The sequence below is a fragment of the Syzygium oleosum genome, unplaced genomic scaffold (assembly GCF_021117445.2).
Source record: "Syzygium oleosum isolate NSW1041296 unplaced genomic scaffold, Sole_v2.1 Sole_v2.49, whole genome shotgun sequence".
Lineage (NCBI taxonomy): Eukaryota > Viridiplantae > Streptophyta > Magnoliopsida > Myrtales > Myrtaceae > Syzygium > Syzygium oleosum.
In genome coordinates this window covers 460,293-532,381 of record NW_026607533.1, presented here as the reverse complement: position 1 = coordinate 532,381, position 72,089 = coordinate 460,293, and the positions used below count along the sequence as shown (strand labels likewise).

Here is a 72,089-nt window from a genome sequence, read left to right as displayed (position 1 = left end):
CAACTGTCCTATCTTTTGACTCCTCCTTGCTTCCGCACCCCACTGGTTGACAATCGCTAATTTTTAGTTTGCATGGGATCACCCCATGAGCGGCGATATACCTATTCTCCAGCCGAAAAGTCGATCCATGGAGCGATCAATTTCCGGCCCAACCAAGTTGGACGAAATAAAGGACAGATTAGCCAATTGTCTAAACACGCGCCTTGATCACCAGTTTGCAAGATTGTAGAGTTGTTGAGGCGAGATTGGGTGGCGAGGGGAAGATGGGTGCCGACTGATTAGGCAATGCAGCATTCTTTCAAGGACCAGATTTTGTTATTCACTTATGTTAACCTATGGGGCTTCAGTTACGGTATTCATTCACACTTCTGCGATTTTGCACAGTAATTGTCGAAACATTTTGTTCTGATGCCATGGAACATTTTGTAGGACCACTATTAACTATTATAGAAGTTTAAATTATAAGAAGAATGCATTACTTACTACTTAAATGATATAAGGGCTCCTTACACAACCCTGGTTCCCTGGCAACAACTACATTATTTGCATAGCTTAGGCTCGATGGACATAAAGCTATCTATAGAAGTAGAGGACGTTGGCAGGAACAACTCGGTCGAGGTGGAGGTCAAGAAGGATGGAGGAGGAGCTTTCATGGAAATGATAGAGGATGAAATGGATTCTTTAAAGGAGGAACAAGAAATCTGGAGGAGTCGACGGAAGAGAATGAATAATGCATTGGTGGCTGTGCAAACCGCGGCACAACAAGATCCAGCAGAAGTGTATGCAGCTAGTCGAAGACTGGCCGATGTCATCAATGGCGCCGATGTCGAAGAGTTCATTTCTGCGGTCAAAAGGCTTGCCGAGAAAACCAATCTATCTGCCATTTTCAATTTCCTGGGGCGATTGGGCAGTTCACTGCTCCACGTTGCTGCACATACCGGCACGGACAACATCGTAAGGCTCCTGGTTGATTATGTCCATGACCACCTCATAACCGCCCAAGATGATTAGGGAGATAACCCTCCACGTGGCCACTAAGGCCGGCGGATCTAGGACCGCCGCGATGTTGATTCACCGGGCAAGAGACCTCCCAAATGTCAGGACAAGAATCTGAACCTGAGGACAAAAAATAGACATGGAAACTCCGCTTTGCACGAGGCTGTGATTTGTTGTCGTGTCAACGTGGTCCGTCGTTTGTTGAGCGAAGATTTGGAACCCCGTGTACTGGAAGAATGCGGAAAAGAAATCTCTCCTATACCTTGCTCTCGACACCGGCGACTCCGCTATACACGAGGTTTTATTTTCGCTCTCGCTCGAACCATTGAGGATACAAGACTTGTCACCTGTTCATGGTGCCATTCTGTGTGAGAATTATGGTACGTACCTAAATTTGCTTATGAGATATATCTATGTGTTGTAAGAGTTTTTATGATGTGAACTACATTAATTAAGCTTGTAATTTACCGTTTTACGGGATTGGTCTAATAAGGTAAGATATAAAGATTCTTAAATAGTCTAATATGAGACTGGCTAGTGTGGGCCCAACCCGTGATGAAAGGGCCTAGCTTACAACTCTATAAAGAGTTTTCAAGTCCCTTCTCCAACCCTGACGCACAAATTATCCCACATAAGGAGCAGTTGCAAAACGCTGGTGTGAGAGGCACTTTCATTGAGCTAGTGATACAGAGGGTAATAGAGGAGAAGAACTTACGCTGAAGATCGTCGCTATTCCGCATCAAGAATGATGAATTTTAAATCGAGTGCGCAAATCCCTTTTACTCAATGATTATGTATTCTAGATTCTAGCCATGGAGATCCTGAGTGTCATTTTTGCGGCCAACATGTGATATCAGAGCAACCATATACTAGATGTAGAACGTACGGATTTGGCTCGTTTTTGTGATTTTTTGTCTGTAAAAAATTATTTTTTATTACATAAACGGGAAGAGCTCGTCGAGACAATCGTTTTGAGTGGCGACGCGCCACTAGGGGACGCCGCACGCTCCCCCATGCACGGCCACACGCCGCTAGGTGGTGGCGTGCGTCGGACACATGCCCTCATGCGCCTCCATGCGTGGGTGTGGCCAGCGCGTTCAATTCATGCGCCAAGGCTGACGTCAGCCACCCAAACATGGGTCGACCCGGACCCGAGACCTGACCCGGGATCCGACTCGACCCTATTGACCGAACTGGTTGGATCGGTCCGTTGACCGGTTGGACCGGCGATTCAGACTGGTTGAACGCACGCCATACGCGCTGCGTACTCTGATGGCACATGAGGGCGCGTCCGAGCTCCGATTGGAGCGTTCTTGGTACCGCCATGCTTGTATCGAGATGTTCTACACTGTGGTGTATTTATTTTACATGTTTGAGGCTTTTAAGGATGTGAAAATACATACGGAACCCTATAAATTTGTATTTTTTAGGATATTTTCTTGTATTTCTCTATGGTTTCGGAAATACAGATGCAAGCCCACATGTATATCATCACATACATAATGTGTAGAGTGTGATTCATTGTCTATCAATGAATGAAACAATATAATTAGCATGGCATGTGATTTAGTGACAAATTGCCCATGTCTTCAAGTTTAAAATCACATGTATATGGTAAATGTGAGACAAAGTTTGTATCCTTGGTATGAGAGTGTTTCAAGGATTCAATTGGGTTGTGACCGCCAAAGTGGCACACTTGATTGGGTTTGAGAAATATCGGTATCATATTGTGGTAAGATGTTTCCTATTCTAATGCGTGATCATACTCTCAAAGGAGGTGATTGTGTATTAGTTGATGGAGGGTCACATCCATAGCATATGTTTGAGTGATTGATCCTAGTGTTTCATACACCTAAAGGTGGTGAATTTATGAAGGTTGGAATATATTCTCATGGCTGCTGTCATGTGGAGAGCATACGACTGCATGTTATATATTTTGCCCAAATGTGTTTATATGATGATGTATGTAACTCTCAGGATATGTACTTATACGGTTTTAAGTTACACGGTACTCACATAACGCTAATTATATACATTCAATATAAAATTAGTCACCTTTTCTGAAAACAACAACTCTATTAGAATTGAGGTTCTTTTTTATTCAGATTTTAAGAAATGGAAAGAGGATTTTCTGTTTGAGATGGAGCTGGAAATATATATATTGCTCTTACTAAGGAAAAGTAGGCCATCTCATTGTCACCAGTACGGATCCCGAGAAAGCACACTTTGCTGCTTGGGAAAAGAGCAATTGGATTTACTTGTTATCAATGAAGCAATCTATTCAGGAACACTTGAAGATTGATCAGCCAGCTGACTGCACTACCAAACAAATGATGGAAGCATTGGTGGCTTGGAGTCGTGTCTTGTCTAGCACTGAGATTATGATACATCTGCAAGGACTCTTCAATATGAGGTTTGATGGTTTTGCTGAGTTTAGGGACAAGAAGAGTAAGAGGTCAAAAAATCATACTTATAAATGAATTTATGAAACCACCGATCATTCTAACTATCTGGGTCCTAAGAAAGTATCCTTCAAGAAGGATAATGATTGCCCTTCTTTTGTAAGAAGAGAGGTCATATAAAGAAAGACTGCAACAAATATAATTCTTGGTTGTCTAAGCGTGAGCCTGTGGTTAATGATTCTTTGGCATTTGTTTATGAATCCAACTTATCATAAGCCCCGTCTAGTTCACGGTGGCAAAATAGCGGTGCAACAAATCATATTGCATTTACCATACAAGGATTTATAAACCGAAAGAAGCCAAATTAGGATGAATCAAAGCTCATCGTGGGAAACAATGTTATAGTCGACGTCGAGTTCGTGGGAGATGTCATTTTAATTCTAGATTCTGGTTTTAATCTGATGATAAGAAACACATTTTATGTACTTTCCTTTAGACGAAGCTTAGTTTCCATATCATGTCTAGACATGTGTGGCTACTCTTTTGAAATAAAGAGCAATATTAGAGCAATATTGTTTCTATGTTCTTTAATTCAAATAAGGTTGAGTGCTACAACATGTCTAATGGATTGTACAAATTGTGTTGAACTCCAAACGATATATACATCGCTTATACGACTGAAAATGTTATTTCCAAACGACCTATACATAAGGAACAACCTTTTGCTTTGTGGCATAAACAACTTGGTCACATCTCTAGAGAAAGAGTGGAAAGGCTAATAAAGGCCGACATTCTGCCTATTCTTAAAAGTGACCTAGAAACTTGCGTAAACTGTTGTAGAGGCAAGATGACTAAGATAAAAAAGAAAATAGCAGTCCATAGTTCTGACCCGTTGGAGGTCATTCATACTTACATTAGTGGACCCTATAAGGTAACTTTGTGTATAAATTTGTTATTTTATCGCATTTATTGATGACTATTCCCGATATGGATATATGTACTTGATTAGGGAAAATTCTGAGTCTCTTGACAAGTTCAATATTTTTTGGATTGAAGTCAAGAAACAGTTGGGAAAAGTCATAAAAGTTGTCAGATTTGACTATGGTGGAGAGTATTTAGGTAGGCATGGCGATGCTAGATAGCTTAAAGGGCCATTTGCTAAATACTTGGAGGATTTTAGGATAGTAGCTCTATTTACTATGCCTAGGAGTCTTAAATAAAATAGTGTGGCTAAAAGGTACAATCGCACATTTATGTATATGATGAGGAGTATGATTAGTAGGATCAATATACCTGATTTTCTATGGGATGAAGCTTTGAAAGTAGCTCTCCATATGCTAAACCGTGTTCCTATCAAAGTTGTTCCATTGACTCATTTTGACTTATGAATTGAGCGTAAACCTAGCTTGAATCATCTTAAGGTCTGGGGATGTCTTGCAAAAGTAAAGTTATATGATCTCATATTAAGTAAGTTGGACTCTGAGACCACTCGGTGTTACTTTGTATCTTACCAAGATCATTCGAAGGGATATCGGTTTTATAAACCCAATGGAGACACAAGAATTATGGAATCGCAGGCAGCGAAGTTTATGGAATTTAATGTGGCCAAAAAGGGTAGCTGCTCATAAACTATTAAGGATAATAGTATGGTGGGAACTAGTGTGTCTATTTCTCTACCTATACAGACGATAGTATAGCCTCCTACACCACAGACCGAGCCTATTAAGGTCTAGGATCGTGTTATTGAGACAGTTCCTAATGAAGTTCGTCAAATCCTTCAGGTGCAGCATGAGGTTGTAGTAGCTCAACTTAGGAGATCAATCAGGTAGAGACGATCAGCTATACTATCATATTATATAGTTTATCTAGGAGAGCATGACTATGATATCGGCTATGTAATTGATCCAGTGACTTATACATATACTGTTTCTTGTCTTTAATCAGATTTGTGGTTGGATGCGATAAAAATGAGATGTAGTTTTATGAAATATAATGGTGTTTGGGAGCTTGTTAAATTACCTGAAGGTCATAAGTCCATCGGCTGCAAATGGTGTATAAGACCAAAAGAGACTCCAAAGGAAAGATCAAAAAGTTTAAGGCCAGATTACTAGCCAAGGATTTCACTTAGAAAGAAGAAGTACACTTTGAAGATTATTTCAAAGTAATCATGGCATTAGTAACTCATTTTAATATAGAGTTACACTAGATGGATGTTAAAGAGTGCGTTTCTGCATGGAGATTTTGATGAGGAGGTCTATATGGTAAAACCCAAAGGCTTTGTAGTAGATGATTTAGGTAAGCTTGTGTGTAGACTGAAATAGTCAATTAATGGCCTCAAGCAAGCTTCTAGACAATGGTACTTAAAGTTTCATAGTGTTGTCACTTCATTCGATTTTGTTGAGAATAAAGTGGATCAGTGTATGTATTGCAAGGTCAGTAGGAGGAAATTTATTCTTCTCATACTTTATGTGTGACATTCCGAATTTCAGCCCATTTTTGGGATTTATAAAACGTGTAATTCGTCAGTGTGCTTATAGTAAAATCTCGCCCGAGAACTGATCACTCCCGATTATTGTTTTTAAAATTGAGATTTTATTAGAATGGCACTCGATTGAATTTAGCCGTTATTTAGAGCCCAAACTTTGGTGTCGAATTTCTCGGAGTCCCGGGACGAATTTAATTGGACGGTGTCAATATTATTGTGGCCAGCCTCGATGTTGCCCGGGATATGCGAAAAGTGAAATTTTGACCGGGTGCGGATTTGGACTAGTAAACCTTTCTCGTAGTGTGTTTTTATTAATATCTTTTGGCTCTTTTTCCTATATTATTAATTAAGATTTTTCGGGGACCGTTAGATCATTTTTGGATTCAAATCGTGACCGTTGAATCGTGATTATTGCGATTTGACTACTCTCTCTCCTCCCCTCCTTTTCCGCCGGTCTCCCCCCCCCCCCTTTTTTTGCGTGTTTGACTCCCCCACCGAGCCCACCGACTCCCCATCATTTCCCCCTCTCTTTCTTCTTATTCTTTTCTTCTCCTTCTTCGTTGGTTTTGCTTCTTCACCCTTTATACGCTCCTCTGTTCTTTGTGCTTGCCTTATTCTGCTTGCTTCTTGTTCTGCTCCCTTCGGCTTCTTCATTTCCAACCGCCGATGGTCCATTTCTCGCCGGAAACAGCCCCCGTCGCCGGCTGTTTTCCAGCCAAGTTTCTAGCTTCGTCGCCCGTTGTCCGTCCCCGCCGTTGCAGCCGCTGCTGTCCAGCCACTTAGCCGACACCACCAGACACCATTACACGCCCGGATCAGCCCCCAAGCAGCCCCGACCAGCCACCACAGCAGCCGCTCCTTCGCCGTGCCGGATCGCCTCATCGAAGCCAAACCGGTTTTGTGGCTGCTGTTCTGCCCTATTCCGGTCGTGTGTCATCGTTCCGTGTTGTTTTCGGACCATGCAACGCTCCCTCGCCGCCGCCGTCGCGCTCGTGTCGTCGGATTCGCTAACGGGTGAGTTTTCGCACTAATTCCTTGCTTAGTAGGTTAAACTTGATTAGAGCGGATTAGTTTAAGTTAATTATGTTTAGTGTTAATTAATTAGAAATTAGTTGTTAAGCTATTGAAATATTATATTAATTTTCGGGAATTAAATAATAATATTTTATTAATTTTCGGAATTAAAAATATTATTATTTTATTAATATTTTTGTGGAAATTTCGAAATTAAATTGTGTTTATTTTAGGCTTAAATTGTGATGCCTAAGCTAGAATTTGCCTTATATATTGGTTTGTATGCCAAATTGAATTGTTTGGTTATGGTGAAATATAGAATTACGGGTATTTAATTAATAAACCCTGAGGTGTCGGGTTTATTTGTTAAGTTTTATGTGAGAAATATGTTGTGGGTACTTGAATATAGAAGCATGCCAAGTTTGGGAATTTATTGATATGTGCATAATCACGTGTGAATATTTTAGTACATTTTTATGTGTAGAAGTTGGATATTTCAACGTATTAGCACGGATTATGTTTGCATTGGTTATTGAAAATTATAATAATGGAACCTGAGTGTTGCTATGTGTGCATGATCATCTAAAGGTTCCTTTCGTGCCCGATTATATCGGAAAACCATATACCGGATGACCGCCAACTTAGGGTTTGGCCGTGGCCCTAACGGGTGTCCCAATTTGGTAATTGGAAGCCGTCACTGGTAGCAGGGGAGACGTAGTCATTCGCGAATCGGATTCGGAATGAACCCATTTATGGGATATGCCGTCATTATGGTTGGGTGAGATGATGCCGTGCCCGATGGGGCGAGACGATGCCCGGATATACCGGAAAACTGCCAACCTGAGGCGAATATCGCGTGTTGTGCCGTAGCCCCTGGTGTGGCTGTAGTAATTGGAATACGCGTGAAAGATTGTGGTGGTATTGCGCTTGATTATGAGATGAAATTGCTAGGCACGGTATGGGACGGGCCGAAGCGGTTTCACTTTATAATCGGGACACGTGTGAATGCATTGTGCTTGAGAAGGTTGATGCGTATTCTGATTGCATTATATGCTTATTGCATTATCATGGCATACGGTGAATTATAACGTATAGGGCATGTGCATATGCCAAGGCAAGGTAAGGCTGCCTGTGATTGTGTTGTGAAGTACCTGTATGTTCTATATTGAGTTGTCTGCCATCGATGTATCGTTGCATAAGTTAGGTACATCCGAGATGAGTTGACCTCCTAATCGAGGCTTAGGTCGTGAACTCGCTGAGATTTATCTCATCCGTTGTTGTTAACCACTTTTCAGATCATCCGATATGAGTACACGTACCGTTCCTTGGGAACCGGCTTTTTGAGGGAAAATACCTTTTGAGGTCATCCTCGTAGATAGAGGAGCTAGGTTAACCCCTACCTGTTCTGGTTGTAATCGGGAAGGTCCGTGTGGCGGACTTGTAATATATCAACCCCATGTATTGCTGATGATGTTGTTTAAATTGAGGTGTGTTTTCCTAACTATCCCTGCTGTTGTGATTGGGAGTTTTTAGTTCGCTTCTGCATGTGTTTAATCGTTAGTAATTCAATTGGGTCGGCGATGCATCCTGGGACGTCGCATTTATAACGACCTTGGTGGGATGTTAGCGCGCTCGAGGGTCGGGGCGTGACACTATGTAGACAATATCTTACTTATGAGTAGTGATATAGGATTACTGCATGAGACAAAGCGGATTTTGTCGAAGAATTTTGACATGAATGACCTTGGTGAGGCATCTTTTGTCCTTGGCATTGAGATCCATAGGGATTGTTCTCGCTGTATATTGGGTTTGTCTCAGAGAACATATGTTGATCGTATTTTAGAAAGATTCAGTATGCAGTATTACATGATAGGAATTGCTCCTATCATTAAGGGTGATGAACTGAATTAGTCAGTGTCTTAATTCAGATATTGAGAAAGCCCAAATGAAGGATATACCTTATCCTAGTGAACTTGGAAGCATTATGTATGCTCAAGTTTGTACTAGACCAGATATTACTTTTGCAACCGGACTTCTAGGCAGATATTAGTCAAATCCAGGACATGATAACTGGGTTGCTGCCAAGAAGGTTTTGAGGTACTTAAAAAGGACAATAGACTATATGCTGGTTCATAGATGTGTTCGGGACTTGCAACTAGTTGGGTATTCGGATGCAGACTTTGCTGGCTGTCAGGATGACATGAAGTCAACAACAGGTTTCATTCTTTAAGTTAGCAGAATATGCAGTATCATGGAAAAACGAGAAACATAAATCTATATTATCCTTTACCATGCAAGCGGAGTTTTATAGCATGCTTTTCGCAGCTATTTAGGTTGTTTGGTTCTGGAACCTCATTAGGGAGTTGATCGTAGTTGATTTTGTGGATAGACCCATATAGTTGTATTGTGACAATAACTATACAATGTTGTTTATCAATAACAACAGAGGTCTCAATGGGTCTAAGCATATGGCGGTCAACTTTTTGATCATAAAGGAAACAATTCAGAATCGTGACATTATAGTTGAGTATATTTCTACAGATGATATGGTTGTAAATCCACTAACTAAAGGCCTTCACCCTTATGTGTTTGAGCGACATGTCGTTTGCATGGGTTTATGAGCATTATGGGATGCTGTTGTTTAGTGGGAACTATTTTATTTTTACTCTAATGAAGTTTACATCTGTGATTTGTTACATTTAGTAACATTTTAATAGGTATCAACTCTTTGTCATTCAATAAAGTGTTCTTGAACGTATTATTATCATGTTGAATACATATATCCGGTGAAAATCTCAAGGTATTGTGTAAACCTTGAGTAAAGGCTAAGGGTATCCAATTATTAACCTTAAGAATATGTCTTGTTATACATAAAGTAAAGTTAACTATAAGGATAAGATATGTAGGTTCGTTGGAACCATAAGGATATTTTCTAGTGACACATCAGGTTTTGTGACACTTAAGGAAAGAGAATGTGGATTGACAAAGGGGTTGACACATAATTACTCTTTTTTGAGGTGTTATCCAATTGCCACACTACCATATTTAATCAATATCAGTAGAGTTAAAAGAACTTGTAACCATGGAAGGCTCTGTGTATATACATGTAGTTATCGCCATGATTTCTTGTTTGAGATTTTATGGGATCGGATTGACTATTAAGAATTATCTCTAGACCAACATAAAGGTGTGCACATACAGTACAATTTCAATTAATATGGCCCAAGTGGGAGAATGTGAGAATTTTTCTGATGTGGGCTACATTAATTAATATTGTAAGTTACCATTTTACGGGATTAGTCTAATAATGTAAGATATAAAGATTCTTCAATAGTCTAATATGGGATTGGCTAGTGTGGGCCGAGTGAGGTCCGGCCCGTAATGAGAGGGCTTGGTTTAAAACTTTAGAAATAGTGCTCAAGTCCCTCCTCTAACCCCGATGCACAAATTATCTCACATAAGAAGCAGTTGCAAAATGCTGGTGTGAGAGACAGTCTTATTGAGCTAGTGATACATAGGGTAATAGAGGAGAAAAACTTGCGCTATTGATCGTCGTTATTCCGCATCAAGAACAATGGATTACAAATTAGGTGCGCAAATTCCTTGTACTCAATAATTATGTGCTCTAGATTCTAGCTATGGAGATCTTGGGTGTCGTTTTCGCGGCCAACATGTGTAGGCTGATCTTGTCCCGTATCTATGCAACAACTCTTTGCGCTTACCCAAACTCGTTATGTATGTCCACATAAAATTCCAGACTCCATTTGATAAAATAGTTGGATACCTATTGGATACTCGGAACTAGCCATTTAATTCTTTTAATAAACAGATTCTCACATTAGAACATAATAGATCAGTTTAAGTTTACAAGCACAATCATTTTGCGAAAACGCATGTGTTGTTGATCTTCCATTAGAAAAACAACAAAGTGCAAATATTTATGATCGACAGTCACAAAAATCTAGAGCCTAACAATGACAGAAGGGGAAAGATAGGCTTAAAGTAATGATTCTTGATGATAATGTTAGATTCCAACAAATCTTGTTTGAGGGTTCAAAAAATTGTATAGTATTTTAATAGAGTAAAATATAGTTTGGTGAATGATTTATCATATTCTGATTACGGATTTACCTATCAAGTTGATCTCAAAACCATCCCAATCCTAGTAGAGTCAGAATATTGCATTTTACAGAACCTCAAATACGTTCCAAACTCTAGGATTTTTAGCATTTGACCCCAAATCTGTTCCATTTACCCATAAAGCCCTGAAGTAAGATCTCTTTCTCAAAAGAGGGACCAAAAGTGGACCTTATGTCAAATATGAGCATGAACTGACTAACTTAGTTTCAAATAAGGACCCGCACATGCGACTCACGTGCTTATTCTGGCCGCTGGAGCAAGGGTAATTTTGTCATAAGTTGTGATAAATTATAAGTATTTGCTGTCTGATTATTAATATGAAGCCGTTGGACATACAAAACTTTTATGCATTTTACATTATTTTACCATACTGTAACGCAAGGGTAATCTTAGAAGCAGAAAAGTGAGAGAAATACCACATCCCATAATTCAAATAGTCTCCCAGGTCGGGTATGTACCGGTATAATATGAAAGAGTAATGACTAAGTGTAGATTAAGTAAGCATAATGCAATGAAAATTAAAAAGGAAAAAAAGCCATAGATAGAGCAAGATCAAGGCTTTCCCATCATGCTAGAGAAGGAAAGTCATTCATGCTAGAGTTTTTTAAGTAATTGGATTTTTTCGAAATTTATCTAAGGTCTCACAGGTTGTGTTCCATCATGTTAGAGACGGAAAGTCACAATCCTTCGAGATTCACAGCTCGAAGAGTAATAATTGTTTGAACCCGAAGATGTGTTAGATAAACCTTTAAAAGCATTTGATTTATTCAATCAAGATGATCACAATGAGTTTCAGCATGGCGATCTAATCCAGCATCGGCGACTATCAATACTAGTTGTGATCATGGTCCCTAATTTGGAGCTCCTTATCCCAGATTTAGCAGCCAAGATACTCAAAAAGAATATCAAGCTATTTGCAATGACCGACTCCAGAGGTGGTAATGTATTCCTCCATTTAGCAGCTTACACAAATCAGATCGAAGTACTCGAACTCTTAGGACCAGAAACTGAAGATTTGGCCCAAGAACAGGACATGAATGGGCATCTTCCCATTCATATTGCGAGCAAGATGGGTTATGTTGAACTAATCGAGAAGCTACATCCGGCAATCAGAGTTCCCAAATGGGCGAGGACAAACCGTTCTTCATGTCGCAGCAAGATATGGGCAAGCTTCAGCAGTGAGATATATACTCAGACATCCAGAACTGCGGATGCTGACAAATGATAGAGATCATGCTGGAAATACAGATTTGCACTTGGGCGCGATGCATTCACAGCCGCCGCTTTGATTCCTCTTGTGCCGGATAAAAGAATTGACCTCTTCGTTCTCAACCACAAATGCTTGACTGCTCTTGACATTGCTCAATATCTCACCAAAAGGGAGTATACGTTGCGGAAGGTATGTAACATGAACAGTCACTATTTTTGCCTTGCGACATTTATCCTGAAGTAACAAGGATTTTTTTGTGTGGTCGAACTGAAGTAACAAGGATGAACATGTGTTGCAAATAACAGTGAACTCTTTATAGGAGTTACAACATTATTATGGCATAATCTTATACATTGTGATAAAGTCAACCTATGACAACGATAAACCAATAACATTTCATTCTCGCCTCTTTTCTTTTTTAAAATGAACTTATGCTCTAGTATTAATTCTTCAAAAAGTCCAGACATTGAGTCTGTAGAAGTAAAAGTTTCCCTTTAAATGAGTACTCCAAAATTCATTCCCGCTATTGATATGGTAACGGTTTGTTCCGTTTTTCTTTATTTGCTTCCGATCTCAGCAATGGGCAGTCATGGTGTTGAAATCCATGTCATTTGGGAAAGGTCCAGCTCTAAGCGTAGACTTACTCGCACATAGGCCGGAAGCTCCAGATGAAGCGCTTACAATATTCAACGTGCACGAAAAGAAGCCAAACATGGACCACGTGAAGGATGCGATCTATACCTGTCTCCTGGTGGCAACGCTTGTGGCCACTATGACCTTTGCAGCTGGTTTCGCAGTTCCCGGAGGATTTAACGGCTCGCACCCGGCCTCCAATGACCAGGGCATGGCTACGATGCTGGACAAGAAAATGTTCCAGGCCTTTGCGATTTGCAACACCATCGCGATGTTCTGCACAATGATCGCGGTGATCAACCTCATCTGGGCTCAGCAAAACAATGTCTACATGGCAATAGCTGCATACCAGCACACAATACGGCCACTAACAATTGCACTCCTGGCAATGTCCACCGCTTTCCTAACTGGCGTCACCTCGACTGTTGGCAAATTCCTTTGGCTTGCGAACACCATATTTTATTTGGGTCTCTTTTTCGTCCTCATTGTCTTAGGTGCTAAATTGTTAAGAGTACCCTCCAGTTTTTCGGTGCCACAGTCTTCCTATTCGTCGTCCGATATACTGGCTTATTCACACTTACTTTTATCTATGGAAAGTTGAGACGTACCTTTTGGATGACTCGCGAGATGACGGAACGGCGAGTGGGACCTCCGCTAGTCCGCCCCTGGATGGTGCTGGTGAATTATATGACTGATGACTCGGCGACAGCGAATGTGGGAACGCGCCATATCCTCCCAATTGCTAGTTTCATTTGATCATCCAATATTGTCTATGATTTTGCAGAACTTAATATATTCGACTTAGTGTATTTGGCTACATTCCACAGTTGCTTTCCTATTGCATCAGATTCAATGGTGATTGTTAAGGTACTTGAATTAAACCACGTCTTTCTCGAATAGTTTAAATAGTTAGATATAATCTCATAAAATTTCACATGACATCAGAGCAGTAAATTCTGAATTCAAACTTTTCGAGGCCCTATTTCCCTTTTATGTTACATTCTCATACTTTAGGCGTCGGTCAAAGTCCAGTTTACTTGTGAGGAGGAGTATCAAAGTACTTGTATTAAACCACGTCTCATCTAATAGTTTTTAATATTTTTAAATAGTTGGCTATAATTCCATGAAATTTCACGATGATGCATTAGCCACGTGAGATGTTGTGTGAATTGAATGGATGAGTGGCTCATTTCATCTGTTTCACCATTCTGGAATAAGATCGTTAACTTTGAACATGTAGAAGCTCGCGATTCTAAGAAATTGCTCATCTAGAGCGTACCAATCTGATTTGTGGCACTCTCGAGTCACGACATCCTAGGCACACTCACTCATATGTCCAATGTGTAAAGAGAATAATTCTCATCACCTATTCCCTAAGTCGAGCATTTGGCAAAGAAAACCAGAAGAAAATTTAAAAATTTCTCTTCGCTCCTCATAAAAATTCGAATTCTAACCCAACTCGTTACACCCCCTTTCACTTCCCCCACTTCTCTCAAACCATAAGGAACTTCTGCACCACCTCTAGGAACGAAGGCCATCTTTGAAAAGGCATCATAACCCAAAGAACAAATCGCATAAAGGCCCTTTTGGGGTCCATTCTTTACTTACACGACACTATAATTACCCGGGGCATTGACAGGAAATTACTAATAACTATTGATGAAAAAGTTCGTCGATACTACTGGCGAAGATCCTAGTAGTTGCAGAACATAATACATAAAGGCCTGATCAGTAGCTAATTATGCAGCTGGAACCTACTTTCAAATCGAGCTCAAATGTGCAGATACGCTACACCGCTTGAGCCAAACTTCCCAGAGAATCCAACGACGGGTGAGCCCAGGATGGGAATCAATTTTGCCAATTCTTGACGCAATCTTCGACCTAATTCAAAATCAGAAATCAATCGCGCCATCCGAGAACGAATCGCAGGTAAAGTTTTGCACCCGAATCCGATCCCAAATATAGAGAGAACCTGGAGAGGAGAGTGAAGAATCAAGCATTTAAGTGATCCGAAAAAACTTTTGACACTAAAATGAGCATGTACACAACTTTTGGCACTTCTACCGCTCTTCTCTCAAATTCTAACCCTTTATTAATTCTCAAGCACATGATCTCTCTTCCTATTTGCTTTCGATCATCGCCTTCCATGACTTGAACCGATCGAGCACCTCGCTCTTATGCTTAAGAAGACAAATCCAGACTTTTCTTGAAGCGTCATTAACAAAGGATAACACATACCTGACACCTCCCTTGGATGCAACTTGAGAAGGTCCCCATAACTCTGAATATACGCAGCCTACAATCTCTAAGGTTCGGTGAACTCCCGTACTGAACTTCATTGTCAGCTGACTATGCATGACGTGGTGATCATAGAAATTTAGCTTCTCAATTCGATGGCCTCCCAATAGACTCCTCCGATTCATAACAATCATCCCCCTCTCACTCATGTGTCCAAGTGTCATATGCCACAATTGTGTTTTGTCTTCACTTGAAGCATTAGACAATATAGTAGACTAGTCAATCACTATATTTCCTTGAAGAAAATACAACTCGCAGTCTATCTTCCCTTGCATCATAGTAAGCATATCTCGAGAGACCTTTAAAACTCCACCTTCAACGGAAATCAGGTATCCGAACTTGTCAAGAGCACTCAATGAGATAACGTTCTTTTTTAGCTCCGTTACATGCTTTACACCTGTCAATGTTTGCACCACCCCATTGTGCATCTTGATCTGAACTGTTCCGATCCCTATCACTTCACAAGTAGCAACGTTTCCCATAAGCACCTTACCACCCTCCATACATTGATAGGTAGTAAACTAGTGTCTATGAGAAGTCACATGATAAGAACATCCAGAGTCAAGCATCCAATCATCACCTAATGTGCTTGTGGTGATTGTTAACACATCATTGGCATCAATAGAACTATTATGCGCTATGGTAAGAATATTACCATCGCCTGAAGACTCCACCTAAACTCATTTACCCTTATATTTCAGATAATCTCTTCTATAGCACCCTACCTCATTGCAGTGATAATATCGACGGTTCCGAATGTTGGACCCTAATTTAGAACGGCTCTTCCATCTGGTACCTCCGGACTCTCTTTGTTCGTTTCTATCCCTAATAACCAAACTTTGCGTTATATTTTGCGCTAAGTTATCTTCTCGTAATTTCTTTTGCCACTCCACAAATAACAAGGCGGATTTTACCTTTTTCAAGGTAATCGTAGTATGCCTCTGTAGCAGTGAATCCATGAAGTGCTCAAAAGAATCTGGTAGAGATGTCAACAACATCATACCTTGTTTCTCATCAAACAAGGTCTCATTGACGTTCTTCAAGTCCATCATGAGTTTGTTAAACTCATCTAAGTGGGCTCTGATGGACCTACCTTCAACCATCCGAAACTAAAATATCATTTTTAGAATATATAAGTGATTGCTCAAACTCTTCATCAGATAAAGTATCTTAAGTTTTGCCCACAACGCTGTGGCATCCTTCTCTTTGGCCACTTCAATCAATATCTCATTTGACAAATTCAACATGATTGTACTCTTTTCTTTCTCCGTTAGGTCTACCTTATCAGCAACTTTCATTATAAGTGGCAAATTATTTTCGCCATCCAATGCCTTGGCCAAACCTTGGGTTGTCAATAAAGCACGCATCTTGACGCTTCATAAACCAAAGTTGTTCCTCCTGTTGAACTTCTCAATCTCAAATTTCACTCCAAACATAATTGCAACAACAGAATTTCCAAATAGTAATCAAATAAGCAAAAGCCCCAAATCAACTTTAGAAACCCTAACCTTAGCTCTACTACTAATTATTGAAATATAACGCGGAAATGCTAATGGATTTTGCAATTAAATCAAGGTGAAATCACTAAAGAGATAAAGAGGAACAATAAAAGACACAAAGAATTACGTGGTTTCGTTCGAATGTCGGTACCTACATCCATGAGGGGAGTCATCAACAAATAATCTACTATAATCGAAGAATTAGAATTACAATCGCTTATACGTTTGAGTGTTTCTCACACCAAAATTAAGCCCAAACAAACCCAAAAATATCATCTCATAATCTTTAACAGAGAACTCAATTAGAAAACTCATAATGAGAAAATTTAATACTCTTTTTATTTGTATAAGAGAAAATGAGAAAACGCACGGGCGGCGGCTCCTTCGTGCGGCACCTTGTTTTCACTGTGCGGGTTTTTATCTCATAGAAACCCCACTAGCTGCTCCTTCAAGAAAGAACTAGGGAAAGAATAAAAACAAACCTATATTTTATTTTTTCCTTTTTAACCCTCTGGACCCCACACGAGTGTGCCCTTATTTTTGTACGGTTTCTGCCAGAGAGAGAAGTAAAAGCAATTCTGCCATTCTTTTGTATCATCCCTGGACAAAGACTTCTCTACCCTTGAGCTTATTACCTTCAAGAGAAAACAAACCCTTCAAAAAAAGTTCTGAATTTATTTCCTAACAGATCCGTTTGACAAACCGATCTACATCCTCGATTCTGCTTGCAGTCTAATTTAGTATCGGACAACTAATTAAGTAACATCTTACAAGCTAATTAATGACAAAGGAGATGGAAGTATGAAGTCATTCTATGGAGATGATAGTCATAAAAGTAATAGTAGACTACTTAATCGCAATTCAATCATTGTAATCAAAGTTTATTTTTTCTTTTTCCAGGTCCATATCTGAAAACTTTTGTGCTCCATTAGCATAGCTAATTTGAAAGAGGTTTAGTCAGCGTGAGGAAAAGTAAGCCCCCCTACCTCTATTATCTTATATAACTAATTGAGATCTTATATGGGAGAAAATGAGGAAATTCTCTCTTCTCTTTAGATGAAATTCATTCAATTGACATTATCTACCAATGTGACATAGATTCCGAATATCTTATCTCCGATGAAGAAACTAAATTTGTTCCTCGAATCAAACAAATTCTTCAAGAAATTTTTTTGATAACTTCTTGATGTTGATCCCCCTCTCCAGATTTCAAAATGGGTAAACAACTTCTTCCAAAATATACAATTTTTCAGGATGTGAGCGATGATATCTATATAATGCATTATTCCAACTGCTCTTGAAGTATTGAGAATTTCTATATCAATGTTCCTGTCACAACCCGCCTTCCTACATAATGGAAATGACGTCAGCTTGGATGCTCTAAGTCTAGGTCTAAGACTTAACTCGGGCTCTCCCAAGCACATATTATATCGCGACTTGTGGTTTAGGTTTTTAACCTGCAATTGATTTTTATCTAAGAGTCACCAATAATTAGTTTATGGTGGGTCGATTAGATACCCAAGTAAGCAGTGGGAGAATTGCCTTACTTCTACGAACCAGAAATTAAATGAGTTCGGGAACTTGGTTATACTAGTTAAGTGACTAATGCCCTTTTGGTACCTTTCATTTTGTTCATTTCAGAAAATATTAACCAGACAGTTTGGATTGATTTTAGAATCTATCTCCTAACATGTGAGGTAATCAAGTGAATACACAATCATTAAATTAATGATCAATAGTTAATATAAATATGCAATCTAGGGGGTTCTAATCCTAACTAGGGTGACGACATTCAACACATAAGAATTTATGCAATCATATACTAATTGGAAATAACATGCATAATAATAATACAGAAGTAATAAAAATATCATCCAAAATCCTATTGTATAGCCTTATAGACTTATCCGATTTAGACATAATTATTAATAAAATAATTCCCATAATTTATAAAATTATTTAAAAATATTAATTTCTAAATTATTTCCTAATTAAAAAATAGATTTTTATTTTTTATTTTTTTAATAGTATTTTTTAATAAAAAATAATAAAGTATTAATAAAATATTAAACCGGGTCGGGTCGGCTGATCCGGATTGGGTCAGAATCGACCCGGGTCAATGGACCCGACCTAAATGCGTTGACCTGGGTTGAGGGTCAACCCAGATCATCGACCTAGGTTCTGAACCGGATCGGGCCCGGTCCGGTGTTAAAGGACAAAATAGGACCAATTCGACTAGGTTGAACCGGCCTTGAATGGCCTGCAGACCGGTTCGACCAAGTCTGTAGGCCTAACTTGGGCTGGCTCCCGCGTGTACAGGCATGCAAGAACGCCGGTCGAGTGAGATCCGGCAATTGGTCGGCCATCTCCCTCGGCCATTGGCCTGGCGTGCCTTGGCACCTGGGGCCGAGGTGGCTCCCGTCTGGCCGGCCACAGTGGCCGCCGGTCGAGCCTCAACTGAGGCTCGTCGAGCCCAAACGTCGGTCGAGGCTTGGCCGGCCAACCCAGGCCAATCTTTAGGCTCCCTTGGCCTCCGGCGACCAGCACAAGGCCACCCACGAAGACCAAAGCTCACCGGCTGGCCCCTAAACAGCCACCCGAAGGTAAAAAGTAACGAGCCTCTCTTAGGCATTTCGTCAAACACCTGACTTGCACAATCTAAATGAAGGAACCGCGACCTATTTCAGGATCCTAACCAGCTCCGGTGACCATGAGTAGGGTCGGTATGGGCTGGGATTTGCGCGAAATGGTCGGCACGAGTCCTGGCTAACCAATGAAGCAAAACAAGGGATAACATGGGAGGATCGAGGAGCCGCACCTATCGAGACGCGTCTAGGGGGTTGTCGGCGATGTACGCTCATTGGGAAGACTAGCTGGCTTCCTCTTTAGACCCGCAAACTCTCAGTTCACTCTTTTACTCTCCGTCTCTCTCAAATTCTCTCAAAATCTCTCTCTCTCTCTCTCTCTCTCTCTCTTTGGCTGGGGAAAGAAGAAAGGAGAAAGGAGAAAGGCCTAGGTTGGGCCCAGCGGGAAGAGAAAAAGAGAGGAAAAAAAGGGGGCTAGGCTAGGCCTAACCAAGGGAAGGATTAGAGGGTCGAGTCGACCCTGGCCCGGTTCCACTCCGTTTTTTTTAATAAAAAGAAAGAAAAAAATGTTCTAATAAACCCTAGTAATGTAAATGCACCTATTATCTATATGTCATGCAATTTAATAGAATTTTTTTTGTTTATGGGTTAAATATTAATCCCTAGTTTTCTATGCAGTAATTTTAATTGGATAATTAAAATTTAGGTGTCAACGGTTCCTAAAAGCACGAGCTAATTGAAAAAGTTCATACGTTTGAACTTGAAGGCGCCTCTCATCTCTGTTCACGCTTGAATATTCGTGTATGTGAGCCATCAGCTATGAATTTCATGTTCATTGTCTGTTGTCCCATTTGTGATTTCCCCTATGCTTATTTTAATTGACCTTTTCGCTCAATTTCTTTATTTTAATTCTTTCGGAAGAGAAGAAAGAAGGGCTTCAATCGGGTTAGTCAATAAAGGTTAGGCGGTGAAAAAGGCCCACCAACCAATTGAATGATGCCACGTGGCTAGCCACGCAAAGGACACATTTCCTTATCGCCATTCTTGATGTAATTGGAGAGGAGATAGTGTGTGTCTTGCGACAATAGTTACATGGTGTAACAAGCCAAAAAAGAAGAAAAGTTTTGAAACTTAAATGCAAAAATCTAATGGAAAATGTATATTATGCAAGCCATGTGATTGGTTGGTTAGCCATGTAACAATAGCTTCTGTGGTAGGCAAAGGTCTCTTTGCTTCTGTGGTAGGCAAAGGACAGGATCAGTTAAAGGAACTCAAAGCAAGAAAGGAACTGTGTCCGAAGATTTATTAAACTAGAAGTTTTGAACCTTTATGTACTATAAAAATGGCCGATTTGGTTCATCTGTGGAATAAACGAGGTGACTGCTTTCGATATTGTCTTTAGATCGTCGAAGAAGCAAGTTTTCATATTGGAAGGTATGTAATTTTCAAAACGATTGATATTTCCTTTCCTTTTTCTTTTGCTAATTGTCTAATATTTCCTTTGTTAATTCTTATTGTCTTCAATCTTGATGCTGGATCACAAACTTTTCATTATATTCTTTCTTAATTGGTTCACTTTATTCAATGATGTTAATATTTTATCAATATAATAAGTTTTGTTTCCTACAGCATTAGGACAACCATTCTTTCTCTAGTTAGCTCAAAGTGTCCTTTCTTTTCACTCCTTTTCGCCTCCGCACTTCACTGGTTGACCCTGCAAATTTTAGTTTGCACTTTGCACGACATCGCCCATGAGCGGCGATATATGCCATCTCCAGCTGAAAAATCGATTCTCGGAGCGACCAATCTCCAGTCCAACGAAACAGGACGAAATAAAAGACCTGCCAAACACTCGCCTAGTGGTGGCAACACTAGCGACCTTGGTAACTTTCTCTGCCGGTAGGCCATTCCTAGACTTGAATTTGAACCCGCGACCGAAACTCGATACAAAGCCCTACCATGTGATTTAAATTAGGAAAGTCTTCATTCGACTTTTGGTTGACCAAACATATGAAGTAACAATAAATCCTTGTTGGAGTTGGACTTCTAGTTTCAGTCGACTAAAAAGCGATTTGCTATTTTGGATTTAACTATCATAAATACAAGAGGTTGTTTTTGGTTTTAGCGCATTAAAGTAAACAAGAGGGGTATTAGTGTTTTCTCTCTATGAGTTTTTTAAGTAAGTTCTCTATGAGAGATTGTAAGATAATACTTGTGGGTTTTACTTTGTGTGTAATTCAGGGCTAGGAAACGCTTGAGCGATTGTAAACTCTGTATTCTCAGAATTCATAGTGGATTTCTTGGCGGGGTGACCTTCTTGTGAAGTACCGACACTTAAACCGAACCACGTAAATCTCTAGTATTCTTTTAGTATATCGTTGATTTCTCCAGTAATTTCTTCTTCTCGTGTTAGAATTGCATAGTAAGATCTGTTAGCTTCTATGTTATTTCGCAACAACTTAGAGCTAAAGTGAGGTTTGTAGAGTTGTTTAGAGCTTTTACTTGTCTGATTACTATATGGAAACGTTGTGTTTGCAATTATGTCCAGAGCAAGAGTTGAGATTGATAAGTTCAATTGGTGGGTACTAAGAAGTGTGCCTTGTCAACAACTCAAAGTATGGCGTAGACATTGGATGGAAAGGATAAATTGTTAGAAAGTTTCGGTCCAACATTTGAAGACATTTGTTAGGCCCATGCAACTAAGAGGGAGGTGGCTACTTTTTAGGGATAATTGTATAAAAAGTCCTAAATCTATTGTGCGATAGCCAATTCAATCATAAAGCTTTCAATTCGCCAATTTAGTTCAAATCTTTTGATGATTTGTCAATTTAATCATGAACCTTTTAATTGTGTCAATTTAGTCCTAAACCTTTTGAAGATTTACCAATTTAGTCCTAAACCTATTATTTGGATTATTGGCCGGAATGACTAAATTGACAAATCATCCAAAGGTATAAGACTCAGTTGGCAAATCGTCAAAATGTTTATAACTAAATTGGCACAATTGAAATGTTTAGAACTAAATTGATCGCCATACAATAAGTTTAGGGCTTTGTGGACAATTTTTCCGGATTTTTTAAGAAGATATAAACTAATTTTGTATAACCAATCCCAATGAAAGTTATGCTTCTATCTCAACGTAAATTAGCTTTATAAACAACGGAAATTAAAAAGTTTAGAAAAAGAGAAGTTGCAAATGAGATTTATAGAGATTCGTTTCGGGTGTGCCTACCTTTCTTTCCAGGTCTAGCGGCACACCTGACTTCCTTCTATGGTACCCCCGCTATACACTAAGTATGGTCATTCTGACACTTTGTACACACAACATAGTACATTTTCTCCCCAAACTATAAACTACACCTTTGAGTATTTACAAAGGGTCCATTATACATTTTGTCTCTCACCTAGACAAATGTCTTCACTCTTAGTACTTACAGCCACTACTCTCGTATGTTTGTGAATGGGTTTGTCGTTTTTGCTAACTCTTAGGAACAACACTAAAATGGGTGACACAAGCTCACAAAAACAGACGAACTCAAAATCTCACAGTGATGCTTAAATTCTCTATTAAATTTTATATCCATCTAATCCTTGTAAAAATTCTTGGCAAAATTTCTTGAAAAACACATGCAGAACCTTGCTTCAATCTGGGCTGTCCGTCAAATCTTCTATTAATGCAGGTTTTGATCACATCATTTCACCAATCTCCTGAGCAAATTAGTCCGTCATTTTTTGTGCAAAGAATCTTTGATTTACGCTGAATATTCTGAGATACAGAACAAAAAGATCCAGCGTATAAATACCCTCAATTGTTGCATGTTCAGAAAGATATATATAATTATTTTAGATTTTATCTGTGAACTTTTACATCAAGTTTCAACGGTTCTAACATGCAGTTTCATTGCAAATTTAACAATCTTTTTGGATGGCTTTTGGACTATCTATATTTAAGAGTAAGCAAAAGAGCCGGACCGAACCGGCTGGTTCTAGGCGATTCCTGGTTCCTAAAATTTGGAACCTCGGTCTAGTTCCCAATTTCAGGTGAGGATCCACCCACCTAGACTATCCGCACTGGACTGATTATTATTATTTTTAGTTCTTATTATTCCAAATTTCCAAAACCTAATTTCTATTCTTTTCTTGCTCACACTCACTCACGCTCGTCACTCACACCTCTCACTCTCACTTCTCTAGTTTTGCTTCAGGAATGGCTTCTGCTATAACACAAAGTCCAAACTACCGCAAACACAATCCCTACTTCAAAAAGGCTCGCCATCGACAGTCCTTGGCCAACGGCTGGGATGTGCCCAATCGTACAAGCATAGACCACAAAACAACCCCCACCTCGAAAGAAAACAAACAAACGACTCCGTTGGCGTCCATAATTACAACTAAGAAGGCTAGATTGACCTATCAAGAACACATGGCCAAATGCACTCGTCCGAAATGGGTGCAAGGATCATCCTCGTCGGGGGAGTGGCAAAAAAAAAGTAGATATGAACGGTTTCTTGACCCACCCGGAAATCAGACTGGACAGGCCGATCTAGTTCCCGGATGGGTCTAGGATCAGGTGGGCCGATTCCTGATTTCAGGGTGGGAACTGATGCACCCTAAAACAAATCACCCCTAATGACGATTATGTTATTAGGTCGTGATTCAGTTTAGGTTTATTTAAGGAAATCCAAGATCTGTTTTTAGGAGATAAAGTGGGTGTTAGGAGGCCAGGAGTTGTGTATGAGATGTAGCCTGCGTTTATCTTTGTTCGCCCTCGCGCCACCTGTCTCCGAGCTCAATCCAGCAGCACTTCCCGGCAGCGTTTGCCATCTCTCTCTCAGAGAGACTTTTTGAGGGAGAACCTCTAATTTACTCATCGATTCATTTTTATTTTGAGGATTTTTTGTGAGCGCTTTTATAATATTTTGCTTGTTTAAAGTGGAACACCTTATCGATCTCTCTTCGCAGAGTATTATATCTGGCCGAACCACCACGCAAATCTGTGGCGACATTATATTTCTTGCACTTAAATTATCGCTATGAACCATTTGTATTTATTCACATTTCCACAATCTTGCGTACTAATTTTAAACACGAACTTTCTATTCTGATGCATATAAAATTTTATAGGGACACTATCAACTATTATAAAAGTTTAAATAATTAGATGAATACATTATTTAATATTTAAATTGATGTAACGTCTCCTTACACTAACCTTATTCCCTTGCAATAACTACATTACTCGCATAGCTTAGGCTCGATGGACGTAAAGCTATCTATAGGAGAGGAGGACGTTGTTATGAACAACTCGATCACGGAGGTTAAGAAGGATGAAGGAGGAGCTTTCCTGGAAATGTTAGAGGATGAAATGGATCCTTTGGAGGAAGAAGAAATCTGGAGGAGTCGCCGGGAGAGAATGAATAGTGCATTGGCAGCTGCCCAAACCGCGTTGCGACAAGATCCAGCAAAAGTGTATGCAGCTGCTCGAAGACTGGCTGATGTCATCAAAGAAGCTGATATCGAAGAGTTCATGTCTGTGATCGAAAGGCTGGCCTATCACAGCGATCTGTCTGCCATTTTGAGTTTTCAGGGGCTATCGAGGGGTTCTCTGCTCCACATTGCAGCAGGCACCGGCAAGGACGACATCTTAAGGCTCCTGGTTGATTCTGTCGCTGACCACCTCATAGCCGCCCAAAATGACTGGGGAGATACCCCCCTTCACCTCGCTGCTAAGGCTGGGGGATCTAGAGCTACTGCGATGTTGATTCACCGGGCAAGAGACCTCCCCAACATTGAGATCAAGTACCTCCTGAGGATGAAGAACAAACATGGAAACACTGCTTTGCACGTGGCCGTGCTTAATTGTCACCCCAATGTGGTGCGCCGTTTGTTGAGGGAAGATTTGGAGCCCGTGTACTGGAAGAACGCAGATCAGAAATCTCCCCTGTACCTGGCTCTCGACACCCGCGACTCTGCGATACACGAGGTTTTATTTTCGCTCTCGCTCGAACCATCGAGGATAGAAGGCTTGCCGCCTGTTCATGGTGCCATTATGCGTAAGGAATATGGTACGTACCTAAATCTGCTTATGTTAAGTATCTATCTACGTGTAAACTGATCTGGTCCCAAATTTGGCCAACGATTTTCTGCACTTGTCCAAAACCCGTTAGGTTTTTACATAAAATTCTAGACCCGCTTATTAAAGTAGTTAAATACCCATCAGATACCTGTAACCAACCATATAATTCTTTTAGTAAACAAATTATCTCACATTGAACATACTAGATCAGCTTATATTTACAAACAGAACCAATTTACTAAAACTCGTGTTGTTGATCAAAGATTAGAAAAACTACAAAGTGCAAATATTTAAGATTGACAATCATAAAAATCTAGAATCTAACAATGACAAAAGGAGAAAGATAAGCTCGAAAGGATGATTGTTGATGATAATGTTAGATTACAAATAATCTTGTTTGACGGTTCATCTTTAGTTTTGTAACGGAGTAAATTTAGTTTGGTAAATGACTTATCATTTTATGGTTTGGGATTTACCTGTCGGGTTAACTTAAAAACCATCTCAAATCCCAATGGAATTAGAATATGAATACTGACTAATTAAATAACCAAATATCAAGGAAATAAGCGAATTTAATAATTAATACATATTCGATTCGGATATCGGATTTCACAGCTATAAAACGTCAAATACGTCCCAAACTCTATAAGATTTTTAGCATTTGACCCTAAACCTGTCCCACTTCTCCAATAGAAATGGGCATAAAGCGGGATGGGGCGGAGCTTTCCTCAGCCACTCCATTGCACCCACACTTCTTTATTGATCTTTAAATCAATCATAGTTTATTGTATATGACTATTTAAAATTTCATAGTAATTATCCTATTTTTATTTCTTCATGAAGATATATCATTTTATTTTTTTTGTATAATTTATTTAATTGTAATGATGAATCAATGTGATGTTAGATGAAAATAACTATCAATGTAATACAATAATACATATTTCAGTTTAATCATGAAGTTGCAGATAAGTGAATTTTAATATCTTTAGTTATATCTCATGATAATCTACATTCTAATGCATAACTTGTAATTGATATACGTTAAACGTAGACGGAATCCTATCTTTTCCATCACATTAGCATTTTGGCGGATCGACTATCTCATCATAGTTGCCTGCTTCCATATACCGTGCAGCCACAATGTCAGAATGCTCCATTCTCTTTTCATTAAGTAAAATAAAAAATACTTAATTTGCCACTTAGTCCATAAATGATGTACTCAAGAACTTTAATATTTTTTTATAACTAAAACAACTTTAATATAAGTAGTGTGTTAATTTAACTATAGCATGATATAAGAGACACAAAACAAGTAAAATTGGCTCTTGAAAGAATTTTAGTTGATTTCTTTTCCATGGATTAGTCATCTAAATGATAAATAAATAACATGTTTCTATTATTTATTGGATAATGACCATGGGTGATCCATGAGCTTTTCGTCAATGTTCAATGTAGTCCCTAATTTTTGTTTTTGTTCAAGTTAGTCCTTGAACTTTCAAAAATCCCCTCAATATAGTCCTTCCGTTAAAAATTCTTACATCATTAGCTGACGTGACCATAATTTCTATTAGCTTGACATTATTAGATTTGCTATGTCGGCATTCATGTGATTTACATGTGGCTTTCACGCCATCTCTCTCTCTCTCTCTCTCTCTCTCTCTCTCTCTCTCTCTCTCATTATTTTAGCCCAAAAAGAAAAGAAAAAAAGATTTACTGACTTGGGAAAATGACGTGGTAGTCCACGTCAATATTTGGCTCTATAAATGCTAGCATAGCAGTTTTTGTTAGAAAAATGCATGTGACGTGGCATTACACTTATTGAAAGGACTCCAGTGAGGGAATTTTTGAAAGTTCATGGATTAAATTGAATATAATGAAATTTATGGACCACATTGAATATTGAAGAAAAGTTTAAGAACCATTAATGTCAATTCCCCTGAATAAGAGCCGTGCATATTGTGTGGGGTCATATATAATTTTCAAGTTACCAGTGACCCCATAAGTGAACATATGCACACATACATGATTCACCACAAAAAAATAATTATACATTTTCAGATAATTCGAATTGTTATATTATATAGTGTTTCTTTAGCTATGTTGATAACATTACCCAAGTAATGCAAGTTGAAACTAATCTTACAGCCTCTTTTATTCTATGCATGTAATTATGTATTTACCTTGTCGAATCGCATTTTCATGTTGGACACGCATTAAAAATCCCTAAAAGGAATATAGAAGGTCCTCATACATACTAAATCCCCGCATAAATCTTAGTAGTTCAAAGTAAGTAAAAATTAAATGTTTTTTTTTGTGTAAAATGTAAGTAGTATATAACAGATGATGTACAGCAGCTTAGGGGCATACCCCGGCATTACAACTAGCATTACAGCTTAGGTGTAAAACTTAAATGTTAATACTGATATTCAGTCGCAGAATATTTCTATGGAATTTGTGCGTATTGTCACGTATCCGTATGCAAATTAGGAGATAATATGTATATTTGATTTTTGAGAATGAGATTGTCACATATCATACAAAACTTAAAAGATCAAGAGTGATAAAGTACAAAGGGAATTGCAAGGTATGGAATTTATAACACTACAAAAAAACAAGAGTTTTCCAACGAAATTTCCAACGAAAAATTCGGTGAAATTCGTTGGAAAAACGAATTTCCAACAAAATTTGCGACGAAAAAAAATTCTTTGGTAATTAGTCGTCGCAAATTTTTCCGACAAAAAATTTAAATTTTCATTGGTAATTTGCAACGAAATTTTTTCGTTGGAAAAAATTCGTTGGAAAAATTCGTGGGAAACATTCGTTGGGAAGTTCGTTGGAAAATTCGTTGGTAATAATTCGTTGGAAAAAACGTGGCAAAATTCGTTGGTAATTTCCAACGAAATTAGCGACGAAAAAAAATTTGAATTTTCGTTGATAATTTCCGACGAAAATTAATTCGTGGCAAAACTCGACGCCAAAAATCGTTGGAAAAATTCGTTGCAAAAATCGTCGGAAATCCGCGAAATTTTCCGACAAAAAAATACAATTCTCGTTGGTAATTTCCGACGAAAAACAAGTTCGTTGGAAATCCCGAATTTTTCCGACAAACAATTTTTTTTTTAATTTCCAACGAAAAAAATTCGTTGGAAATGGCGAATTTTTGCGACAAATAATTTTCGGTGATAATTTCCAACGAAAAAAAAAATTCGTTGGAAATCCCTCCTATTTCCGACAAACAATTTTCGTTGTTAATTTCCAACCAAAAAAAAAATTCGTTGGAAATCCCCAATCTTTCCGACAAAAAAAATTCGTTGGAAATCCCCAATCTTTCCGACAAAAAAAATTCGTTGGTAATTTTCGACGAAAAAAAAATTCGTTGGAAATCCCTCATATTTCTGACAAGAAATTACAATTTTCGTTTTTAATTTCCAACGAAAAAAAAAATTCGTTGGAAAACCCGAAAATTTCCGACAAACAATTTTCGTTGTTAATTTCCCACAAAAAAAAAATTCGTTGGAAATCCCTCATATTTCCGACAAGAAAATTGCAATTTTCGTTTTTAATTTCCAATGACATAAAAATTCGTTGGAAATCCCGAATATTTCCGACAAGAAATTACAATTTTCGATTTTAATTTCCAACGAAAAAAAAATTTCGTTGGAAATCCCTTATTTTTCCGACAAACAATTTTCGTTGGTAATTTCCGACGAAAACAAAATTCGTTGGAAATCCCAAATATTTCCGATAAGAAATTACAATTTTCGTTTTTAATTTCCAACGAAAAAAAATTCGTTGGAAATCACGAATTTTCCGATAAGAAATTACAATTTTTGTTTTTAATTTCCAACGAAAAAAAATTTCGTTGGAAATTGCGAATTTTCCGACAAGAAATTACAATTTTCGTTTTTAATTTCCAACGAAAAAAAAATTTCGTTGGAAATCCCGCATTTTTCCGACAAACAATTTTTGTTGGTAATTTCCGACGAAAAAAAAATTCGTTGGAAATCCCGAATATTTCCGATAAGAAATTACAATTTTCGTTTTTAATTTCCAACGAAAAAATAATTCGTTGGAAATCGCGAATTTTTCCGACAAACAATTTTTGTTGTTAATTTCCCACGAAAAAATAATTGGTTGGTAATTTCCGACGAAAAAACAATTCGTTGGAAATCCCGAATATTTTCGATAAGAAATTACAATTTTCGTTTTTAATTTCCAACGAAAAAAAAATTCGTTGGAAATCCCGAATTTTTCCGACAAACAATCTTCGTTGGTAGTTTCCGACGAAAAATAAATTCGTTGGAAATTTCGAATATTTCCCACACAAAATTATAATTTTCGTTTTGAATTTCCAACGAAAAACAAATTCGTTGGAAATCGCGAACTTTTCCGACAAACAATTTTCGTTGGTAATTTCTGACGAAAAAAAAATTCGTTGGAAATCGGGAATTTTTCTCACAAACAATTTTCGTGTTAATTTCCAACGAAAAAAAAATTCGTTGGAAATCTCGAATTTTTCCGACAAACAATTTTCGTTGGTAATTTCTGACAAAAAAAAAATTCGTTGGAAATCCCGAATATTTCCCACAATAAATTACAATTTTTGTTGTTAATTTCCGAAGAAAAAAAAATTCGTTGCAAATGTGGGATTTTTCCGACAAAAATTTTTCGTTGTTAATTTCCAACGAAAAAAAAATTCGTTGGAAATCGCAATTTTTTCCGACAAAAAATAGCAAGTCTCGTTGGTAATTTCCGTTGAAAATTTAATTCGTTGGAAAAATAATATATAAATTCATCCTTATTCGTTGCAAAAAATCGTGGGAAATCCGCGAAATTTTCATCCGAAAAATTACAATTTTCGTTGGTAATTTCCAACGAAAACAACATTTGTGGGAAAATACGTTGCAAAATTTGACGCTAATTATTCGATGCAAAAATCGTTGGAAATTCGATTTTTTTCCATAAAAAAAATTCAATTTTCGTTGGTAATTTGCAACGAAAGCTATTCGTGACAAAATTCGTCGCTAAGTTTGCGACGAATTTTGTTTAGCGACAATTTCGATTTTAAATCTAATTATTATCAATATTAATTTTTTTTTGGTAAGAAAGCAATATTAATTTCTACAATGCATAAGTTGCAAAGTCTCATATGATGATATTCGATTTTCAATCTCATAATACGAAGAGGCAGCTAAGCACTAATGAACATCAGGTAATACATTCAAAACATTGAAAGAACGCGGGACAACCATAAAATATTGATAACTTTGGTACTCGAGAGTGAACTAGAAAGGACTAACAATAAAATTATCAGCATCATCATCATCACCATCACCATCACCATTTGCCGCATCATTTTATGGCTCAGCATTATGCCCATCATCAATTGGATTAATATGAGGTAGAGGAGGAACCTCATTGCGATCGATGTCGAGATGTCGCATGACAATTTGCATTTGTTGTTGCATCACCCTTATTTGTTCGTCCTTCTGTCCAAGTAAATACTTCATTTCTTCGTCCTTCTGTACAAACAACTGCTTTAGTTGGCTCAATTCTTGGGTTATATGCTCCTCATGTCGTGTCCTCCTTGAAACAGTTGCATTGGAGGATGAAGTTGCACCAACCTTCGATTTGTACATCCTTGACAAGGATCCCATCCCAAATATTTTTCCTCCTTTCATCCCACCCGCTGCCTCCACCCATAATGCCATACTGTCAACCGATGGCTCAGACACGGCACGACCATCACCACCATCACCACCACCATCACCACCATCACCACCACCACCATCACCATCACCACCAGCAGTGCTCATTAAAAGTTCATCATATTTTTCCTATATTAACATTATAGATGGAAATAAAATAAATTCATATATATTACCATAAATATTAAAAACATTCATGATTTTCATTCTAGTTTCTTTTAAGTCCGAACTATAACCTTACATACCTTAATAGCTTTTGCTCGAGCGCCAGTCCATGTCTTATCTTTTTTTTGGAATGTGCATTCAAATGTAGCTGTAAAAGTGGGTTTCGTCCCCAATTCATCTGCCTACAAAATATAAACATAAATGACTAATCATTACATTAAATGCACTGACATGTATAAACAGACTTACCATTCTTCTTTTATGCTCCCCGATGCTGATAGAGCCCCCAGCATATGTGGCAGACGCAGACCCGTCACTAGAACTAAAAGCTCGATTCTTCTTGTTCTGTTCACACCTTAGCTTATACTTCTCAGTTTCCCAAGTTCTTGTAATTTCCGTCCAATTGTCAGTTGTAAAAAAGGTCGGCTTTTCATTTTTTCTCTTCGCTCTATTTATCACATATCGCATGTGATCACCGATTTTCTTCTTGAAAATTCTTTTAACCTCATCCTCTTCCATTTCATCCCACGTGAACTTATGCTACAATCAAGAGAAAAACAACTTAAAATTATCCACCAGAGTCACATGTCACATATCCATTACAATATACCAGACAATTCATGACCAAATTCATTATTGACCATCAGTATGCTACACCGAACTTAGTTTATGAAGAAAGACAACACTAACCTTAAACTCATTCCACCATAAAGTCTTTACTTCTGCGGGAGCGCTGCTAAAAGTAATAAACTGGCCCATCCAACAGTTATTGACTATTTTATTCAGTTCCCTCACAACATGCGTAGAATCCGTGAATCTGAAAACATATTATAACAATATGGACAATGAGACAATGAAGCATATGGATAATTCGCAATATGAACAATTTTATTTACATCGATAATTTATATATACGTAAAAAAATGAAGTACTTACGAATCTCCACATGGGCATATAATGAATCGGGTATCTTCATCATCATTCGAGTGTTGCACTGAAGAAGAAAGTGGAACCGAAGGAGATCGACTCGGAGATGGAACTGAAGTAAATTCAGTTCGCATGTCCCGAGGTTCTACCCTAATATGTTGTTGAGGGTCGAAGGATGGGCCAATGTGTTCGTGTTGTCCATGAACATGTTGTGGTTGAGGGTTACATAAAAGGGCAGGGGAAGAGGACAGGGTCGGGGATGAGGATGAGCCAGCGGAAGGGACTAATCTTCTTTGCGAACCCGAACCACGCAGGAGACCTCCACGTTTAAACTGACAAGTAGGAAGGTTAGACAAATATATTTAAAAATATGAACATATATTAGGGACTGAAAATGGCATTAGCCATTTTGCTTACCATTTTGTTTAATAGAGCAATAAATAAACTCGACAAAATGAAACAAACCGACTATCGCCTCTGATAAATAGCAATCTTTGGTCCACGTTGAAACAACCTATTAAAATTTGGACCACATCAGATTCCACGAAAAATAAAATGAAGCATATTAAATGTGCAGAACGAATTACAACAAGTATCAACTCTGATGCCACATTTATGCAAATTTATGCCCCAAATATGTTATTTCGCACAGTTCTAGTACAGACCAAAAAAAAAGATCACAAATTACGTTCAATAAGTAAATTTGCCACAAATTCAACACATTAATTTGTTCCCTCTATAAGCATCGTTTTACCAAATTTTATATGTTAACACAAAAATCATTAAAAAAAACGACAACCGTGTCGAAATCATGGCTGCGAGCCCCCCCTCCGGTGAGGTCGCCCGCCACCCCCCTTCCGACGAGCTGGCTGGCGACCCCCCCCTCCGGCGAGCTCACCGGCGACCGCCCCCCGCACGGCCAGCTGGCCGGCGACCCCCCCTCCGGCAAGCTGGTCGGCGACCCCCCCCAACAAAGCCACCGGCCCGCGAACCCCCTCACGGCCAGGCGGCGGGTGACCCCCCACAGCCCAGGGCTGGTCGGCGAACCCCCTCATGGTCGGCTCGCCGGCAGCCGCCCCCACGGCCACCTGGGCGGCGAACCCCCCTCACGGTCGGCTCGCCCAGGCAACCCCCCGGCCCGCGGCCAGCTTGCCTGCGACCCCCCCCACGGCCGGTCGCCCGCGACCCCCCCACACGGCCAACTCGGCTGGCGACAACCCCCTCCGGCCCCCTCGGTTGCGACCCACGGCCTCCGGCCATCTCTGCGGCCACCCCCCACCAGCCAACTCCGCCGCGACCCCCTCCCCCGGCCAAGTCCGCCGCGACCCCCGCCACTCCCTCACGGCCGCATCACCATTTTATTCAAACAATATATAGTTTAGAGTTACCTACCGGGCTAGGCGAAGTCGACGGTGACGTAGACGACGAAGACGGCGACGATGAGGAGGACGGCGACGAGGACGGCTCTGAGGAGATTCGTGGCGATATTGTTCTTGCAACAAAAGTGGAGTCTCGACGAAAATAGATTAAGTGCAAAATTTCCAACGAATGTAAAATTCGTGGGAAATTTCCCACGAAGTTTTTCAATTCGTTGCAAATTTTCACGAATTTTTGGAAATTTCCCACTAATTTGAATTTCGTGGGAAATTTTGGTTGGAAATTTCCAACGAATTTGAATTTCGTTGGAAATTTCCCACCAAAATTTCCCACGAAATTCAAATTAGTAGGAAATTTCCAAAAATTGTACCCGTTCGCGGAAAAATTGGTGGAAAATTTCCAACGAATTTGTAATTCGTTGGAAATTCGTACGATTTTAAATTATTTCGATGTAATTCGAGGCAAATTTCCAACGAATTTTAATTCGTTGGAAATGTCCCACGAAATTTCCAACGAAATTGAAGTTAGTGGGAAATTTCCGAAAATTTGAAATTCGTGAGAAAATTCGTGGGAAATTTCCCACAAATTTCAATTTTGTGGGAAATTTCCAACGACTTTGGACGTCGTTGGAAATTTCCTACGGTTTCTCCCACAAATTTCATATTCGTGGCAAAATATATGCTTATATATTTTTTTGTGGGAAAATTATGTTGAGATTTCCAACGAATTGTAAATTCGTGGGGAATTTTTCCAACGAATTTATAATTCGTTGGAACGTTTTCCCACGAATTTATAATTCGTTGGAAATTTTTCCAACAAAATGGAAATTGGTTGGAAATCTTCCAACGAAATCCAAATTCGTTGGAAATGTTTCCAACGAAATGGGATGTCGTTGGAAATTTTTCCAACGAAAAGCAAATTAGTTGGAAATTGTTCCAACGAATTTCAATTTCGTTGGAAACGGTTCCAACGAATGAAAATTCGTTGGAAATTGTTCCAACGAAATGAAAATTCGTTGAAAATGTTTCCAACGAAATGCAATGTCGTTGGAAATGTTTCCAACGAATTTCAAATTCGTTGGAAATTTTTCCCAACGAATGAAAATTCGTTGGAAATGTTTCCAACAAAATGCAAATTCGTTGGAAATGTTTTCCAACGAATTTTGATTTCGTTGGAATTTTTTCCAACGAATGTAAATTCGTTGGAAATGTTTCCAACGAATGTAAATTCGTTGGAAATGTTTCCAACGAATTTTCATTCCATTGGAAATTTTTCCAACGAAATGCAAAGTCGTTGGAAATGTTTCCAACGAAATGCAATGTCGTTGGAAAACATTTCCAACGAAATGCAAATTCGTTGGAAATTTTTCCAACGAAATGCAAATTCGTTGCAAAATTCTAATATTTTTCCCTACTATTTTAATTCTGTGGCGAAATCTAAGGCTAATTAGTCATGATTCTAATTATAACAACAACGACGACAACAACAATAACAAAAATTTATGAGAAAAAAAAAAACACATGTCGCAATAATAATAATAATTGCACATAAATAGTGAAAAGTATCAAAAATCATATTCTTCATCTTTATCTTTACTTTCATATGCAGCTTCGTCTTCGTCTTCATCTTCGTCTTCATCTACTTCATGCGCATCATCTTCATCATCTGTCTCATAATCAAGTTCTGTACCAACTTCAAAATTTGATTCGCGAATTTCAGTTGGATCCACATCGATCATCGCTCCAAATGGATCTCGTAAAGTTGGAATGGTATATTCATCAGTTTCAATCGTGTGACGAACTTTCTCTTGTTGATATGCTGTGTCCTTCCAGTGTTCCTCGATTTTTTTCCGTGCTTTGGTTTTACATACAGCCCACCAATCGACTTTGTCACGTTTCAAACTAGGATATGATGCATAATATACTTGAATTGCTTGTTGTGCTAAGACAAATGGTTCATATTTCATATATCTTTTCTTGTGATTTATTTCAACCAAATTAAACTTCGTATGCACATTCATTCCTTTGACGGGGTCGAACCATATGCACTTAAATAACACAACCCGCAAAATTAATGGTCCATGGTACTCTATCTCTACGATTTCATCCAACAACCCATAAGAATTATCTTTCAAACTGCCACCATTGGATGACTGAACACACACACCACTATTCATTGTGGCTTTTCCCATTCCATATGTTCGAGTGTGAAAATTGTACCTATTTATGAAATATGCTGGCCAAGTTCGTACTCTGGACTTTGGACCCCACGCCAGATGATATAGCAATCCTTGCTCTGTCGCATGATCATGATTACTGTGAACCTAATGTCACATACGTAATGTCAATAATATATATTTTAATATATGATGTATGAAAAATTCGAATAACTTGCATTTCGTCCACATACAACTTACATATGTTGTGAACCATGTTGCAAATTGTTCCTGGCACAAACGGTCAAACTCATTCGGTGGTAGTCCAAACATTGAATTTTGGAAAATCCTATTAACAAATACCATTTATATATTAGCAAATGTTTGACACACAATACATATACTTACAAATGTACACTTACTTGAAGTATGGCTCAACTTCTGGACAGTTCAGTAGAATGTATGTATGGGCTGCCTGCTTTTCTTCACCTGTTAAGTGCCGAAACTTACTTGCACCGCTTGGTCGACCCAAATAACTGAAAATAGAGAATGATTTGCAATTGGGATCAATGGGGCCCTCATCATTTCTTCATGCTCTCCGCCTCTTGCACTGCACGTGCGGCTCAAAATAGTATGATGCAAATATTGTCACTTCTTCCACAATATATGCATTACAAATTGAAGCTTCGACACATGCCTTATTCTTCACTTTTTTCTTCAAATGATATAAGAACCTAGTTGCAATACAAAAAAAATTATCGGAACATAATATATAATGAAGTAATTTAAAATTTATTTAACAAAAAACTTACCTGTCAAATGGATACATCCATCGAAATTGGACGGGTCCTGCAACTTTGGCCTCATAAGGCAAGTGAACCGAGAGATGCTCCATTGAATCAAAGAACGATGGAGGAAATATCCTTTCTAAGTTGCAAAGAATAATTGGAATATCTCTCTCTAGTTTCTCCATGTGTGATGCTTTCAACGCTGTTGAGCAAATATCGTGCAGGAAATTACTTAACTCTGTAATGGCGCCCCAAACAAAGTTTGGTAAAAGTTCCTTGAAGGCTATTGGAATTAGTCTTTCCATAAATACGTGACAATCATGACTCTTCAGACCTATCAACTTGCATTCATTCAAATCAACGCATCTCCCTAGATTCGAAGCATATCCATCAGGAAATCGCACCGATTTCAACCATTGACAAACGACCCGTCTCTGCTTCTTATCCAATGTATAAACTGCTTTTGGTTTTGGTCCCCTGCTGCTTGCATCCACATCTAGTGTTGGCCGATCGCAAATATCCCTCATATCTTTTCTTGCGTTCAAGTTGTCTTTTGTTTTTCCAGTGACATCCATCACAGTATTTATGACATTATCGAAAACGTTCTTCTTTATGTGCATGACGTCAAGATTATGATGAATAAGATGGGCCTTCCAATATGGTAGATCCCAAAATATACTGCGCTTAGTCCATTTATGTGTACTTCCGTACCCAATAGTTGTGCCGTGAGGGTTTTCAACAACCGTTGGAAACTCCTGCACTCGCTCCCAAATTTGATCACCGGTCAACCTCAATGGTGGATGTGTTCTTTCGATCCTATTCTTAATTAACTCTTTTTTATTCCTTCTGAATGTATGCTTTAGCGGCAAAAATTGCCTATGACAGTCAAAATAACTGGCCTTCTTACCGTGCTTTAATTTGAATGACTTCGATATCTCCATACATATCGGACATCCTAAGATCCCAGCTGTACTCCATCCAGATAACATTCCATAAGCTGGAAAGTCATTTATCGTCCAAAGAAGAGCAGCTTTCATTACAAATGTTTGATTGGTAGAAACGTCATACGTAGGGACACCTTCATCCCATAGCCGTTATAACTCTTCAATCAATGGTTGCATATAAACATCTATCAACTTTTTCGGATTTTGCGGGCTAGTCACGATCAATGTCAAAAACATATAAGGTGTCTTCATGCACATACCGGGTGAAAGATTGTACGGAGTTAAGATAACTGGCCAACATGAATAACTTTTTCCTGATTTCCCAAATGGGGCAAAACCATCAGCACACAGACCTAACCTGATGTTTCGAGGCTCTATCGCAAACTCGGGATATGTTCTATCAAAATGTTTTCATGCCTCTGCATCTGAAGGATGACACATTAGATCATCTTCTGTTTCATGATGTGTTCAGCAGTGGCTTGAGACGCATAAAGCCTTTGCAACCTAGGGATTAAGGGCAAGTAGAACATTTGTTTACATGGTCTACGCTTCTGATTACGACCTTGCCGCCTGTTAATCTTGTACCTAAGTTGGCTGCAGAATTTGCAAGATTCTGCATTTTCATCATCTCTCCAATATAACATACAACCCATACTACATACATCAATCCTTACAACTGGAAGACCTAAATTATCCACTAGCTTTTTCATATCGTAAAAGTCACTTGGCATGATATTATCACGAGGCATTGTTTCCCGCATTACTTCAACAAAAGAGTTGAAGCAATCCACAGACACATTATGCTCTGCCTTGATATTTAACAGTCTTGCTGTCACTGATACCTTCGTGTAGTTATCACAACCTGCCCATAAAGGTTCATCTACTGTTTTCAACTCTTCCCATAACCGATTAGATTGAAAAGTTCCATTACACACATTCTCATCAAAACCTGTAACTCCTACCTCTTCCAATTGTGATGCATGACTAGTTCCCACTTGTTCAAGTGTAGGAGTTAAACTAGTACTTGCATGATTCGATTCTGGAAAAAAATTATGGTCTGCTTCATCAAACACCATCCCCCGATATGGATTCAATTGGTCATAATAGCTACATTCTTCCCTAACAAACAATTGGTCGCTTCTTCGATATCCGTCATCAGATATAAATGGTTCATCATGGTAAGTCTAATTATAATAGTTTGGAGTAAACCCAAATCTACAAAGATGTTCTCTAACTATGTCAATGTCTTGAAATTTTCCATTACTGCACTTTCTACATGGACACCTTAACTTATTTCCATCCATGAACTCATATTTATTACTAGCAAAGTCCAAAAATAGTTCCACCCCGATTCGAAACTCATCGGTCAATCCTTGACGTCCAGGTAGGTTCTTATTATACATCCAACCCCTGTCTCTTTGCATTGTGTCTGTATAAAAATAAAAAAATTCTCGTACAATATTAAAAATATCATATCTATTGTTTAATATTGTTAATTAAAACCATAAAATTCTAACAATTACAATTTTCTTTTTTACGAAATAATTACTTTCAACTTGAAAAAAATGAAAAAATTACCATGTCAAGAAAACTTACCAAGTATTTGACTAAAACCTTTGTAGTAGAAAGTGGTCTATTTGATGAGAATTGCAACGTTCACTTGGATTGCGAGACCTTCAAATGGACATGTACCTGAAATAAAAACAAATGACTTAAAATTAATTTTTTAATTATCTTTTATTTTTTTCTCTTTTTTTTCTTTTTTTTTGTCCTTTCTTCTTGGCCGGTCGCCGGTCCGGCGACCGGCGAGCTCGCCTGGGCAAGTTCTGGGCGACCTCGAGCTCGCCGGCGGCGAGGCTGGCCCTGGCCGGAACCGGCAAGGGCCAAGCTCGCCATGGCCGGCGAGCTCGCCCAAACTCGCCCGGATGCGGGCGAGCTCGAGCTCGCCGGCCATGGCAAGCTCGGCCTCGCCGAGTCTCGGCGAGGCCGCCTAAGCCACGGGCGAGCTCGAGCTCGCCGGCCATGGCGAGCTCGGCCTCGCCGGCCATGGCGAGCTCGGCCCTCACCGGTGTCGGCGAGGGCCAGCCAAGCTGCCGGCGAGCTCGAGGTCGCCCAGATCTCGCTGAGGTCTGGGTGAGCTGGAGCTCACCGGCCATGGCGAGCTCGGCCCTCGCCAGTGCCGGCGAGGGCCAGCCAAGCCGCCGGCGAGCTCGAGGTCGCCCAGATCTCGCCGAGGTCTGGGCGAGCTGGAGCTTGCCGGCCATGGCGAGCTCGAGGTCGCCCGGATCTCGCCCGGATCCGGGCGAGCTCGAGCTCGCCGGCCATGGCAAGTTCGGCCCTCGCCGGTGGCGAGGGCCAAGCCGCCGGCGAGCTCGAGCTTGCCATGGCCGGCGAGGCCCGGATCTCGCCCACATCTGGGCGAGCTCGAGCTCGCCGGCCATGGCGAGATCGGCCCTCGCCGGTGCCGGCGAGGGCCAGCCTCGCCGCTGGCCGGGGCCGAGCTCGCCATGGCCGGCGAGCTTGGCCGGCGAGGCTAGCCCGCCTGTGCGTCGGCGAGGTTGACCGACGGCCATGGCCAGGCCACCGAACCTCGCCCAATGGCCGACGATCGGCCAAACCAGTGAGGAAAGGAAATTTTTTTTTTAATAACATCAACAAATACAAATCCAGTGATGAATAATTTTGCGACGAACCGTTTTCGTCGCCAATTATTCATGAAATTAGCCACGACACTTATCGGCGAAAAAGCTTTACCGAGATTGATTTGCGCGTGTACCGATAAGTAATTCGAGAGAAATTAAAGAGAGAGACGGAGAGAGAACAGTGAGGGGATAAGAGGAATCAGTCGACAGAGAGAAATTAGGGGTCGGGATAGATATCAAAAACATCATTTTTCGTATTGCAAATTTGCCACGAATAAAATTCGTCGGAAATTTCCGACGAAAATTTTTTCGTCGCAAAAATTCGTTGGAAATTTGCGACGAAAATTTTTTCGTCGCAAAAATTCGTTGGAAATTTGCGATGAAAAAATTTTCGTCGCAAAAATTCGTTGGAAATTTGCGACGAAAAAATTTTCGTTGGAAATTTGCAACGAAATGTCCCACGAAAAATAAAATCGTCGGAAATTTCTGACGAAAAGTATTTCGTCGAAGATTTCCGACGAAAATTGCTTCGTCGGAAAATTTCGTCGGAAATTTCCGACGAAAATTGCTTCGTCGGAAATTTGCGACAAAATATTTTTCGTCGGAAAATTTCGTCGGAAATTTCCGACGAAAAATATTTCATCGCAAATTTCCGACGAAGCACTTTTCGTCGGAAATTTCCGACGAATTTATTTTTCGTTGGAAATGTCGTTGCAAATTTCCAACGAAAATTTTTTCGTCGGAAATTTTCGTCGGAAAAACCCGGTTTTTTTGTAGCGTAAATTAAGTCGATGTTGAACTTAAACATAAAATAATAAAGTAATGACCATGCCACTCATAAGTATTTACTGTCTGGTTGATTGATATGAAGTCGTTGGACATACAAAAAATTTACGAAATTTATATCATTTCACCATATTATGTTACCTCTATATAATTTGAATGTGCAGAATTTTAAATCTGTAAAACGTACGGGTCTCCAACTTAATGTTATATATGTGACGATTATACATTTATGTAATGGTGGTGTCACATATTTTAAGTTGGGTCGATCGGGTCGCACACAATTTTAAATATTTTAATACTATTTAATTTTTTTTAAGTGAATATAATAGTTGACACCATTGTTTTTTGAGCTTAGATACCACTAAATTTCTTAAACAATAATTGGACGCCAATAGAACTCAAAAAATCCAAGTCCTAACAAAACATGCATGAATAGTAAAATTCACTCAATATTTAAATGCTTAAACACAAACAAGAATAATTAAAAATTGAGTTCTTTTAGTCATAGACTTTCATTTTCATGTGATTGTAGTCTTCAAAACTTTCTTTTCGTATCATTATTGTAGCGCATATTTTAGTAACTTTTAGCTTATTTATGTCGGCTATATAATTACATTGAGATGCGAGATTACATGCAAGATTTGTGATCTAAATGTTATTATAGTTTCCTAAAACTAATTTGATTGTAATTTTAATTAATTTTGTGCACGTGTCCTAATTTCAATATATGGTTCGGCTACTTTGGGAATTTTTTGTATAGCCTACGAAATTATTTTGGGACTAAGTTAGCCAAGAGCAAGAAACATGCTACGTTTGAAGCGAATGAGAGTCATGAACCAAAATGAACAAATGAGAGTTTAGGGCATGAATTTTAAACTAGAAGGGTCCCCGTGGGCGTAAATTTTTTTAATTGTGTAAAATTGCAATATGTTTTTTATTATAAAATAATTCGTTGAATCGTATTTTATTTCATATAAATTTCCTCTTTTGAACAAAATAAATTCTTAATTATTAGTTCATATTATATATAAATATAACGTGTAAGGATTCGACAACAGTTAGAAGATTCCTAATTTTCTTTTGTAATTAACGATATCATTATGGTCTACTTCATAGGAAGAGATACAGAAAATGTTATAATTTCCAATCATGGCTAATTTGCAATTAGAGCTCACTAGAACTAATGTCATTACGATTAATGTTTCTTTTATCCAAACTTATGGTATTGAAGGAGGACAGCACAAATCCCAGTTTGGAGAAAATTGAGTGAAGAGTGCAAGAAAAATAACCAATCCCTTAACAATTTTTTTTTGTCGAATCCGTTACAAATTAGAGTCCTATGTATCGCTTTTAGAAGCAGTCATTAAGGAAGAACTTATTATTAAATTTATATAGGTGTTTCAACGGTCTTAACTAATATGCAAAAGTCATTGGACTTTTAGTGTTGGGGACGTAAATTTTTCTGATGGTGTGTTTTAACTAGGGTTTACATGATCACATGCAATGCGCATACAAGACAGAACAGATTATGTGATTTATCGAGTGAGAATATCTTTCCCAGAATCACAAAAAGTTCATAAAATATACTAGGGAAATGGCAAACGCACGTGGTTTAATTACATGGCTATGTATAATGAGAATTAGTGGTAAGTGGGTAGTTATGGGTGTAAAGCAATGATAATTTTAGTAATACAAAAGGGAGACAAATGCCACTTTTTCATAATACAAATAGGACGTGGCGAGTATAAATGAAAGAGTAATGGCAAAATGTATTATAGTTTTATTAAGAAAACCTTACTAAATGATCTCGCATATCTCATGTCATACCGGGGAAAAGAAGCCATAAATTGAGCAAGATCAAGGCTTCCCTATTCTATTATTTTTTCTTTGTTGAGTACCACAATTCCTAAGAGCATTATTACCTGTCTTTGAAGTCCAATGGCCATCAGCAATCCACAAACACCCTTCTCAGACAATTGAAGCACCTCTCCCACATTATTTGAACTTCTTTACTAGCACCTCTAGATTTTACATTTGGGGCCAAATCGACTTCTTTTGGGTGAGCCTTGTCCTTTTGCTGTAATTTGTGATTTATAAACTCTACTTTTTGCAAACTTAGAAAGTGATTCTGGTCATATATTTACTTAAGTCTTTACTCAAAAGTTTTGGTAAATCATAGTGCGTGGATGTCGCGTTGCTTTGTATGAAAATGGTCGGAGATTTGTCTAAAGTCTCTCCAAAATACATTAACGGGATCCTTTCGAAATTTATCTAGAGTCTCACAGGTCATGTTCCATCATGCTAGAGAAGGAAAGTCACAATGCTTGAGGAGTCATAATTTTTTGATACGAACATTGGTTAGGAAACCTTTCAAATCATTTGATTTATTCAATGAAGATTATCACAACTAGTTTCAGCATTGAATCTAGTCCAACATCGGCGACTATGAATCCTAGTAGTGATTAAATTTACGTCAAAGATGTCCTTATCCCAAAAATGGATTAAAAATATAGCGAAATGAATCAAGCCCCAACCTCCGTAAATGTTTATGCGGATGTGGTCCCTAATTCGGAGCTCCTGATCCTAGATTTGGTCGTTGAGATAAGCAAAAAGAACATGAAGCTATTTGCAATGGCTGACTCTGGAGGCGGTAATGCATTCCATTTAGCAGCTTACAAGAATCGCACCCCAATATTCGAACTCTTACGACCAGAAACTGAATATTTGGCCCGAGAGAAGGACATGAATGGGCATCTTCCTATTCATATCACAAGCAAGATGGGTCATGTCGAACTAATCGAGAAGCTGTATCCGGTATCACATTTGCTAAACAGGCGAGGACAAACTGTTCTTCATGTCGCAGCAAAATATGGGAGAACTTCAGCAGTGAGATATATACTCAGACATCCAGAACTAGGGATGTTGATAAATGAAAGAGATCATGATGGAAATACACCTTTGCACTTGGCCGCGATACATTCACAACCTGCCACTTTGATTTCTCTCATGCAGGATGAAAGAATTCAGCTCATCCTTCTCAACCACGAATGCTTGACTGCTCTTGACGTTGCTCTAGAAAGTATGAGGAGGGAGTATGCGTTTCGAAAGGTATGTAACATGGACAACCACTATTTTATTTATCAACTTACAGGATATTTGGTAGACTAATCCATTAGTTAAACGCAGATCTCGTATATATGGAAATCATTATCTCTCCCAGCCGACAGGATTGTTGAAGTATTGACCAATTTTCTAGAATAGCCGAGACTCCTCTAGGATTAATGTTGTACAAGTCTCTAATTTAGTCTTAATAAAAGGTAGTCAAAGTTTGTGGCGATGAATATGTTCACGGTTAGAAACAAGTGAAGTATCTCTGACAAATGCAAAGATAAATGGTTATACATTTTGATCAATTGAACCTATAAATTCAGAGATAAATTGTTATATATCTCAATTGATTGAGCCTATAAAACGCGGTGATTGTCAATGTTGCATTCTTTTTTCGTTAAAAAGCTAGGAGTCAATGTGGCAAATTTGACCACTCTAAATATGGCATAGTCTCGTAACGTTATCATAAAGTCAACGGATGGCAACGATAAACCATAGGGCTTTGCAAGCATAACAGTCTTTGGGCTACCGTGAGAGTAACAGTATATTGTGAACCATAAATTCTTGAAAGAGTGAACCCCACAACAATTTCTAACTATTTGTTATTTTTTTTTGTGGTCCAAAACAAGTTGTTAATCTTATAGTAGATTAAGTACTGTCACATAAGCATCACTCTAAACCATAAACACTTCATTCATGCCTCTTTTCTCATTAAAATGAACCTGTACTCGAGTGTTAATTCTTCAAAAAGAACAGACACTGCATCTATACAAGTGGAAGTTTCCCGTCAAATGAGTTACTCCAGAGTTCATTCCCGTTATCATTCCCGTTATCGATATGGTAACAATTTGTTCTTTTTTTCCTTTTGACATTTTTCCTCTCAGTTAATGGCATTCATGGTGTTGGAATACATGTCAGCTGTAAGCATAGACTTACTCGTACTTAGGCCGGAAGCTCGAGATAAAGCGTATCCAACATACGAAGAGTTCGAAAAGAAGACGAATATGGAACAGGCGAAGGATGTGATCAATACCCGTTTGCTGGTGGCAGCGCTTGTAGCCACCGTGACTTTTGCAGCTGGTTTCGCAGTTCCTGGAGGATTTAACAGCTTGGACAAGGCCTCCAAAGATGAACTGGGAATGGCTATGATGTTGGACAAGACAATGTTCCATGCCTTCGTGATTTGCAACACCATTGCAATGTTCTGCTCAATGATCGCGGCCGTCAACCTCATGATGGCGCAGCAATGCGACGTCCTCAAGGCGGTAGCCGCATACCAGCACTCAAAACTGCCGCTAACAATTGCACTCCCGGCTATGTCCGCCGCTTTCATAACTGGTGTCACCTTGACAGTGGGCAAACTCCCTTGACTTGCTCACTCCATATTTTATTTGGGACTCGTTTTCCTCCTCGTTATCTTAGGTGCTAAATTGTTAGAGTACCCTCAATTCTTTTGTAGCCACTATCGTCCTATCCGTCTAACAATATTCTGGCTATTTCTCGCTTACATCAATTGGCGGGGAGTTGAGAGGCACCTTCCGAATGACTCGGAAGAGGACGAGAAGGCAAGCGGGACCTCCGCTAGTCAGCCTCTGGATGGTGCTGTTGAATCAAATGACTTATGACTGGGCGACAACGAAATGTCGGGACGCACCACGTCATCCTAATCCCTAGTTTCAGTTGATCAATCCAGATTATCTATGATTTGCGGAAATAAATATATATTTGCCTTGTGTATTTGGCTCATTCTACAGTTGCTTTCTATTTTATCAGATCAATGGTGTCACACCCCGAAACCTACCAAGATGGGGAATGACACGGCCGTCCTTTCGCCCAAAGGACGCAGCCTCAAACCACCCAAGAGTCCCAATGACATCGCTCTCGTTCTATTGGCTGCTAAACAAAGAACCTGAAAGGTTGGGAAAAGAGGGGGGTGAGCAACCACAGCTCAGTAAGCAGTGCGTATCTCTTCTAAGCAGATCGAGCAACCACTATGCATGTATACATAAAGTCATACCAGAAACTCATACTTCAAACCAAAGATATAATATATATATCAATCAAATACGAGTTGTTTTATTTCATCAAAGCTTTATACAAGTCCCAAATACATGTTTAAATCCATCATCACAATTCAAACTATCAATGGTCAAGTCCATTGATCAATCTCTATAAAAACCACATCAATGGTCTATTCCATTGACTAATCTCAAAATCACACATCAATGGTCTATTCCATTGATAAATCTCATATAACATCACACGTCGATGGTCAATTCCATCGACCAATCTATTGCTCAATATCTAACCATGGTCACGACACAAAGCCTTGTGACAAGGCTACCAAGATTCCCCCCTTGGCAAGGTCTCCACCTACAAAGCCGGTGGCTCGGCCCAGAAGGATATCCTAAACTGTTAGAGTACCCTCAATTCTTTTGTAGCCACTATCGTCCTATCCGTCTAACAATATTCTGGCTATTTCTCGCTTACATCAATTGGTGGGGAGTTGAGAGGCACCTTTCGAATGACTCGGAAGAGGACGAGAAGGCAAGCGGGACCTCCGCTAGTCAGCCTCTGGATGGTGCTGTTGAATCAAATGACTTATGACTGGGCGACAACGAAATGTCGGGACGCACCACGTCATCCTAATCCCTAGTTTCAGTTGATCAATCCAGATTATCTATGATTTGCGGAAATAAATATATATTTGCCTTGTGTATTTGGCTCATTCTACAGTTGCTTTCTATTTTATCAGATCAATGGTGTCACACCCCGAAACCTACCAAGATGGGGAATGACACGGCCGTCCTTTCGCTCAAAGGACGCAACCTCAAACCACCCAAGAGTCCCAATGACATCGCTCTCGTTCTATTGGCTGCTAAACAAAGAACTTGAAAGGTTGGGAAAAGAGGGGGGTGAGCAACCACAGCTCAGTAAGCAGTGCGTATCTCTTCTAAGTAGATCGAGTAACCACTATGCATGTATACATAAAGTCATACCAGAAACTCATACTTCAAACCAAAGATATAATATATATATCAATCAAATACGAGTTGTTTTATTTCATCAAAGCTTTATACAAGTCCCAAATACATGTTTAAATCCATCATCACAATTCAAACTATCAATGGTCAAGTCCATTGATCAATCTCTATAAAAACCACATCAATGGTCTATTCCATTGACTAATCTCAAAATCACACATCAATGGTCTATTCCATTGATAAATCTCATATAACATCACACGTCGATGGTCAATTCCATCGACCAATCTATTGCTCAATATCTAACCATGGTCACGACACAAAGCCTTGTGACAAGGCTACCAAGATTCCCCCCTTGGCAAGGTCTCCACCTACAAAGCCGGTGGCTCGGCCCAGAAGGATATCCTAAACTCGGTATGCATACCCCCAAAGCCCCTCATTGGGCTCACAGCGATACTGAGCATCAAACAATCATCATCCAATATCAGAAATCCAATCCAGAATACATTTCACAAACCAAACAAATAACTTTCTCGTAACACGGCTCATCCGCCATTTCTCAAACCATTTCTCAAATCATTTCATAAATCATAATATGGTTCCAAAACCTTTACATAATCCATTTCATAAATCACAATAGTTTTTCCAAATCATTTCATAATCCATTTCACAATAATCGATATATAAGCCTTTTTCAGAAATGCCTTACCATGCCATTTCAAATAATCAACAGGTAGTAAATGCTCGATCCGAGCTTTTATGCAATAACAATGCTATTTAATTCATAACATATCCGATTCATATCGCTTTCGAAATATGAGTTACAAACTCAAAGAAGAGATAGCACCACTCACCTGGAATCCCAAAAAATCACACCACGGCTCTCACTCGAACCGAAGATCTCGTAATCCTATCAATTAAACGAGAATCGACGTCAACACCAAATAAAACACCATTTCACTAACGACTAGACTAAACTAAGCTTAGAAGCTAACCAAAACGACTCAGACACGCCCACAAATTGCTCCTCCAAAGCGATTATCCAAATCGTTCGCAACGCGAAACTTGATCGCGCCACAACTTTTTCCACCGAACCCCGTTTCAAGCGGGCTTATAGTCAATAGAAAGCCCATTCATAGCACTACAATAACCCCAACTTGGCCATCCCGAAATCGAGCCAAAAACCTACAAAAATCGGCCTAAAGCCTGCTGGTCGCGCACTGTTGACTTGTGCGGCTAACTTCAAAAATTCATATCCGGTAAATCGTAAGTCCAAATCAGGTTTTGTAAAATCCCACGGCTCCATAGCACCCTAAACTATCAATTCTATAAAAATACGCAGCCCTACGACTCAAAAATCGAACTTCGCCGCTCGAATTTCCCAAAATTTCGAATTTCAAGCCCTAAATCGGAAAACTTCTCCAATCAGATGAACGAAGGGCGCGAATGCTTACCAGACGTTGTAATACAAAGTTGATCCGAGCTGGCGAGGCTCCGGTGATGTGAGCCTTTCCTTTTTCTTCTTCTTCCTTTCCTTTTCCTTTCTCTCTTTTTCTTTCTTCTCCTTTTTCTCTCTGTCTTGGCCGAGCAAGCTCTTGGCTTAAATGAGAAAAACTGAGTCACTGTAGCAACTTTTGACTTTCTGACTTTTTGACTTTTTTTTTTTTCAAATACCCGATATTACAAATGGTGATTGTTGAAGTATTTGAATTAAGTCACGTCCTCCTCTAATAGCTTAATTCTTCGAATAGTTGGATGTAATTTCATAAAATTTTACATGGTATTTAAACATGAAATTCTGAGTTCAAACCTTTCCATGTGCTATTTGCCTCCTCCAATATAGTCTCCAAACACCATGCACCTGCTCCATAAGACATTTTGTGATTCACAGGATCCATAGAGTGGCAAGTGGAGAGTATACTCACTACCAAATCATCGTATCAAGCAAACAATACAATTCTAAGCCTAAGATAGGATCACACCGAGGTAGGAGAGGGAAATTTTAGAGAGACTTGATGAAGGAGGAGTGTTGAAGTTTTTGTAAAAACTCAGTCTTATTCCACAACTGAACCTTCTTACCCTTTTATAGGCAATGCCAATGGTATTACAGACTTTTACACACTCATAGTAGAAAAAGGTAGAAGAGTTGTGTGTGTTGGAAAATATCCCTATGAGATTTTGATGATTACCAAACTATCTCTTTCGCTGATATTTATAATGATGAGTGCAGATAGTGAAACTGGTTATAAATATCAGTGATCCTCCATGTTTGCAATGACAAGATACTAGTCCTTGACGTTTAGGAGAACAAGTACCGATGAGGGTATATCGTGGTAGCTTGGAAGGACTAATCAGTCTAGTGATCTTGGAAGTCCCTGGCACTAATGAAGATGGAAAGATCACTGATTGCAACATTGCGTGATTTTCAGTTGGCATTATCATTGAAGATAGTCAGTTTGGTCACTTAGTATCCACACCGTTGATAGTGTGCATTGAATGGATATAGTGAAGTATCGGGTCTGATATGCACTAGAAGAAGACCGTTGATGGTTCAAAATATGCACTGCAATGAAAAAGACTATAGTATGTCAAGCATCAGGATTGATCATGGTGCTGAATTTGAAAAAAAAGAGCTTTGCTGATGACTGTGAGGAAAACGGAATCGAACACAGCTTATCATCTCCTTATACGCCTCAACGGAATGGTGTAGTTAAAAGGAAGAATAGAAGCCTTCCAGATATGGCAAGAGCAATGATGATTGAAAGTATCACTCTTGCTTACTTTTGGGTTAAAGCCATCGCAACATCTTGTTATATCATCAATAGAATGTTTTTACGTCCATTGTTGGATAAAACACCTTATGAGCTGTTCAAAGGAAGAAAACCAAATCTATCGTACTTTCATGTTTTTGGTTGTAAGTGTAACATTTTGAAGAATGCAAATGACAATGTCGGTAAGTTTGAACGAAGGTCAAATGAAGGTATATTCTTTGGATGTTCTACTACTAGCAAGGCATATCGTGTTTTTAACAAAATCAATGTCAGATTTGATGACAATATGATGGGTATCAAAAGTTCCAATGAAGAAGTCGAACCATCATCAATGTAGATTATACAAACTGTCACGCCCCGAATCTCTACGGGCTCGCGACATCCCACTCTAGTCGAATAATTGCGACGTCGCAGGAACGTCGTTGACCCAACCCAAACATCAGAGCCACATGTGGAAGCGGATATAAAAACCCCCGGACTAAAATGACGACGACGGGGTAGACCACCATAACAATCAAACAACAATATATTCATACAGCACCAAATATACAAACATTATATTACAAACATATACAGCAAACCAGCATCCGAAATCACCGTCATAACAAAATATCAAGGGTTTGGTTATCTTAACTTCACTATCGGATAACCCAAGTCAAACAACCCCTAAAATACCCTAGGGGAAAACTACTGGTCGCCCTCTTCCAATCTACTCCTGAGGATCACCTGCAGCTCCACTGGGCACCATGGGCGGCTCTTCAAACTCCAAAACGAGGAGGCGGACCTCCCGGGTTTAAGATTGGGGTTTTGAAAGTGGTGGTTACACAACCATGAGACGAATCTCAATAAGTGCACAACCCCAAACCCCACGTAGGCTCTCACGTACCGCCAAACGAAAACACGCATAACACACGACAATCAATCAAACTAACAACCACACACGACCCTACCTGGAATCCTTCATACACGTCCCTGCACGTTAGACAATAACACAGCCAACATATTGCAGCAATGAATCACAGACGCGCACGTGCCTCAATTTTAAGATAAAACCCACTTGGGCATGTCCCATACCGTGCCTAGCAGTTTTTACCCCATAATTAAGCATCACATCACGCGATACAAACACACACGCACACTGATTCACACCACGCATCACTTTCGCAAACCTCGCACCTCAAGCCAATTCCCGCTCATTCTCAACTTTTCCACCACTATCGCGCCCTCGTAAAACGCATCAGGCCAACGGTCTTCTGACCTCGTCAGGCATCGACACCTTGTCGGGCCGGGCATCGTCACCTCGTCAGAGACGGCATCGTTCCGCGTAAACGTACACGCCTCAGGACGGGATCCTACACACACTTTCCTTCTACCGCGCCCGCGTAAAACGCATAAGGCTAACGATCTTCTGACCACGTTAGGCATCGTCACCTTGTCGGGCCGGGCATCGTCACCTCGTCAGGGACGACATCGTCCCGCGTAAACGAACACGCCTCAGGACGGACTCACCCTGCGTAAACGAACACGCCTCAGGGTATCACTTTTCCAACAAATCCTACATTCTCGTACCTTCGTTCCACACATTCCACAAGTACCACACGGCCACACATACACATGGCCATACACAATCCCACGCCACACATGCCTTACGCCAACACACATTACCATCACACAATCACGTCACACGGCCACACATGCTTGGCTTGGCACGCGGTCACACACAATTTCTCGCTCATAAAAATAAACATCCATAGAATCAGGGTAAATCTGGGCAATTTACACGGTGACCGAAATCCCATCAAAATAAATAGTAAACGAACTCCAAAAATTCTAAAATTTTGATATATCATAAAAAACATCTTGGTCAACATTTCTTATGAAGAACACGAAATCCGATTCAATCTGCAACCATGCATTTTTGTCCCTCGAAATCAGACCAAAATCAGTTCGCTCTAACAGACTATTTTGTCCTCAAAATACATTTATTTCAACACCCAAATCACCTTGAAAAGCTTTGAAATTTTTATATGTCATAGAAAAGAGAGTCACCAACAACTTGTGTGAAGGAAGTTTATTGAAAATAGATCTGGAAAATTTTATAAAAATTCGGTAAGACAAGAAGGTCGGGATGAACAGTGTTCCGGGCGGTTTTGATACGGTCTGAGAATGGGTCTTCACGCGACCCAAATGGTCTCCAAAAATTCCAAATTTAAAATATGTTATACTTCAAGATGTGAGGAAAAAATTTTGTGAAGGACACCACCCTGATTCGGCCTCCAAAAATCTCTACAAAAATAGAAAACCGGGAGGGTACAGAAAACACAATTTCGAGATTCACCCAGACTTCAAGGATCCGAGTCCTTGTTGATACCCACCGAACTTCAGCCCTCAAAATTCATTCCACAAGGTTCAAACTACCATACCACAACGATCACGGCATTACACAGCAATTTCACGCAATTAATTGCCGAATCAAACTATCCAATCTACGCGCCGAGCAGAAAATCACAGCCCTTATCTCAGCCCCAAAACAGCCGTTTAAATTACCCAAACCGAGCCCTAAACATATCTAACAATACCCGAGGTCCTAGGTAACGTTTGGGGAAGTCACTTACCCTAAAAAGGCGGGACAAACTAGCTGGATGGGTGGCTGAAACGGGCGGAACAGCAGCAGCATCAGTAGCAGCTCTGGCGGTGATGGTGTCCGAACAGCTAAGGAGGAGAAGAACGTGGGAGAGAGAGAGAGAGAGTGATGGGGAGAGTTGGCTGAATGAGGGGGAGGAGAGAGAGAAATGGTCCAAGCTGGTCAAATATGATGGCTAGTGGGCGCCACGTGTCGCGATCCTACGCGATCTTCCCATTTTGCTCTTGATCCAACGGCCCTCGTTGGTCTTATCCAAATAATTGAGGGGCAAAAAGGTCTTTAGCCTCAATAATTGAGATAAATCCAAATCAATTAATTCCATAATTATCCCCAAAATTCGGAACCAAATTTGGACTAGGGGCAAAATGGTCATTTTTCCGGTCCTGGGTCGAAATTCCATTTTTCACCCGTACTAACCCCAAATGTGTGTGGCCACTCAGAAATGGTGTCGGATTCGTAAAAATAGCCTCCTAAGCCCTCGAAAATCGACTGCGAATCCGGAGGAATAAAATAATAATTTTTCCTTTCCCGGGCCAAACATCCAATTTGTGACCGTAACCACTCCAAATATGCGTGGCCACCCTAAAATGACATCGGCCTCGAAAAATAATCTCATACGGCCTCAGAATCAACGTCGGGGTCCCGAGGGGCAAAATCGTAATTTTTCCGGTCCCGAACCGAAATCCATTTTTTTGCAGAAATGGGTGGCCCCAAGGTTGGCCAAGCCAAAAACGTCATCGGCTGCTCAAAATTGTCACTTTCAAAATTCTCGATTCTCGGGCCCGAATTCCAAGAAATGACTAAGATCGAACAATCGCAACTTTAGCTTATCTCTTGCTAACGAGTGGCTCGTTGGGATTACGCGCTCTCGACCCGTAACCGACACTAAATCCAATCACGTTTAAGTTTGCTAGAACCAAGGCGACCTCGATTGTCATATAATTGCAAGGGTCTGTCACTAGTTCCTCTTGGACACGATCAATCAAATAGATCGGTCTCTGTTGGCCCAAAACATTCGCTCGTCAATCGATATGGTTGAAGATCGAACCAAGGTCGAGTTCTTTGGTCGTGCGAACTCAATCCCGTACTGGCCTTACCCCTAAGGTTAGCATCCCGTGAATGCGCATTTCCGGGTGAGATCTCACTATAAGTGCATTGGCCAAAATATTCATTTCTTAAATCCCGAGAAAAGGATCGAAAATTCAGAATGTTACACAAACTTCTTATAATCAACGGTCCAAGTTACCAGAAAAACCCAAAGAAGAAATGCCTAATGACCAGAGATTTCAATCCAGTTATCCAAAGGAACAAATAATTGGTAATACAAGTGAAGGTGTATGAACTCGATCTTTATTTTGACAGGTTATGTACTCTCTCTCCCTCATCTCTCAAGTTGAACCTAAAGGGATTGATGAAGCCATCAAAGACAAAAGTTGGATTGAAGCTATGTAAGAGGAACTTCACTTCAACAATTCGAAATCAATGAAGTTTGGAAACTGGTTCCTCGACCAAAAGACAATCTTATCATTGGCACCAAATGGGTATTTCGAAACAAATTAGATGACAAAGAGAATGTGTTGAAGAAACATCTCAAAGAAATTTTGATGATCCTAAAACTATTCTTAGTATAATGTTTTACATTGATGATTGCAGATGTTCATGATAATGTTTATAGAACTGAAGTGTTAAGATCATGGATCTATTCTGTCGGTAAAAACAACACCAATGGATCTTCAAAGATCAGCTACAAGACAATGTTTGTTCTAAGCTAAGAAGATCAGGAAGTTCACGATGTTTTAGCAACGGATCATTTAATATGACCGTTGGTTTACTATTATAACCGTTGTTGACTGGACTTATACTAGCAGGAGAGAAGGAAGATCTTAGAATAGGTTGTCTGATAGTATGTCAGAACCAACACGACAAGACAGCAGCAGAAGCCATTTTGGGTAGCCTGCAAAGATTTGGGAAAGACTGTATGAGCAGTCCCATCCTTGGACAGCAGCACCAACGAACTCCTAATGGCTATCTTGCTTCTCCAAGACATCTCCAACGGATTGTTTGAGGATGCCTATAAAAAAGAAGATCTTTGACACCAAGATGTTAAAGAAACATACAATACAAAAATCCAGAAATTCGTGACAAGCTGTGTTCTTAGCAAAAAGCTCTCATCTATCTGTAATCCTTGCCACTTGTAATTGTGCTAAAGATTAAGTGTACTGAGTGAAAGCAACACCTGATTCCTGATAGTGTAATCTATCTTCTGAAAAGATTGGTATGTGCCGATTGTAACTTGTTCAGCAAATTACTAGTGTATTCTAGCCCAACTTGTGGTTGTTTGTGGAGAGAGTGGACATTGGCTTATGGATAAAGCTGAACCACCATATATCTTTATGTGCTGCTGTTTCTCTCTCTGTTTCAATCACTTAAGCACACAATCAATTCACGGTTTCCGAAACATCATCTTAGCATGATCTTTACTTAGTACCTATTGTTTTCTGCAAAAAGTATAAAAATCTTGTTACAACCTATTCACCCCTCTTCTAGATTGTATTGTTAGCCCCAATAATTAGTATCAGAGCTATGTTGCTCTTTGTTTGAAGTGTATTTCTTTTGAGTATAAATATTTTCTCTTATGGCTAACATTTGTGGTTTCCTTATCAATAACACTTGCTCATAACAAGCCTCCTTACTTTGATGGAAACAATTATAGCTACCGGAAGTAGACATGGCCACGGGCCGATTTCGGGTCGGAACCGGCCCGGTCAAACCTGGGCCCGCGGTTCGGAACCGAAACTGGCACGGTTTCGGTTCCAATAATTTTGGAACCGGGCTCGGAAACGGCAGTTCCGGGCCCGATTCCAAATTATTTTTAAAAAAAAATAATAATGAAATTTATAAAAAAAAATTCATTAAAACAATTTGAACTCTAATTGCCATGCATTGTAAGTGCATTGATCTCTAATTACAATGTTTGGCTTGGGTGTATTGAACTCTAATTACAAGGCTTGGCTTGGGTTTTATACACAATGATTCTAATGCCTCTTCGTTTCCATTCGATGTGGGACTCTCGGCTTGCCTTGACCACTTTCAATGTGAGACTCTTGGCTTATTTTCATGCAAATGCCAAGAGTCCCACATCGAATGGGAATGAAGAGACCATCAAAGGGGTTGTGTATAAAACTCAAGCCAAGCCATGAGTATATGAAGTTGTATGCCTTTTGTGGCTATGATCCTTTGCTAGTTAATAGCAAAGGGTTCCATTGGACCGCCTAGAATCGGACCGGACCAATGGTCCGATTCCCGGTTCTATGATTTGCCAGTCCGGTTCCTAGTTCTAAAATTAAGGGATCGGTCTTACCGGTTCGGTTCCCGATTCTGAGCGGAACCGGACCGAACCGGGAACCGATTACCCCTACAATTTACACTTTGATTACAATTTATATTGAATAATTCATTATTTCATAATTTTATAATTCATAATTTTTTTATTTCATAATTTATTTTTTTAATTTTTAAATTACGAACCGGAACCGGCCAGTTCGAAATCGGAATCGGAACTGAAACCGGCCGGTTCCGAACTGGAACCGGGGCGGTTCCGGTTCCGATTCACACATGGCCACGAATCGAAACCGCCGGTTCCGAACCGTGACCATGTTTAATTGGAAGCAAATGATGCAATCCTATCTCGAGGCAATAGATCTTGACATGTGGGATGTAATTGTATAGGGAATAGATGTACCTGCTCTAGCTTTCATTCTGGCTCAGGCTAAAGAGGGTGCAGCTACTGTTGCTGCTGTCGTTGCTGCAGAAGAAGCTTGACAGAAAAGAGCTACTCATAATGCTAAAGCTAGACACTTGCTATACTGTTCACTGTCTTTATCTGAATTTAGTAGAATTTCTTCCTGTGTCACAACTAAAGACATTTGGGATCAACTCCAGCTGACATTTGAAGGAACTGATAGAGTAAAGGAGACAAAGATGAACATCTTTCTCGGATAGTATGAGCTTTTCAAGATGAAAGCGGATGAAACTGTAGCACAAATGTTCACCAGATTCACAGAAATAGTGAATAGCCTAGCTCACCAAGGTAAACTCTTCACTGATGGAAAGAAGAGAACAAGCTGTTGAGAGCATTGCCAAAGGAGTGGAACAACGTAAAAATCTCAGTATGAGAAACCATGAAGATTCAACCAATCATGATGAATGAGCTTAAAGGAATATTCACATCCTATGAAGTTAAACAACAAAATGAAAAAGGTAATTCGAAAGATAATAAAGTTATTGTGTTTAAAGCTAATCATGATGACATAGGTGATCAAATATCATTAGAAGACGAAGGTGACGATGAAGACATGGCGCTATTTACTCGGAGATTTAATAGTCTTATGAAGAAAGGAGATAAATTCAAAGGGAAACGATGGATGAAGTTCCAGAAGAAAAGAGACCATACAAGAACAAACAAGACTTCAAAAGTAAGGATCTTATCTATTATGAATGCAAAAAACCAGGCCACAAAAAGCCAGATTATCCATTGTTCAAAAAGGAAAAAAGGCAAATACGAAAAGAAGAAGAGGGCACTGAAAGCTGAGTCATGGAGTGACACCGTGTGTGAATCCAACGATGGAGAGGAAGCAAATCTTTGTCTAATGGAAAATTCCAATTAGAAGAAGAAAATGAGATAAATAATCTTGAACTAACTTATGAAGAGATGTAGGAATTATTGAAAGAAATGTTTGAAGAACACAAAAAGGTTTCAAAAAGGGTTTTAGCTTTAAAGAAAGAAGTTCTTAAGCTCACTTCCAAAAACCTTGATTACAAGACTACTATTGAAAACTTGAAAAAGGAAAACGACCTCCGAGTGAGTGAAGTTATGAAGAGATGCAGGAATTTTTTAAAGAAATATTTGAAGAACACAAAAAGGTTTCAAAAAGGGTTTTAACTTTAAAGAAAGAAGTTCTTGAGCTCACTTCCAAAAACCTTGATTACAAAACTACTTTTGAAAACTTGAAAAAGGAAAACGATCTCCAAGTGAGTGAAGTTAAAGTTTTTCAAGTTGAAAATAGTACTCTCAAGGAAGAAATTTCAAAAATCAACACCAAACTTCTCTTGGTTCAAAAAAATTGAAGCACATTCTCTCAATTTAAATTCCTCACTACAAAAAATGTGGTTTAAGACACGAGAAAAATGATACTGAGAAGAATTCCTTTCCAAAAACTCAAAAAAGATTGAAACGAAAACCTCATGTATATCTTTATAAGAACCATCATGTAAGACACTTCACAAGATCTACAAGCAAGCAATTTCCCGATTGTTCGATTTGCAATGAATTTGGTCATTTCAAGTTAGAATGTCCAAACAAGCAAATGAAGCCCAAAAAGATTCACTGGAAAATCGATATGGATTCAAAATCTAACAAAAAAGGACCCAAGCTTACGTGGGTACCAAAGAAAAGATTAGAATCTTTTTTGGTGCAGGTCATCTTGAAGAAAAAACAAATGGTATCAAGACAATGGATGCTCGCGATATATGATTGGAGACAGCTCCAAGTTTATAAATCTTACTACTATAGATGGAGGCACTGTCGCTTTTAGAGGAAAAGACAAAGGAAGGATAGTTGGCAAAGGAAACATTAGGTTGGGAAATTTGATCATTGAAGATGTTTCCCTCATCAAAGGTCTGAATCACAATCTTATAAGTATAAGTCAATTATATGACAAAGCCTACAAAATTAGTTTTGTAGAAGGTAAGTGTACTGGTTTAAGCCAAGACAAGTCACAATCATTCACAGGTAAAAGATATGGTAACATCTACTTACTTAATATAAATTTTGATGATGTTCGATGCCTAATATCTATAAAAGATGAATGCGATCTTTGGCACAAGAAACTAGGTCATGTCAATGCAAAGCAGATTTTTAAGATATCCTCAAAATATCTTGTTCGTGGCATATCAAAGATCAACTTCAACAAGTGTGATTCTTGTAATGCATGTACCTTAGGGAAGCAAGTCAGATCCTCGTTCAAATCAATAAATACAGTTGCTACTAACAGATCTTTGCAGTTATTACACATGGACTTGTTTGGACCAACAAGGACCATGAGTCTAGGAGGAAGAAGATATTGCTCGATGATAGTAGGTGACTACTCACGTTTCACTCGGGTGTTATTTCTATCTCATAAAGATGAGGCATTTCGTTCATTTGAAAAGTTTGCTTGAAAGATCCAGAACGAGAAAGGATATAGTATCACATCAATCAAGACAGACTATGGATGAGAGTTCGAAAATTAAAGCTTTGGTGAATATTGCGATGAAAATGAAGTTGAACACCATTTCTCCACAACCTATACTCCTCAACAAAATAGTGTTGTCGAAAGAAGAAATCGATCATTACAAGAGATGGCAAAAACCATAATGATTGAAAGCGATACCCCTACATACTTCTGGGCAGAAGTAGTTGTTACTGCTTGCTATACTTTGAATAGAGTTCTTCTAAGACCACTGATAGAAAAGACATCCTATGAAATCTTCAAAGGAAGAAAATCCAACTTATCTTATTTCCACGTGTTTGGTTGTAAATGTTTCATTCTTAAAAATGTAAACGACATCATCAAGAAATTTGATGCAAGGGCAAGTGAAGGTATTTTTCTTGGATATTCAACTACTAGTAAAGCTTATCATGTGTTTAATAAAGATTCACAGGTAGTGGAAGTGTCCATAAATGTGAAGTTCAAGGATGATAAAAAAAGAATACAAGCAAGTGATTGCGAGGAAATCGTGCCCATGATTACACCATCGGTTATCAAACAGGAATAACAGCAACAAAATACTGATGTTTTTTAGCAGAAACCAATTCCTAAAGACTGGAGATTCAAGAAAGAACATCCTAAGGAGCAAATCATAGAAAGGGTAGATGAAGGAATCAAGATCAGATCATCAGTAAAAAATTTAATGATCTCTCTGGCTCTCATATCTCAATTAGAACCCAAAGGAATGGAAGAAGCTATTCATGATGAAAGCTGAATTGAGGCCATGCAAGAAGAGTTGCAACAATTCCAAATCAATGAAGTCTGGGAATTAGTATCAAGACCCATAGATCATCCAGTCATTGGTACCAAATGAGTATTCCAAAACAAACTTGATGACAAAGATAATGTGGTTCGAAATAAAGCTAGATTAGTCGCTAAGGGCTGCTCCTAGGAGGAAGATATTGACTTCAATGAAACTTATGCTCCTGTTGTTAGACTAGAAGCTATACAACTGCTGCTAGCTTATGCATGCTTTTGCAATTTTCAATTATATCAAATGGATGTGAAAATTGCATTTCTAAATTGTTACATCAAAGAAAAAGTCTTTGTTGAGCAACCCCCAGGTTTTGAAGATTCAAGCAGAACTCAATATGCTTATTGTCTAAAGAAAGCACTCTATGGACTTAAGCAAGCAACAAGAGCTTGGTACGAAAGATTGAGTACTGTTGACACCTAAATTTCGACTGACCATTTAATAATAATTTGCATAGAAAATTAGAGATTAAATTTTAACCCCTAAACAAAAATATTAAAATTGCATAGCATATAATTTAAGTTCATATAGGTTAGTTGCATTCCGTATCGGACCGGCGGTGGCGAGAAAGCTGAAAATTCACCGCGTAAACCGAGCTCGAGCACTCAGCTCACTTAAGGGATTGGGGGCCAAAATTCACAAGTCTAAAAGGCTTTGATTGCTTTAATTTGAGCTTAAATCAGCCCGAATTAATTTAGCCCATTTGAAATTAAAATTAAATTAAATGATAAAGCCTAAGTCTAAACCCATTAAGACTAGGAAGCCCGGTTAATTAACCTAGGGTTGCGATATAAATATGTCGTTATGCGTCATAATCAGAAAGCTCTAATAATTTTCAAGATCAGAGTTTTAGAGAGAACGTGAGGGAGGCCACACAATGTCATACACGGCTACAAGAAAGTGAGAAAGAAAAATGAGAGAGAGATTGTTTCCGTTCTTTCTGCCTGAGGCTCAACTCACGAGGGTCATGGTGGAGAGCAAAAGCTCTCCACGTTCTGCACTCACAGAGAAGCCAAAGGAGAAAACGCCAAAAAAGGGGGAGAGAGAGAGAGAGTGCTACGAAGGTATTGTGGCGCTTGAAGACAAGAAGAAAGCTGCAAGAAAAAGATACATGAGTAGGAGGAATCCAGCAACAAAAGAAGAATTTTTGTCTTTTCTCCGCAGATTTCAGCACCAGATTTTGATTTTTGTGGCCCACCGCTGCAGCAAATTGTTCCTGCCATCAACCTTTCGCTGCTTTTGTGACACCGAGACCACCATCGATCAAGCGAAGCTCCGGCTACGCCAATTCAGTCCCGACGCCGCCGTTTGTTATCCTATTTCTCTGCCGCACTGGAGTTTTCTTTTGCAGGTTTTCTGGTGGCCTTCAAGCAACGCCCAACAAGCTCACATTGCATTTGAGCAACTTGCGTTTCTATTCCTCAATCGGTGACAAGTTCCAGTTAAGCCCCGACGTGCTCAACGCTCCTAGCTGCAAGCCACCGTCCACACCGAAGCAATGTCGCCGCCACTGGCCCGCCGTCGGTCACCGTCCCGTGATCCGCAAACCCGATCCGGCATCAAGCTCGAATTTGGAAGTTATCCATAAATTAGGTAAGAAACTTTATCCGATATCGTTTCAAATATTTAAATTCCTAATTCGAGTGATTTTGTTGTCTTTGGTTGGTTAGTAGATATATTTGAATGATGCATGGCATATTCGCGAGATTCCAAAATATACACTAAGTTAGGAAATTCCTAACTTAACAACGTGTCGAGATGACTATCCGATCACAACGATGGGATACGATACTCGGTGGCACGGAAAATCTTTATCCTGTCCATAACTATTTGGATACGATAGTAGATTTTATTTTCTTCTCAAATTCAAACGAATAGCCTTCCATCAATATCCATAACCACATGGATATGGTCGCCGGTTTATATCGTTTCCCAAATTCAAAGATAATAAAACAAATTTTGCGGATCGCGTGGATTGGTTTTGATTTGATTTTTTTCCTTTAAAAAGAAAATTCCAAAAAAAAAAGATTAGTTAGGATTTGAATTGATCTTATTAGAAGATAATGATGCATGTTTAGGATAGGTTTAGAATAACTTTCTTTGAATAAGTCGATAGGATAACTTTTTAATTTAAATTAGGAATTAGAGTAATTTATTTCCTAGTTTAATTTAGATATTATCCTGATCTCGATGGTTCATTTTAAGGTAATTCTTGATTTCGAATTTTCATAAAAATACCAAATAGAAGTCACTTTAGGATAGATTAAATTATCCTTTTTTAGAATAGATTGCATGTTAATTTAGGCATTTTTTTTAATTCCGAAATTCATTCAAAAATAAATTATTTGTCCGTCATTAGAATTAGGTCACGTCGTCGCATGACATATAGTTCGCATGCTAGGTTGCATTAATTGCATGTCATTTTTTGCACATCATTGCATATATGTTAGTTTGCATTTTAATAAAGCGCAAACCCTAATGAACACTTTGAGTGCCTTGCTTTGTTAATTAGAAATCATATTAGAATTGTCTGTGTGATTTTCTACTAATAATGCAGACGCTTGCGTTGTTTTAAGGTACATCATTCTCCCAATCTTGCAATCTATTTACTGTTTTCTTGGATGTTAAATTGGTGGTTTGCGCACCCGCATGAACACCTCACATGTTAGTAATTAGGTAATAAAATGGATACAGACTGCCTGCATAAATATTTTTGAAAAGAAAAGGTACCGAAATGGCGTTAGACTAGATCTAGCGTAACCAAGTCCCCGAGCTTAGAATCTCTTGGTTCGTAGGAATAAAACATATCTCCCTATGTTTTATTTAGGTTTCTAATCGACCTACCACAAATAGATTAGTGGCGACTCCAAGCATGAAAACTTTTGCATGTTAAAAACTTAAACCATAAGTCGCGAATTGGTAGGGCTTGGGAGGGCCCGAGTTAGGCTTAGTCTTAATAATCCATTAGCCTGAGAAATTTTAGGTCGCGACAAGTACATTTCTAGTAGAACATGATTTCGAGAAAGGTAAAGTGGATATTATTTTTTTTACCAAAAAGGCTCTTATCATTCAAATATATGTTGATGATATAATTTTTGGATCCACTAATGAAGCTTTGTGTAAGAATTTTGCAAGCATCATGAAAAATGAATTCAAGATGAGTTTAATCGGGAAACTCAACTTCTTTCTTGGTCTACAAATCAAGCAAACAAAGGATGGCAATCTTATTCATCAAGAAAAATATGCTAAGAAAGTAGTAAAGAAATTCGGTCTAGAAGGATGCAAGAAGGCAGAAACACCAATGTCTTATTCATGAAGCTTGACAAGGACGAGAAAGGTAAATCTGTTGATTCCAACTTATACAAGAGTATGATTGGTTCATTATTATAATTAACAACATCCAGACTCGATATTTTGTTTGGAACATGTCTCCGTGCACGTTTTCAATTTGATCCAAAAGAATCTAATTTATCAATCGTAAAGCATATCATTGGATACATTGGTTTATTTCCCAAGCTAGGCATCTGGTATCCCAAGAATTCAGATTCACATTGCTTGGATATTCAGACACTGATTTTGCAGGATGTAAAATTGATAGAAAGAGTACATCTGGTACTTGTTAATTGTTAGGAAGCATGTTAGTTTCTTGGTTCTTAGAGAAACAAAATTCAATTGCTCTTTCAACCACTGAAGATGAGTACATTGCACTAGGAAGCTGCTGTGCTCAATTCATTTAGACGAAACAATAACTATGTGACTTTGGAGAAGAAAATTTGAACATTCCCGTTTTATGTGGTAATACAAATGCTATAAACCTAACAAAAAATCCCATATTGCACTCGTGGGCCAAACACATTGAGGCAATACATCATTTTATTAGGGATCTTGTGAACAATGGTGAAATACTCATACAATTTGTTGATTCGAAATATCAGCTAGCGGACATCTTCACAAAACCACTGGATAAGCAAGCTTTTGACTTTATCATAGGAGCATTAGGAATATGCAACCCATTAGAATAAGCTTCATCCAGGTATTTTTTTTAAGTATCAACATTTCAAATATTGATCAAGGACTAGATAATCAATGGACATTAGGTACGTATCATATTTTTACCATTACAGTATTTTTTTCTCTCTTCTGCCGGTACTGACACAAATGATCACCTTGAATATAAATTTTTTACTTCTGCTGCATTTACTTCTTTGATTTTCTTGAAATATTTTTGTGAATTACTCAAAATAAATAAGAAAGTTACCGTTATTGAGTAACGGCTAGCCTTCTAAAACGTGGCTAAACTGCTCCTATTTATAAGGAGATAGTGCACACTAGGAGTGAGCATGGTCCAAGTGGGTGGTTCTTACCTTTGAACCGAGAACCGCCTACTAAGGGCTGGTTCCGAAAAATTGAAACCGCGAATCGCCCTTTGGTTCCATGGATTCACCTGAGAACTGAACCGCCGATCTGGTCCAATTCTCGGGTGGGTCCATGAAATCGGTCCCATCAAGCTTCACACAAACAGAGGTGACTCAGATTCACCTGAGAACTGAACCGCCGATCTGGTCCAATTCTCGGGAGTTGAGAGTCAATGCCATGAGTCAATGGGTATTGAACTTGAGAGTCGAGACCATGAGTGAGAAATAGAGAGACGACTCAGACAATGTGAGAATGAGATGAGACGATCACTAACTTGATGGGCGTTGAGCTTCAGATCAGGAATATTAAGGTTTTCATTTTTCTTAAAAATTATATATATTGCCGGTCCAGTTCGGGTGGACGGTTTACTCCTAGAACTAGGAACCGAACTAGTGCTCACCAGTTTTAGTAAATTGGAACTGGGAACCGAATCGATCCTCACGGGAACTGCCAGTTCCAGGCCGGTCCGGTCCGGTCCAGTTCCCGGCTGTCTGGGTGGTTCCCGATTCCTTTGCACACCCCTAGCATACACGTCATTCTTCACAAAACTGCTCTCCGCAACCGCTTCTAATTCTCTAGGTATTCTAAACCGTCCTCATCTTTTCCACATCTCATCCTCTCAATGGCTCTCAAATCACGAAAAACCATTGGCACCAAAAAATCCTCTTGCACAGCCATAATGCTGGCCAAAACCTCTAGGAAAGGACCTTCACATATTGACCTTACTGATCAACCTGAAGAATCTACTAAGGTGACACAAAGCCAAAGTGTGCCTGTATCTCAATAGGCCGGCGAACTTGATGAATTAGCCACTACCAGAACCGCGCTTCCATCTTCAACCGAAGGAATTACAGGAACTGTGAAGACTCCTGAGTCTCGAGCCCGCGCATGAAAAGAAATGATTGTTGCACCCAATATTCCATTATTACAACTCGATGCTCCAATCCCAATTGCAACTACTCCACCAGGGAGAGAAGCACTCATTCAGTAGCAGCTATTCATACAATTCATGGAAGAGAAAAACGCATTGATCGTAGGTGAACAAACTGCCCCAATTGAAACACCGGCATTACCTGCTTCATCACCTATTGGTGAGCCCTCTTGTCCAAAAGAGCATTCACTGCCTCAAAAATACTCTACTGACAAAAAATGAAGGGGAAGTCCCCACTGAGAAGCCTGCTGAAGTAGTGCCACAACAAATTTCTGCTCCACTCATTGAACAAACAGAGCACAGTGAACCAGGACTGAGAAACGCAAAGATGATGATTGCTGGGTATTCCAAAACTTTGAACTCACTGAAAGTTTTGATCTTGATCCATCTTTTAACTCTGAACTATTTTTAAGTCAAGAACACAGTGATGCTTTTGAATCTTTTGCAACACGTGGTTCTATTCCTCATCGATTCGCGAATTTCGAGTATCTTGATGCCCATGGCATTTTGAGGTTCTGAACTTTTTGAAAAACTCGAACTCATATTTTTCTACTCTATGAAAGATGAAGTTCATCCTGTTCTTGTGTCGCTATTTTATTCCAATGTTCATTTTCCAAACAGGGACTCTTTTATCTTCTCTTTTGCAAGAAAAATTACAGTGTGACTTTGGATATTTTAGCTTAAAATCATCAAAACTGAGTATAATGTTTTCAAAAAGCTTTCTGTTGAGCCTGATAAGGCTTATAGTTTCATCTTGTAAACTCCCAATTTTACTCAATGTTCCAGAGAAATCATCCCCTTGAACTTGCTACCCCTTAAAGCAAATTTCATCAAAAAGATTTTGACCCTCTACCTACGTCAAAAATTATCTTCGACGAATGATATATCTCGTTATGAGCAACGAGTCATCTAGGCCATTCTCACCAAATCTACGAATTTTTTCCTGACTCACATGATCTTCATCCACATGTACTGCACTGCTAAGAGGAAGACCGGGAAGCTGCCTTATGGAGCCCTCATCACTCGCATCTTTAGGCACTACAACATTGACTTTATGATGTTGCTCCCAAAAGCTTACCCCATGTGGAAATTGAGAAAAAGACCTTCGACAAAATGATGCTGAGAATGACACCCGATGATTGGGTTAATCAGAAAGATGAAGTGATCCTCATAGGACAAAGAGATGATAAAAAAAAAAGCACGAACTATTCTCCAAGCAAAACTGGCAGCACAAGCTGAGTTAGAGAAGAAAAGGAAGGCCAAGGCACTCGTATAGCGGTAGACCACTCGTAAATCTAGAATTGAGAGATCCCCATCTACAGCCGATGCATATGCTATTCCTACTGTTAAACTGGCCAAGCTTCAGGATGATGTTCAGGAGATCAAGAACACTTTGTCCTCTCTTACTCGGTATTTGATGAAGATTGAACGGACACTGCTAAGCCTAGATTGCTACAATCTTGTTCGTCCTGAACCTGGAGGTTCTGAACCTCAACCTCCTGCCCCATCCCAACAGAGAAAATGCCCTCACTCCTATTTTTTTTTCTGCTCATGTTTTTCTTATGCTGATGTTTGGTAGTCGCTCTATGTACCCTGACTATATTTTGTTGAATGCAAGTTGTTTATTCTCAAAATTATCTTATCCTTGCATTTTCTCTTTTGCTGATAACAAACAAGGGGAGAGTGGGCCTTGATGTACATGACGAATAATTGCTTAGATCTTCATAGCATCAAAACAGGGGGAGTAACGTGCTGTTGTATTATACTAACATCCTTAGGTATCATGTTGTCTCTCAAAGCCTATATTCTGATGAATTCTTATCGCATTATTCATCATCTTTATAAAGACATCATATTAAAAAAATCTGTGATATTTCACTTCTTTTATTACAAAAGATTATCTAGACATAATCTCCTTTCATTACCTGAAAATTTTATGGAGATAATCAGCAAATTTGTATTTCTCACTAAACATCTTCACATAAGCAGATTTTTATTTTCTATGGCAACCTTATCAAAATTACTACTCACATTTGGGGATAGTTTTGTTGTCATAAAAAGGAGGAGATTGTTGGAGAAACATCTCAAATTTTTTTTGATTATTCGAAAACTATCATTAGTATAATGTTTTACATTGATGATTGCAGATATTCATGATAATGTTTACAGAACTAAAGTGTTAAGATCATGAATTTGTTTTGTCGGTAAAAACAACACCACTGGATCTTCAAAGCTCAGCTACAAGACAATGTTTGTTGTAAGCTGAGAAGATTAGGAAGTTCATGCTGTTATAGCAATGGATAATTTAAAATGACCTTTGGTTCACTATTATACCCATTGTTGAGTGGGCTTACACAAGCCGGAGAGAAGGAAGATATGAGAATAGGTTGTTTGATAGTATGTCAGAACCGCAGCGATAGGATAGCAGCAAAAGCTATTTCGAGTAGTCTGCAAAGGTTCGGGATAGACTGTATGGGTAGTCCTATCCTTGGACAGTCGCACCAACGAACTCTTAACGGCTATCTTGCTTCTCCAAGACATCTCCAACGGGTTGTTTGAGGATGCCTGTTAAAGAGAAGATCTTTGATGCCAAGATGTTAGGGAGCCACGTTATGCGGCATGCTGCCTCAATTGAATGGATGAGCGGGTCATTGCATCCGTTTTTTCTGCTTTGGACTCAAATTGTTAGCTTCCAACATGTAGAAGCCTGCATTTTTATGAAATCAGTTGTCTAGAGTGGCCACGAACAATTTACCTTGGATCAGTCTAATGCAGCACTCTTGAGTCGTGACCTCCGAGGCACTCACTCGCATGTCTCGTGTGTAAAGAAAATAATTCTCATCTCCTATTCTCTAAGTCGAGCGTCTGGCCAAGAAAACCAGAAATTTATTTTTGTTTATAAATTTCTCTTCAATCTTCACAAAAAAGAAAATTGTCATCACCTATTAATACCAATAATCCCTATTTTATTTAATATGCATTTCATTAGGGCGGTGCATCGTGAAGATGTGCTCCAAATTTTTTATTTGCCATAGCCTCACTAATAATGCTATTCACATATGTATAAATATATATGCATCGTATATTATTTTGTCAATAAGGCTATTACTTTGGCAGAATTGTTTTTTCTTTATCGAATCGATTTTTTATTATCAAATTAATTTACTTTATTACACTACGGTAGAAAGAAATAAGTCTGATAAAAATATTAGTTTATTTTTTAAATCGAATTGTTGATAAACAATTAATTTCCTTTACAAAATTAGTTCATTTTATTTTTTATCGACTAGTAAAAGATTGTTTTTATGAGAGCATATCTTTTTATCTAATTTATAATAATAATTCATCTTTCATTGTAATCAAATCAATGTATACATCAATCATTGTGCTTTCTTCTCGCCTAGTAAAATATGGAAAATAAATACTCACTATAAATTAAAATATTTCGATGCTAATATCAAATGTATTGAAATAGTTAAATTTTCATTTTTGCAATAGATAGACTTGAAATTTCAGGATGAGGTATTAGTTCACCATCTAATAAAAACTTATGAGAGAATATGTGCTATTATCTTAACTTCGAAGTTATACAGTAAAATTTCAACAAAAAAGAAAATATTATTTTAAAAAGAAAAACAATAATTTTGAAATACTCGTTAGCATAAAAAGTTTAAGTCAATCTACGGTATCTCACGAGTCCATTTTAGTAGGAACAACAATATAACTTACACTATAAATCCAACAATTTCAAAACTCGTATCTCGCTGAAATATCATGCAACGCTCATATTTTTACTTTTCCTAAGACTCATCGAGGTCGGCTAGAATATTAATGTTTAAGAGATATACATGATGAAATCAGAATTTGTCTATGTGCTATAAACATATAGTTTATATTAATGGTAGTTTAGATGGAAGTATGAAGTCGTTCCATTGAGATGACAGTCATAAAAGTAACAAAACATTACATAATGGCAATTCAATTAGTCTAATCAAAGCTGTAACGGCCCGAATTTCGATGTAATTTCCGGGATCAATGAAACTGATATTATTTCGCATTTCATTTTAGTAAGTCTCACCCAGAGCTGATCACTCTCGGGATACTAACCAATAGGGTATGGCTAGCTAGAAGATGGTACGTGGACCGGGGACCCTATCGCGAAAGGGATACCGATCACGAGAGACGTTGAGGAAATATTTTGAGCCAATGTGGGCTGATCTTAGGAAAGAGTAATGGATTGAGTTTGGCCAAGGCCAACGATGTACGATTGGGACGCAGGTGATTCTGCAAGACCAAAAGTGCACGTGGTCAACCAGTCCGGAACTTGAACCTAATGATTGCGACCTCGGGAACTAATGATAATTTCTCATTCTCTCAATAATCGAGGTCATCACGATACGAATAGCCTTAGGTCGATACGCGTAACCTCTAAACAGCCACCCGTTAGTGAGAGACTCTGAAATTGAAAATTTAGCGAATTTTGTTCACGGAATTGGGCCCGGATTTCGGTATCGATTTTCAAAAGCTTAAGAGACTATTTTTGGGAATCTGACGTCATATTACGCTGGCCACTCACATGTGGAGTTAGTACGAGTAAAAATTGGAATTTCGGTCCGGGGGTGAAAAATTACGATTTTGCCCCCGGGATGCCAACGTCGCTTTTCGAGGCCAAATGAGGTTATTTTTCGTGGCCGATGCCATTTTTGGGTGGCCACGCTTACCAGGAGTCATTTTGGACAAAAACTGGAATTTCGACAAAAATTGGAAAAATAATATTATTTTATTCCCGAAACTTTGACGTGGATTTTCGAGGGCTTGCGCGATGAATTTCGCGATTCCGACGCCATATTATGTTGGCCACGCATATATGGAACGCGTATGTGCGAAAATTGGAATTTCGGTTCTGGATTGGAAAATTACGAAAATGCCCCTAGGCCATTTTTGATTAATTCCGAAAATTGGATTTAATTTTAGGATTAACCAAGGTGAGTTAAGGTTAAACCAGGTCTGGTCAACCATGGTTAGGGACAAAAGACCATTTTACCCCTAAATTATTGGATTAGGGCAAATCCTAGCCTTTGGATCAAGGGCAAAATTGTCCATTGGCCCAAGATTTGGACACTTGGAATCCACTCACACTTGTTGACCCATATTTGACCAGCTTATTCTCTCTCTTCAGCAGACCATTCGGCCATTTCTCCCGCAAGTTTTCTCTCCTTTCTCTGTTTTCATTTCTGCCGTTTCCGTTTCTGCACGTCCTGGTACTGTTCACGCCGGAACAGTACCAGCCGGAGCTGTCCCCGCCGAGCCAGCACCACCAGCAGCTAGTTTCACCCAAGAGCAGCCACCATCAGCCTTGATTTTAGCCCAAAAACAGCTCTCTCTCTCCATTTTTTTCCTCTTTTCTCATTTTTCTGTTTTACAAACAGTACCGCCGGAGCTTCGCCGGAGCTCCGATCGCCGTTCCGTCGACACCCAGGCCTCCAGCACGTCCATACGTCGCCGTTCAGCCCCGTCCCGTACAGTGTCCATACGGTTACTGTTCACGTCCGTACGGTACTGTTCATCCGCGACCGTACGGCCGTCGCCGCCGTGATCGGCGCCTCGCCGGCCACCGTTTCCCAGCCGTCCGTACAGTGTGTCCGTATGGGGGTACTGTTCACGCCGTCCCGTACGGTGTACTGTTCACCCGTCCGTACACCGCGCCGCCGCCGCCGGGAATTCCGCCGCCGGTTTCACTGTTCATCAGTGATCGGCCGCCATTCCCCGTCGTCGTGACCCTTGTTTTGGTGAGTAAAATTCCTAAACCCGGATTAGGACTGATGTTGCGTTTTTCTGGACTGGTTTAGGTGTTATCGGTGCATTTTGGACTGGCTTAGATAATAGCAGTGTGTAATTGAGACTGGGTTGAGAATTGATTGGTAGAAATTATTATCAGAAAAATTTAGTGGATTAATGAGAATTGTTGGGGAGGATAATGGGGTTTAATGACCAATTTAGGAGTTCGTCGGTGAAATTGCCGGGTATGCCGGGTTGACTGATTGTACGTCAATTGTGCTTAATTGTGGTTGATTTCGTACTGTTATGTCGTATGTGGTGTGGTTAATTTTGTGGAGTGTGATTGGCCATTGTTTGGTTTGCAATGAATTACTAACTTGTGAATCGCACGCTAGGCCACACGGTATTAATTGGGCCAATTAAGCACGTGTTGTGACATTGGGTGTCTGAATTATTGGTGCTCGTGGTTCATTGCATTGCATAACATGGACACGCATTGTGTATGCCAAGAGTGAGGCATGTGATGAAATTGTGCGAGAATGCGTGTCTGCCATGAGCATGTGATCACCTAAAATACCCTGAAGCGTTATACGCTGGGTTCAGATAATAATGAGTTGTGTGATCACCTACGGACCTTCGGGTCGATACCGTCCTCATGCACTTTGAAGCAGGACGATGTCCGGTACGTCCGGAAGGCGACCATCCTCATGCACTTTGAAGCAGGCTCTAGTTCGCAAGGAGAACAGTGTTGCGCCTCATGCACTTTGAAGCAGGCTAGAGACACTGGGCCAAATCGGTTGCTGCGCCTCATGCACTTTGAAGCAGGCTAGACGCACCGGGCCATGAAAAATTGATGACTCGAGTCGTAATAAAAATTAATTGGGCAAGTGTGCCAGTGTGGGGCCAGTGGGCCAAAGAAATGTGCATGACATGTCAATGACATTTGCATGCATAAACATGCATTGATTGGCATGCGAGTGTGTGAGACTCAGTGTGTGAGCATGTGATTGACATACGTGTAATTATGCGTGCCACGCATGTGTCGTGATTATTTTATGTGGATCTGCCTAACCTGCAGGGTCAGATAATTGTTTGACTATTGTGGTATTGTGATTTTAAATGTTTGTTTCCGGTCAGGAGATTGCATGCTAGCCTAGCCTAGGTTTAGGGGTTGAACTCACTGAGACTCGTCTCACGGTTGTGTAAACCGAAACATTTTCAGACCCCCAGCAGTAGGATGCCGAGGTCACCACCTCTTTTTGGGAATACCGCCTTTTATCCAGCAGTCGTCGAGCATGCACCCCGGTGGGGATGGAGCAGAAGGGAGAAGTGGCTGTTTGGATTATTCCCAGCTGTTGGTGTTTCCTTTTTGGTTGTCGTGAATACTGTAAAAAGAGTTTTAAAATAGTAATATAAGTATGTACATATTTTAAGCGTTGATCGTTGTTTATTGGATGGCTATCCTTGGCTCATATTGTAATTGTCTGGGTTTGTTTATTTTATACTTCCGCTTGTGCTTGATCTCTGTATGGGCGTGGGTCGGCGACGCTTCCTGGGACGTC

General features: G+C 39.3%; 2 pseudogenes; both read left to right on the top strand.

Moving 5' to 3' along the window:
• Window positions 1-561: 561 nt before the first annotated feature.
• Window positions 562-13,575, top strand: LOC130136732 (protein ACCELERATED CELL DEATH 6-like; annotated as a pseudogene).
• Window positions 13,576-24,519: 10,944 nt separating this feature from the next.
• On the top strand, window positions 24,520-45,566 carry LOC130136731 (protein ACCELERATED CELL DEATH 6-like; annotated as a pseudogene).
• Window positions 45,567-72,089: the final 26,523 nt, after the last annotated feature.